Here is a 72,089-nt window from a genome sequence, read left to right on the forward strand (position 1 = left end):
CTCTGTACACTAAGACCACTGACAAGTGTCTTCTGCTTGGTGACCAAGAGAGATACTTTCCTCTTTGTAAATCACAAATGACATATTCAAAACCACCAAAACAATCTTCGTCTTAACCTGCCATTTGACTAGACCACTTAATTAAATTATCCACTGGTCGTTTGTCGTGCTACTCTCTACACAATCTCTTCGTTGTGGAGGTTTCAGTGTTCGTCGCCCCAAGCTCGTCGCCCGATTGATTTGCTCTTCTCTGGTCACCGTGGGGCACGTGATTAGTAATCACTCACCCAATATAGCATTGTCCATTATTGGTCGATGACCAAAAATTATCCAATCAAAAATTAGTTTGAATATCACTTTGGTAACTAGGATGACTTGCTGCATTTCGTTCTCGTGGGAATTGAAGTGGAAAAAGTCTCTCAGCAACTTCTCGAACAAAGAGTTATTGTTCTATGTACTCACACATATAAAGACAAAGTTAATTTTGGCGTCTTTAAGTCGAAATTGACGATAATACTGGTTTCACTGTTACCAAATCGTGTCCTTTCACTAGAATTGGTTGGGAAAACTAATAAAATAAACGTTTCAATTTTATTGCTTCGATGAGCATCCCGCTATCGACAGCAAGTTAAGGTAAACTGAACTTCGTACTATGTTCCTACTGTGTACAATTAAATCTCTAATTTAATAAGACAGACTATTTCGAACAATATACACGGTGTTACAAAATTCGCCAACAAAGCTTGGTACATGAATACACACGTAGAAAGAAACAAACAAATCCTAATTAACACACGTCCGGAAACACCGGTACTAATGAAACATCCTGAGAAGCAACCCTAATTTTGATATGTAAACATTACATTTTAAAGATATACAGTATGTATTTACAGCCACAAAGATTTTTTAAATCCAATATCTGTTTCTTTCTCAGAGAGCGAAATTAGAGTCAGAGACAGTGATGCCAACTTGAAACGTTATAAAATCAAATCTTGAGAGGCAGAAACTCCTATTTTGTTCTTATATTTTCCCACGCTATAGTAATATTTAAAAAAAAAACCTTAGGAAACATAAACAGTGAAATTACTATATAATATTCGTTTTCTTCAATCTATGAGAGAGTGATCCAAAAACTCTGATTGTCTACGTTTATGAAATAGCTTATGAATACGTATTATTTCCTAATTGGAAGAGATAATTGGAAATGCTGATAACAATAAGTACACTTTGTTGTGAGTTTAGTATTTCCATCTAGCTTTTGTGCCATCATCTTCCACTGAAAAGAATCAAACTACATGAACTTCATCTTTCAGTCATTTTTGTATGGGGCGTTTCTCGTTTTACTTACTTACTTACTTTTTTTTCCTTTTTTAAAACACCAGAGTACAATTAAGGTTCCTTGGCGCTTGCTTTTTGAGATTCACAAGTCATTGCATAAATCACTAACACTAACAAGCATTCTATACTAACAAAATTTAACAATTAGCATTAATTTCACGTTTATTGAACACTCGTTTGTCTACTCACTCAAGACAATTTTGTAGCCATCACTCGAATATTTATGAGAAAAATCCCGTAAATTCTTTTTTTTTTTTTTTTTTTTTTTTTTTTTTACGAAAATTCCTTTTATCCCATTTCGAGAAATCATCATCAAAAACTCCCCGAATATGGAATTTTCATACGGGTTAGCATCACTGTTCAGAGACAACACACAGACCGACATCCACTACTAACAGTGATGTGTGGTGTATTGATAGTACTTCACCTCTATCCAAGGGCACCGATCCTGGGGGTCAGCCCCTCCAGAAAAAAGTCATGTCAGCCCCTCTATTGTATTTATGAATATACAATATTTGGCATAATTTGAATGCAGTTTCTCTTAAAATCCTCATATATATATATATATATATATATATATATATATATATATATATATATATATATATATATATATATATATATAATTATTAATTAGTTATATAAAGTACAGTCAAGGAATTTCAATTTCTTTAACCTCCAAATAATTGAAAACCTAGAAGTAAATGATAATAAATGAAAATAAAGTAATTAGTCACAAGGTTCTTATAGTTTGGAAAATAAAGTAAAGAAATAGAAATAGAAATAAATTCCTTCCCGTGAATTTATATGCTAGGGAGGGAAAACCGGAATATTACCATTTTATAGTTTCCTTCCCACTGGGAATATTCCCACTGCCCATTATTGGTCATGACGAGGTTTTGCCCTGGCGAGATTTGGTCCGTATACCATCTTCACCTGCAACTTCAAAGTTAACGGAACAAACATGACTCGTTTTAACGTAAAATTTCAACGACGAATATTTTCCCCTTTCATAATGTTTTGAAAATGCGCTTAGTACTTCAAACACTAGGTACAGTATTTCTATATTATCTCATATTTATATTTAGATATATAGCTCATATATTGCATGCAATTACGGCATAAGCTATGAGTAATCTACATTTGCATAACCTCTTTGTAACGACCATCTTTAATTTACAGATAAATAATCATGTCCATTTGATGTCCGTTAATTAAGTTTTACTGTATGTACATACTGTATACATATATATATATATATATATAGATAGATAGATAGATAGATGGGAGGATATGCTAAAATTAATTATAGTCATCCGAAGGTAGACAACATTTGGATTACATTTTTCATCTATTAATAAAGTTCTAAAACAAGAACACACTCTCCATATTCAGAATTTCTAATGGAAATTGTTGTCGGTAAAGTCGACTTATAGTCCATATTGAAAAGCACTGAGTGTTATTGTTGAATAAACTAATATGTGTCATAGTGTTCTCACACGTACAGAATGGGATAAAAATACATTTATTAATGTCGTTGTATCAAGATCAAAAATAATAATTCACGCATTGATCTTACCTTGTTCCTAACATTCCTCTGCTTTTTTTTAGTAAGATCTTTTCTTTTCAAAAAAGAAGTTACAATGCTACTAGCCTTGCAGCTTTTGAAAATAAAAGAGGCATCAAAACGAAAGTGATTGACATTCTTGTGACGTGAAATTCCAGAAGATAAATGTTAATGAGTTATAACGTCCTCCGTGGCGGCCTCTAATGACAGGTAGAAACATGTTTATTCATGCTTTTATGTACACCAAATGAGAGCCAATGTTTATATCTTTGGTACATCAATTAAAATGTCAAAAGTGACTAGAGGTGATATATCTGCATGTAATATGAACCTTATTTCGTAAACATCGTAGTAGTTTTCCACTCTTTAGAATTAGTGATCAAGGGTTCATTTTACCATCTAGTGTATGTAAGTACTTATTAAAATTTCGACTGTTTAATCGTTAGGTTTAACACATATTTTAACTAGAAACTTCCTAAAGCAGGTATTTAAAAAATCAAGTATTTGCCAGTGAGTAACCTCTAATAATATTGAAGCGAAGGTAGCGAGCCTCTATCTCTCAATTCTATCGTTATGTCTGTATGTTTATACGTCTGTATGTTCCACAACTCGTAGAACATTCTATTTTAATACAATTTGGTATTATTACTTTCTCCAAACTTTCTGAAATAAGTTTACTTACTGTTTGAGGTCGCAATCCACGAGAAAAAGTGAGTAAAATGCAATAAAACCTGCGCCATGTTGCAAGTTTGAACATATCCACACAAAATAATTTCTCAATATAAACTATGGCCTATATAAACATTACTAGCTTCTGACAAAACATAGGGTATAATTTAGTTTTATTTCGGAAAGGGGCAAGTTGGCTCAGTAGTAGAGCGCTTACCTCTGGTTCGACTCCCGGCCAAGTAAGTTTGTGGTTACAACGAGATACTTTGTATAAATTGATAATTACTTGTATTTTTGGGCAGAAAGTGCTTCTACATAAGCACTATACCAGATATAATGTTAATTTAAAAATAAAAAAAGAAGAATGTTTTTAATATATGTAAGAAATAGACGTTATTATATAGTTGGTTGCTAGGTTGTTGTTGATAGATACCTAACTAACATGTACGATTGTAATAGAGTCTATGTGCATATTAGTTCAACGAGAATCAACTAATAAAATTGTTTAAAACGTATCATCATTTTGTAATTTCAATATAAAAGGTGAGAATACTAGTAAATGTAATCACGATACTACCACTTAAGATTTACTGATATTATTAGCCGAACCAGGTTGACGACTACCTTTGGTGAGTCGTTATAAAAATTTTGGTGCCTATAACCCGGGAATCTTGTAAATTCATATCCCGAAGTAAAGTAAGGGTGAATTTACTTCTGTAATAAGGTTAATGATTACGAACTTGACAAGACTTAGAAGTGGTAGAATAATCACACGAAAAATGAACGGTGAGGCCATGGAGAAGGAAACCAGTGATTGTGATAGCGGTGAACAAAGTGCAGCACCAGGAATGACATTAGAAGACCGAATTTTGCTAGCCTTACAGCGACAAGAACAATGTCGAAAAGATGATTCGGAAGCCATGAAGCGATTAGAACAAAATTTGGTTCAGATGTCCACAGAATTCAACAGACAATATGAGGAATTAAAACAGACGATGGAGCAGAAGTCCGAGGAATCCAACAGACGGTTGGAGCAGAAGTCAGAAGAGACGAAACAATTTATTATACAGGCGATGAATGACATCACCGCGCAGTTTGATGAAAAGTTAAAAAGAATATCTGAGGATTGCCAGGATAATCAAAACCATCTCATCCAAGAAGTCAGTGGTGTAAAAAGGGATTTGGAAGTAATAGAATCTTCTGTACAGCAACAAAAGATTCAGGTCACGGATAACTCCAACCAGATACGCGCGAATACTCAGTTGATAGCTACCTTACAAGAGAAAATCAGGACACTACAGATCAAGGGCAACACATACCACAACATCATGGTTAATGATCGTGTAGAATTCCCTTGTTCACAAGAGATGACTTCGCCTTCACCCGTATCTGATGAGGACATTATTTTGGAAGAAATTCATCCGAGGAGTACCGATGTGCAGAAAAGAGATGGTGCAACTACACATCACGCCATAGGTAGAAATTGTCACTCAACAAGAACACGGAATGATAAAAGGAAGGTAAAGTTAAGTGTAAAGATGAGTGAAATACGTGCTATGAGTAAGTTCAGTGGTAAATGTAATGAGAATGCTACTTCTTTCCTAGAAAAATTCCAGGACGAATGCAATATAATGTGTATAGATAAATCACAATATATGAAACTAATCCCTCATTTACTACTCCCACCATGTTCTTTATGGTTCAAAGCAGTGCGAGATCACGTCAATACGTATGACGAGTTCAAAGCAGCGCTAATCGCAAATTACGAAAATGACTTTTTGCTTGCAAATAGAGATGCCACAATTAGAAATCAACATTTCAATCCTCGTTTGCACAAATCTGTTGTCGAGTTTGTTGTAAATACATACAACGAATTAAAAGTCGTAAATCCATTGCAATCAGAATCTAGAATCATAGCATCAATTCGAAATTTACTACCGTTTAAGTTACAACAGATCCTGTTTTCTACCCAGTGTATGAGTTTTAACCATTTATTAATGCTTGTTCAATGCTATGAAACTCAATACCATGCTTTGAATCAACAAGCTGGAGTAGGTAAAAGTAAAAATAATTCAGATCATTTTGTACCTGTTCGGAATTTAAATATCCGTAGTGTGAACGATACGGAACACAACCTAAACCGAGTAAATTCAAGCCATCAGAATGAGCAAAATAGGCAAAGCTATGTAGGGAATCTGCCTAACCTAATTAGTCGTGGCAATCCTTATGTAAGACCATATACCCAAAATAGGTTCAAAAATAGACGAAATACATGGCGAAATTCCAGGAATACAGTAAATTATGAGGATAGACGTAATCGGGGGTCGTCAAGAGATGGCACTTCGCATCAAAATCCAGATATCGATGCAATTCCTGTACAGAACAGTAATACGGGACATAACCACGATTGTGCTGTACAATGTACTTTATTGGAACCATACACGAGTATGAATTTAAACTAATTGCAGCTGATGTGGTAGGGGTTAAACCCATATCAGCTATAGATTCTCATGAACATTTATCTTCAAATTTATGTGATAACGTCAAACTCACGTCAGCTATTGATTCTTATGAACATTTATCTTCCAACTTACATGTTCATGTTAATGATGAAAACGACCTTTTACATGACGTATCTGTAAATAATTATTCGAAAATAGCAGTTAATAGATGTCAGTACCAATTTATGCCTGTAGTAAATCGTTGTTGGTCCAAAGATGATACTGTCAATGATGGTTTTGATGTTGAAGAAAATTTTGTATTTTTAAAATCATACAGTACAGCTAAAATACCTGTCAAAATCAATGGGTTAAGCACTGAAGCTTTACTTGACACAGGAGCAAACGCCTCTTTATTATCGTATTCGCTATGGAAAACAATTACTAGTAATTATTCGAATCCTAAGTTACAAAAGGCTGAGAATCTTATTATAGTTGATTTTACCGGTAAACATAAAAAGAGAGTAGCTGGAATTACTCGTGTGACAATAGCTATTCAAGGTTTTGAAATATCAATCCTTATTCTAGTAATAAAGGAACTGAATGAAAAATTAATTATGGGTTTAGATTTATTATCTCAATTGCGTGTCATGCTCGATTTTAGAAACCAAACGTTGACTATACCTGGCCTACCTCAGGAAATCGTTCAGAAACTGCTTCCAAAATTAGATGATATTGCTTGTCAATATAATAATGTTCCTAATGTATTGAATAATGTTTCTGTTAGTTCAGAAAGTGGTAAATTAAATGATCAACGAACGAAAGACATCCAAAATTTGATGGATTCAAAAGACGATGTATTGTTTTCTGAGCGTGTTATGTCCCTCGAAAGTAGTCTTGATTTTACAGATAATACAGTAAAAGCTGACTTTAAGGATATCCTATATAAACATAAAAATGTCTTTTCAGAACGTCCTGGGCGTTGCAAGAATTTTGTTTATTCTTTTAAGGTTAAAACAGACAAACCCATTGTAACCAAGCCTTATATAATTCCATATAGATACAGGGAAAATGTACATCAGCAAATTACAGATATGTTAAGAGATGGGATCATTAGGCCTTCACGTAGCATTCACCTTAATCCATTACATGTTGTTCCAAAGAAAAATGGTTCTCTACGTGTGGTTTTAGATTTGAGACGCACGAATTGTCACATTGATCTGGAACAAGTGAGGTATCCTCCAGTGGAAGAAATACTAGCCTCTAACTATATAAAAGGGTGTCTTCTGTTTGTGTAGAAATAGATTTATTTTCTTCCTTTTGTTCGCTCGAACGTAGGTTGCGTTTAATTCTTGATTTTTATCCAATTTAATTTTCTTTGATTTTCATTAACCAACGATAATTTTCCAATGATTTTAATTCTTTCTTATTAATGTGAAGGATTATAATTTAATTCATGATTGATTAAACACAAAAATTGTTTACATTATATTAATTTGTGTTGAAACTTTATTGTCAAAAATAAGTATTGATGGAATAAAAGATTTAGTATAAATGTATTCATGTAAAGAAAACTAAATAATGTTATATATACATACGAGGATCGATCAAAATGTATAGAATATAATTAATGGAATATCGTTCTTATAAACGGACCAGTGGTTCTTAAATATAAAAAAGCCAAGCTTTCTTGTAACTTTTATATTCAGTCCCATCGTCGGGCGACATTTTTATACAACGAGATACTTTGTATAAATTGATAATTACTTGTATTTTTGGGCAGAAAGTGCTTCTACATAAGCACTATACCAGATATAATGTTAATTTAAAAATAAAAAAAGAAGAATGTTTTTAATATATGTAAGAAATAGACGTTATTATATAGTTGGTTGCTAGGTTGTTGTTGATAGATACCTAACTAACATGTACGATTGTAATAGAGTCTATGTGCATATTAGTTCAACGAGAATCAACTAATAAAATTGTTTAAAACGTATCATCATTTTGTAATTTCAATATAAAAGGTGAGAATACTAGTAAATGTAATCATGATACTACCACTTAAGATTTACTGATATTATTAGCCGAACCAGGTTGACGACTACCTTTGGTGAGTCGTTATATGGTGGACAACACCGTATCCATAAGTTTCTTCAAGGTACTCCTGTATCCTTCGACACTGTCATTCCACCGATTATTCCATGATCATTCACTTGCCTTCATCATCTTCCTCCCTTTGCCTGAAAAGAGGCATAATCGCTAAACTGCACGATTTAGTTTATCTTGGTCATTCTAATTATCCCTACAGCTTTATATTACAATTTGCAAAAATAAAAGGGTGGATTTACCCCCTCGTAATATAGAAAATGTATTGCACGATAATTTTCGTTTTAAAATGTTCAATTTTGATGTAATATTGCATATATTTTTTGTGAGGTTTCCCAATCATCTTCTTTACGAAGGCCACTATTTATATTTTGAGCCTTGGCAACACTCACTTATTGTAGTTAGGCGCTATTTTTTGTTTGCATTTACAAACGTTTGACATTATTGACCATAATGTACTTCAAATGTTTTGTCAATAGCTTTATTTGTGTTGTTTACGTTGACTTGAGGATTCCGTGACAACAGAAAAATGGAATTAACCCATGAAAATTTTCATACGATGATTTATTGCGATTTTCGATATGGATTATCAAGACAAGACTGCATCGATCAACTTACTTCCACATTTAGCGATGAAGCCCCATCCTTTGCCACTGTGAAAGGTTGGTATAACGATTTTACTCGTCGCCGCCATTCGCTCACTGACGAAATTCGTGAAGGTCGACCAAAATTAGTTGTTTTTCAAGAAAGCATTGATGTTGTGCATACTCTAATATTGCAAGATCGTCATGTGACATACTGTGAGATTGAGGCAGCCCTAGGCATTACTTCCACCAGCATATATAAAATATTACATGATCATTTAGCTGGGAGGAAGGTTTGATCCGTTAGATCCCACATAATTTAACAAAATCTGAAAAAAAAAACTCGCGTCGATTGGTGCACACAAATGCTTAGTAAATACAATGGCGGTGCTTCAAAAGACGTATATAAGATGCAACAGGTGACACATCGTGGATATATGCATATGAGCCGGAACGTAAACAGCAGTCCATTGTATGGCTGTTTCAAGATGAACCAAAACCAACAAAAGTTGTTTGCGCTCGAAGCACACCGAAACAAATAGTCCTCTTTTTTTGGGGGGGGGACGGATCATGTGGCAACTGTGCCTTTTGATAAACGTGGAATGGTCAACTCTAAATGGTACACAACAATTTGTTTGCCGGAGGTCTTTGATCAAATACAGGAAACAAACAAGCGCCGTCGGATCATTCTTCATCAAGACAGTGCGAGCTCTCACACATCTCGTCTAACAACCGACTATTTGAACACTCAAAAAAATCGAATTGATGGGTCATCCGCCATACAGTCCTCATTTGACACCCAATGACTTCTTGTTCCCGAATATCAAGAATAAATTGCGTGGACAACGATTCTCGGCGACGGAAGAAGCCGTTGATGCGTTCAAAAACCATATTATGGAGGTGTCTCAAGAAGATTGAGAAAAATCCATTGACAAATGATTTGAACCAATACAAGGGTGTATTGATCATAAAGGAGAATATGTTGAGAAACAATAAATCAATTTTCAATGATAAATTACTTTTTTTTTTTTTACTGTTAGGCTCAAAATATAAATAGTGATCCTCGTACAAGGAGATTTATCAGAAAAAAAGAGGTGGATTAACTCTCACATGATTTTTTAAATTATGACGCAAACTACGTTTTTTTTTAAATCAACTTTGATCAATGTGTACGTTTTGGCTTTCCCAACAACCTCAGTACCTGGGTTTCAAGAATGATCGGGGGGACGCGGTGGCTCAATGGTAGAGCGTTCACCTCCGGTGCTTGGGATCCCTGGTTCAATCCCAGCCCGCCCCGTGTAGACTTTATGGTGGACAAACACCGTGCTAGTGGGTTTTATCGGGTTTCTCCCGTTTCCTCCCACTTTCTTGATTCCACCATTTCATTCATCTCCAATCATCACCGTCTCCTTTAGCCTAACCGGCATAGCCGTGGGACATAAAACTTAAAAATTTCATTTCATTTTTTTCAAGAATGATCGATGAATTTAGCCGCCTCTAATATAGGGTGAACTATCTTCAATCGAATTATAAAACTTGCTCCACAATTAATTTCGCTAAATGTTGGAATTCAATGCAACTTGCGATTATTTTTTTTCGAGAATCAAAGTGTCACTATATTATTTGAATTAGAGTGTTATTGTATTATTCTAAAAATTTCATTTTGTTCTTGATTTGTCTCCTTTTCTGATATGTCGGTGGCTCTCCCAAGTGTTTGGCAAATTTAATCCTAGCATGGCAACAACTTCTATTCTTGGTATGCGTGCGACAGAAAAGATACATTTATTAGTTTTTATTTTATTATTTGATAGAAGCTGAATTGCTTCATTTCCTTAAGAGCAAGAGAAACTAGATCTGCTCGCTTACGTTACAAGTCTATGGTATAGTTATTTTAAGAGAGATAATTACCGAATGTACAACATAATTTCAAATTCAATTGCTATGGGATTTTTTTTTTTTTTTGCAACGAATATTTCAATAGACGTGAGGTCTATTGAGGCCCTACCTGAGGAAGGAATTTTGTGTGTGGTTCTGGATACGTCGAGTACGAAGAAAACACTCATTCTTACGAATTTAGAAAACTTCTCTGAAGACCAAGAAGAAAAAGTAAATTATTGCATATTTCTTCTGATTCGTTAAGGAAAAGCAATACTTCTAACACACCTCAAATTTACAATTCTATAGTGATCTTAGGTGGAAAATTTTCTACTATATTTAACTGCACATTGAGATATACAATTCCTGTAGAGGAAAATTAGACACCAACAAATTATAATTTTCCAATTAGATTTCGGGAACCAGAAAATTTTCTAATATTTCAAGTTGAAAAGTAAAATTTTACACATTGTTTCTCTCTCTCTCTCTTCATATGCGAGCTCCTTCTTTGCTAAGCGGTTAGCATACGCGCCTTCGAAATGGAAGACTTGGCTTCGATTCCCAGCGGGAGCTCATGTAGTTCGGATTTCACGTTAATCAGTTGATCCCGTCTTATATAGTCTCGCTGCTGAAAGGGACGTTAAACTCAAAATCAACTCAATTCAACTCCTCTCTCTCTCTCTCTCTCTGTATATTATATATATATATATATATATATATATATATATATATATATATATATATATATATATATATATATATATATATATATATATATGCAAAATGCAGAGAACGTGAGTTCGTAGAGTACAAATATCCAACTCTATTATTTAAAATTTCAATTTATTAAAAGTCATGAATATTTTTCGATTCATAAAAACATACTCCACTTATTCCTACATCGTTGTTTAGCTGTAAAATTTATTGGCAATAAATATTGTCTTAAAAAGTTTTATGAAGTGAAAATCTAACGATTCTTCATTTCAAGAATGTTTCAAAAACTTCAATGCGTTCTTCCCTGAGAATCCATCTTTGATCTTATAATATTAGATTTCGTCAGTTTAATACGCATAAGACGGTTTTCTCACAGCTTTATTACTTTTATAGATTTACATTCTGCAACATTTATAAATAAGTAGATATAAGAGAGAGGGAGAAAGAAACACTATGTAAATTTTTACTTCCCAACTTGAAATATTAGAAAATTTTCTGGTTTCCGAAATCTAATTTGAAAATTATAATTCGTTGCTGTCTAATTTTCCTCTACGGGAATTGTATATCTCAATGTGCAGTTAAATATAGTGGAAAATTTTTCACCTTACATCACTATACATAATATCCAAAACTGTCCGGATTATGAAAAGTGTTTTCACTTGTTTCTACATCCTGATGAAAATTTTCCGATTCATGAAAATTCCTTATATTTGTTTCTACAGTGTGCCCACGTCTGGTTATAATGTAGACGCCGGTGGTGCAGGGTATAAAACCCACACAAATTATTAATAAAAACTTTTCATTACAACGGAATTTGGAAGAGTGTATTTGAAATACAAAAAGCGTGTTGAAGATAGCGATTTCAAACTTTTAATGTTTTTTCCACAAAATATCACTAAATCCTTTAGCACATAAATACGTAGAATAATTATATTCAAATTCACACTTGACTATTAAACAAATGCAATAACATATACAGTAAATTTTCCTTATATAATCCATCGATGTATTTACGTCAAATACTGTTAAATGTTCCTTCGAGTCTCTAGTAGTGATATTTTTTACTACAGAATAAAAGATATTTCTGATGACACTTATGGAATTGTTAAATAAAGCTGCACAATCACTGATATAAATACTTAGTCCATCAAACATAGCCATATAAATTGCAAAATACATTCGTAGATGATTGTAACACGAAAATTGCTCATACAAGTAATCAACTTTAGACACCTATTCAACTCCATTTGAATATGTTAATCACTTTCTAGAAAAATATAATAAATACTTATCCAGGCTATTTCGGAAACATCAGAAATTCACTAAAATTCGAAACGTAATATAACAAAGTCTCGGAACTTTCCATGATTTGCACCATTTACGACTAATATTCAGAGCATGTGCTCTCGTCGTTGCATTCAATTTCCAATGACCACAAGGTGGTCAGTTAACTACCTCCAGAACTATTATTTCCAATTTTAGCCACTCATCAGAAGTGGCGCTAGTTTTAAATGGTTTTTTTTTTCTTCTTATAATAATCTTACAACATGCTACAACATCCCACCCTCTGGGAAAAAAATGATATAATCATTTTTTTTTTGTAAATATTAAGAGATATATTAATGTAAACAATACCAAACTACCACTCGATTCAAACTTACTAACTTAAAATTAATAATTAAACGAAAAGAAAAAAATCCCTCATAATGACATTCATACAACTTTCACGCTAATCACCCTAACCATACAAGTATTGCATACACCATTTAGTATTAAATGCACATATCTCAAAAATCTCTAACCATGTAATTAAATAATTACAATTAGTTCTTAGTTTTTATGTATATCAGAGGGTATAGATCTTATTTACTTATCTGGTAGCATATTATAGATATAATTTCTCTCACTTTTTGCAATTACAGTTATTATATTTGTTTCCCTCTTATCTTTTGCAATTACAAGTATTTTGTTAGTTTCCCTCTCTTCTTTTTCAATTACATGTATTTTGTTAGTTTCCCTCTCTTCTTTTTCAATTACAGGTATTTTGTTAGTTTCCCTCTCTTCTTTTTCAATTACAGGTATTTTGTTAGTTTCCCTCTCTTCTTTTTCAATTACAGGTATTTTGTTAGTTTCCCTCTCTTCTTTTTCAATTACAGGTATTTTGTTAGTTTCCCTCTCTTCTTTTTCAATTACAGTTTTGATATTGTCGTCTCCCTTACTTTTAACAATAACAGGCCTGTAATTTTTTCGAAATGACAAATTAAGGATTTCTTTTTTCTCTATAAGGTTTCGTTAAACTCACATGAGTTTTTCTAATGTCTTTAGGATCTTCAATATTTTCTACCAACATTGTATTGACTGTTAAGATACGTATTACCCGAAAAGGACCATGCCATACATTTAATAAGCTCTTATTTATCTGACCAGATAAAGATGATTGAATCTGCGACTTAATCAAAACTTTATCACCTACTTGATAATTTGTTTCGGTCCTGTTTTTATCATATTTCTTTTTCCTTTTCAACCATGCACCTTCCATATTCTTTAATGCTGTTACCCATATATCTGTTCTTTTATTTTTAATATCAGTTTCATCTATTCTCCAACAAATATCAAGGGGATCATTAACATTATAGTTAAAAACTAACTCCATAGGTGTAAACCCATGTTCGGAGTGTACAGAAAAGTTTAATGAAAACTCAATTTCATGTATAAATTTATCCCACAAATGTTATTTATCATTTATATATATTCTCAAAGCCTGCTTAAAGCTTAAAATGTAACGTTCAGCCGCGTTACTTGCACAATGGTAGGGTGAAATACATATACCCTTTATGCCTAAGCTATACAAGAAGTCTTTAAATACAGATGATCTAAATACACTGGCATTATCGTGAGCTATACTTGCCACGAACCCTCTTCGACACATTAATTTGAAAAGTTTATTAACAATAATTTGACTATTCAATTTAATTAACGGTTCCAAAAACACGTATTTAGAAAAAGCATCTACTATTATCAAACAGTATCTACCAGATCTTGAACGTGTAACAGGTCCTATTACATCTATATATATCCTAGAATTAACTCCTCGAATTAATTCTGACACCAATTGACCTATTTTCTTCTATTATTACTTTTTGCTAGTTGGCATTCTCTACAAGATCTCACATATTCCTTAATCTCAGGTATAACACCCTCCCAGGTGAATCTAGAACACACCTTTCCTATACATTTATTAATCCCACAATGAGCTCCTGGCAAGGCTGGTTTATGGTAGTATTCTATAATAGATTTTGTCAAAGCCTTAGGTAAATAAATTTTATAAGGATTGTGAACAGACCGAGTTTTCTTACACAATATTCCATTAACCATTTTATATTCTGGTACATCTTCCTTTTTCTTAATCCTATCAATAATACTTTTCATTTCCTGATCAGCATATTGAAATTCTTCTATAGATTGTCTAGCAAAAGGCATACTCCAAATATTCACAAATAGCTTATTAATTATTTCTTCATTTAAAGTAGGATCTTCTATGAACTCTTCAAAATCATGTTTATTGTGCAATCTAGATATAAAATCACTCGGAATATTCAAAACACTAGGTGTATGTTTCACTGTAAAACTAAATTGAAACAAACGATACAATAAACTACCATATGGCTTTAATCTTTTCAAATTACGTAACGCATAACTTAAGCCCATGTTATCTACTTTTAATTCAAAAGGTGGATGAGAGAGAAAAGTTTTAAATCGTTCCATAGTTCCCACAACAGCCATTAATTCAAGCAGGAATATGGGTTTATTTATGTCATGTTTCCTCAAACGTCGACTATAAAACCCTACAGGAACTTCTTCCCCTTTTTCGTTTAATTGTGAGATCATTCCTCCCACTGAGGTTAGTGAGGCATCACTTGACAGGAAAAATTTCTTATTGAGGTCTGGTAATTTAAGCATTACGTGACTTTCAAACATCATTTTAATATTACTCAAGGCAGCTTCCTGTTCATCTCCCCATCTAAATTCAACCTTCGGGCTCCTCAACTTATTCAAAGGGTCCATAAGATCTTGAAAATTAGGAATAAACTTGGCAAAATATTGAAGAAATGAACATAAGCTAATTAGAGCTTTCCTATTCCTAGGAGAAGGTAATTTTTTAATTACTTCTATTCTAGATGGATCCATGTAAATATGGCCATTTTCTATTATATGCCCCAAATAAGAAATCTTCCTTTGAAAAAGGGTGCATTTATTGAATGACAATGTAATGTTATTTTCTTTAAAAATAGTAAAAACTTCACTAAGGAGCTTTTTATGACTTTCGATATCTGCAGTGTGAATTACCAAATCATCTGCATATCAGGTAACACCTTTATCCTTAAGATGATACAACTATTATTTCCAATTTTAGCCACTCATCAGAAGTGGCGCTAGTTTTAAATGTTTTTTTTTTCTTATAATAATCTTACAACATGCTACAACAGAGCAATAAAACTTACCGATCCACAAAAAGTTGTTTTACTTTTTGCTTCAAAATGAAAATTTTCCGACTCATAAAAAATTCTTCAATTTTTCCACACAAGACACAAAATATTTCGATTTGTGAAACATTGTTTCACTTGTTCTTACATAGTACTGAAAATTGAGCCATGAAAATTTTTAGATTCTTTAAACGATCTTTCAATTTTTAACATTTCTATACATAAATTTAATCTATTTTATGAATACAGAGGAACTGTTATTTGATCACTGATACTTGTTAAGAACGGAAAATTTACCGGAAAAATTTAGAAGAAAATTTACCACCTCACATCATGGCTAAACAACATGTAGGAATAAGTGGAGTATGTTTTTATGAATCCGAAAATTTGCCGGAAAATTTTCATCACTGCACACCACCGACCCTTAAGAGTAATAAAAGAAAGTCTGTCAATTCGTTTGTAAACGAAAAACCCTGTTCCTAATTGGTGGTTTTTATTTCCATCCCCGTATAAGAACGTAAAATTTCCGGAATTCACAGATCCATTTCATTCCCATCTAACTTCCTGAACTCCTACTGCATCCATCTTGTATTTCTTTAACTCACTCGTTACGGATTTTAACGTGCCTGCCCTATAAAGACTTCTAATATTCCAAGCTCCGAATCTCATGTCCATTTTCTTTTGCTGAGGTCGTGCCAAGTCATCAGTCCTTGTCCGAGGCTTTTGTGAATGTTTCTGAACAATTGCTTTTTTTTTTTTTTTTAACAGGATGAGGTTGTTAGCCTTACCCAAAACCCCAAGCTGGAGGACCACTTCTAGTCGTCTGTCCGCGACTGCTTATTCAATATATTTGCAGCTAACCTCTATATCTAGAGGCCTTCTCCTCGATCCGCAACCTGAGGACGCGCCATGCCGTGGTGACAGGAACCCACGTTATCCAGTAATTCAAAACAAACAAAAATATAATTGTGTTTGACGAATTTGTATTATCATGATGATGTAGTTACAAAATAATTTTCATTTGTTTGAAACAAGATTATCCAGCCTGCCCCTTTCCAAAGTGATTTTTTTTCTATTTGAAAATAATTGGTATGATGCAAACTATTCGTATTTAATCAATTACCATGATCCAACTAATCACCTGAATCCTTAATTTGTTTCTCCGTGATATTTGGAAATGCAAAATAATGAAAATGAGGGCTCCTTTTTCCTGTGTTCGCCATGTTGATTTTGTGGCACTAAATGGGATATTCAAAATCTATATAGCAAAAGTTCCCCTGCATAATCTCATGACTATTGAAAGTAAGACGTGATGAATATAAAATGTTTTCCCCGTCTTTGGAACAGAATTTCCGAAAATTCATGACTGTTAAATAAGGTTAGCAATCGTCCCTGTTTTCCTGGGAGACACTTCGGATTTACAAATAGTTAATGTTCTTTCAAGACTACATTAATGAAGACTTATGAAGACTCGAAAGAATACGTTGAAGACTGATATGGGGATAGACCGTATAGCCTAAATGTTGAAATAGAAAATGAAGTAAGCGAGGATGATAAAGGGTTTAGTATTCTTCGGTATGAGTTGTACAAGGCTATATCCGACATTAGGAATGTAAGGCAACCGGAATAGATAACATACCAATCGAATTTATTAAAAATGTAGGAGACAAGGGAAAGAAATAATTGTGCCAACTATGCAATGAAATATATGAAACAGGATAGTGGCCAAAAGACTTTCAGAAGAAGGTCATGATACCGATGGCTAAGAAATCGAACCCAAAGAGATGTGAGGATTGTGCAACTATTAGTCTCACATCTCATGCAGCTAAAATTCTGCTCCGAATACTCAACAGAAGGTTATATGGAAGAACAAATCAAGAAATTGAGGAGGAGAAGTTCGGGTTCAGAAGAAGCAAGGGTACAAGAGGTGCAATTCGATTATTAAGGGAATCGGTGAAAGATTTATAGAAAAAGGGAAAGAGGTGTATGTTGTATTTATTGATCTAGAAAAGGCTTTTGACCGCGTGAATTAGGAATTGTTGTTGGGGGTTCTAACGAAGATAGGGTTGGAATGGAAAGATAGAAGACTCATAGGAAACTTATACATGAGCCAACAAATAAGTATTAGGATAGGTGAAGAACTGACGGAGGATAGTGCAATTGGAAGGAGAGTTCGACAAGGATGCTTCCTCTCGCCAACACTATTTACACTATTTAATGTCTATCTAGAATAGATAGTGAAAAAGAGCCTATATAATGATGACGGCATTTAGGTAGGAGGTAAAATGATTAGATGCATAAGATTTGCAGACGATATGGCGCTTGTTGCAGAGTCCGAAAATAAAATCAATAAAATGTTAGAAAAAATGAGAAAGGGCTTTGAGGAATATGGGATGAAAATAAATGTTAAAAAGACAAAAGCTATGGTGATTGGAACGAAGGGGTCTGTGTCAAATATAAAAGTGGGAGGGGAGAAAATAGAACTAGTCAATAGTTTTCGATATCTGGGTAGTATTCTTAGTAATGACATGAATTGCGAACGTGAAATAAAAGCAAGGATAGGAATGGCGAAAGAAGCCTTTAGGAGGAAGAAAAGTCTGTTTTGTGGGACCTTGAATAAAGGGTTGAGAAAAAGATTCATAAAATGCTTCGTGTGGAGTGTTCTACTGTGTGAGTCGGAAACGTGGACATTATGTAAATGCGATGAAAATCGACTGGAAGCCTTCGAAATGTGGGTGTAGAGAAGAATGGAAAGAATTAGTTGGTCGAGCGGAAAACGAATGATAGAGTGTTAGAAATTGTGGTGGAGTAAACAACCCCTTTAGATATTATTAAGAAGAGGAAGAGAACATTGCCTAAGAAGAAATTGTATCATAAGGGACGTCCTAGAGGGTATGGTGGCGGGAAAGAGAGGTAGGAGGCGAAGGAGACTACAATTAATGGACGATATAAAAACAGAAAGATCATACGTGAAGACGAAGAGGTTAGCGGAGGATCGTGGAGCATGGAAGCTTCTCAGCTGCGGCAAGTGACCTGCCAATACGGGCAGAATACCGATGATGATGTTGATGAATGTACTTTCATGTACTGTATTAATGTACTTGTGTGTAGCGTCCCCAGTATCTTTGAAAAAAAATGTTGCTTATTATTAGAGCCTATCACCAAATGTACAAAAGTAATAAACTATCATAACCCTAAAGATGGATTCAATTCAGGAAGTAGATTTTTGACGCAATCGGTTTACATAATTTAACGTCGAAAAATTGGATTTAAAACGTTTTTCCATTTTTGTTCATGTTTAAGGTCTTATTTTCCTGCACTGAAGCTACATAATAAACCGTGAAACCAGTGACCGCAGTAGAGGGTCAAATCAGTAAATTTATTAGCAAGTTATGAGAAGGAAACTTAAAATTACTAATTCTTGTATACAATTTGTAGCAATAAAATGTGAACTAATTTCCTTACCTTGTAGCGTTAAAACGTGAACTGATTTCTTAGCTTGCAGTGATAAAATATGAACTAATTTCCTTAGCTAGTAGCGATAAAATGTAAACTAATTTCCTTAACTTGTAGCGATAAAATGTGAACTAATTTCCTTAACTTGTAGCGATAAAATGTAAACTAATTTCCTTAACTTGTAGCGATAAAATGTAAACTAATTTCCTTAACTTGAGCGATAAAATGTGAACTAATTTCCTTAGCTAGTAGCGATAAAATGTAAACTAATTTCCTTAACTTGTAGCGATAAAATGTAAACTAATTTCCTTAACTTGTAGCGGTAAAATGTGAACTAATTTCCTTAGCTTGTAGACACAAAATGTGAACTAATTTCTTAACTTGTAGCGATAAAGTGTTACTTTTTATGCATGTGACTTTCCTCAGGAGCTATTATTGCGTGAATCTACAGATTAATATACATCTGAAACACATCGTGAATCAAATCGAGTAATAAATGTACAAGATCTTTTTGAATCTATTGACTAAATTGATCACTATTGCCTCTCATTACCACCATTATTATATATAGAAATAGAAAACATGATATTAGTGTTTTATACCCTGTTCTAACATGTCAATATGAGCAAATGGTAGAATAATATAGAATAAATTTCTACCTTCATTTTCTTTCAAAATCACATACATAACTCTATTTTAAATTATTAGCGTTTTTGCTTTTGGTGTGGAGAATTCTGGTTCAATTCCACTTGGTATTATATGTAGTTTCTGTGTTCAAATGTAGATTCCTATGTGATATTGTTTCGAAAACATTAAAGCAAAAAGTAAAATCGCACTATCTACATTTGTACTCCTGTTTCCATCCACATGCTTATTCCACCAATTCTTCCATCATTTATTTATTTATCTAAATAAATAAATAAATAAATGATGGAAGAATTGGTGGAATAAACATGTGGATGGAAACAGGAGTACTTTTAGAAACAGGTGTACAGAGATACGATGTTGATCACCACAAACTTATTTGGCCTGAAATCGAACTAAGAACCCTACGCACCAGAGGTAAGTGTCTACCACTAAGCCACTGTGCCCCTCCCCCTTCTGACGTATTAACACTTGTGATATAATATCCATGTTTTGAAAATAGAATTTGAAATAAGTTATCGAAATATTATTCTTATATTATATTAGGAAATAACTGAAACGCCATTGCTTCGCATGGGAAGTATAGGTTATGGAAAGTATTTGTACACCTCTTTCCCCATAGGATATGCATTTCAATACTGTAATGACAAAAATATCTGTAATATCACCCTCTTCTCACCCCAACTTTTACCTCTTCTCACTCCCATTGTCAATGGGGACTGAACTTGCACTTTCGAAAGTTCCTTTTATTCCTCTCAGGGACCTCAAAACCTGTAGGATGGACACTAATATCTGTTGTTTTCGATTTTTTTTTTTAATTTTTTTTTTTTTTTTTTTTTTTTTTTGGCATGTCACCCCCAGCGGAATCCCTCATCTTTATGCCGAAAATTATCAATGTATTATTGTAAGATCTTTGAGAGGTCTAAGCTACGCAAACTCACGTTCGCTTTTACATGCATATTATATCATCTGATATGCATCTCTGCCGATGTATGTGTTTGATCCTTTCTGGCACATGCATATCGGGAAACGTTGTCTGTTAAGAGCAGGCTACGCAGTAATATCGATCGTTCGTACAAGTTTAGTTTGCTTCAAGATGGCACAAACACGAACTGAGTGGCTTCAAAAGGAGCGTCATTATTGGATGTTACGTTCATGATTTGTCAAAATAAGTTATTACAGTCAAATAGTGTAAACCAAAGTAATTTTTTGGTGATATAATAACCAAATGGATACGTATCCAATAATCCATAACAAGAACGGACCTGGACAGAAACAGGCTGAGAAAGGATAATACCTATAATCAAATCACTGTCAACTGGCACATTTATCATCCAGTAGGAGTTCGCAACTGACATGAGATAAACGCATCCCTCTCGTTCCATACTGTCAGAGCAGAGCTAATGCACAAAACTCCATTTTAGAGCAGATGCACATAAACCTAATATAATTTGAATTATCCTTTGGACTTGACTGACATGGTCTAACGTCTATAAAATATAGGTGATAGATCAACTGAAGACGGCTATGGAGCGGTGAACCAAGTTACACATGTTTCCATTTAATTAAAAGGTTTGAGATTGATGCCAACTTGGTGTATGCTTCTCAGCAAACGGTTGTGTGAACTAATTTCACATAAAGTAAATTCTGATGGTGGATATTATGGCATGGGGTGCTTAGCTAAAATGAACACTACCTGAACATTTCAAACAATTCAGTATTTCTCATACTGTGGAAGTTGTAAGGAATGGACAAATGTTCCTATTAAGGCGATAATGCTCCATGCCACCGATCCCCCATTATTATAAGTCTGTGCAATGAATGAACTTGCCTGATCAAAATAACGATCTCGACCCGCTAGGGCATATGTGGGGTGCATTGAAATGCCTTTCGTAGCCCCGTCCAATACCACAAAATTCGCCGGCGGTGTTAAGGATTGGGTGTGTAATATAGTCTGATATGTAGCAAAAAATCGAAAGTCATTAGAATACCCCGTGAAAATGCGCCCTTATGGGTCAGAGTAGTACAAAGTACTTGAAAAGGACGACCATTTCAAATATCTGGGAAGTATTTTGACGAAAGATGCATACTACACCAGAGAGATCAGATCGAGAATTGCCATAGTCAAAGAAGCACTCAACAAGAAAAGGTCACTCTTAACTACAGCCTTAATATTGGACTAAGGAAGAAATTGGTCATGTGCTATATATGGAGCATTGGACTTTATAGTTCAGAGATTTAGACATTATGGAAGATAGAAAAGAAATATTTAGAGAGCTTCAAAATGCGGTGTTGGAGGAAGATGAAGACGATAAATGGACAGAGTTACAATCGAAGACGTTTTAAAACGGATGGAAGAGAAGAGGACGCTTCGAGCCATCATCTAGTAGAAAGGCCAATTGGACACATCTTGTGAAGAAATAGTCTTCTTCATACTGCCATAAAAGGAGAGAGAGAAGGAAAACGAGGAGTAGGGAGGAAAAAACACAAGTGATCGATGACTTGAAAAATACAAGCAAATATTGGGACTTAAAAGAGGAAGCTGAAAATCATGAAACATGGAAGAAACAATTCCAGGCCCAAACTGAAAATAAGAAGAAGAAAAAAGTCCCTCATTAGTCCGAAGATCTGCCAATACGCAGAATACTTAATAATATATATATATATATATATATATATATAACTGGTGGAAAGCCTTCCCAAGAGGGTGCGCGCTGTGATCCAGGTAAATGGAGGTCCGACATGTTAGTAAGTAAATTGTTACCTTTGTCTTTCTGCAAGGTATAAAGTATGATTTTTTGGCATATAGTATACTTTCGTAGCCTTCTGCTAAATTGATATCACATACTGAAGTAAATTCCTGCAAAAATAATACATTTTAAGAAAAGATACGTATATCTGATTAGAAAAATACACTCATACCTCAAACGGAGTTTAAAAGTTATCGTATAGGAACGAAAATTCTCGTGAAACGAGGAATGCTGACAACACAAAATGACAACTTCGTCTTCAGTGTTTGTAAACACTGTCAATACAATCTTCTAATTGGGTACAATATTTTATATGCCTTCACTCAGTCTATATCTTATAAACATTCAAGGTATTAACAAGCATTAAAGTGGAAAGAAAATTAAAACTTGAACAGAGAGTAATTATTCTGTTTACCACTTTGTAAATCAATGTTTAGTTTTTCCTGGACTAGTCCTCAACAATAATTAGGACGTTCATGTAGAAAGTGTGAACACAGAATCGTTAGCCACTTTTCACAAGTGTACATGTGACAATGATTTACCTCTTGACGACGTGTCGAAGATACAAATAATTGGTCTGTTAACACACGGCCACATGAGTAAGTTTCTTACTTCATTTCATTCGGTCTGATTTTATTTGGAATAAATTACACTGGTCCGCAAGGGTATTCTTGTTTTAAAAATTTCGGATAGATTGCATGTTTTGGAGTTCGCTCAGTCTGATTCTGACATTAGTATTTTTCTATCATCCTAGAATTACTTGCCATTTACTAGTTCCGTTCCAACTTACTATAATCTGTTACATGCAACCTGATAGGAAAAAGAAGAAGTCCCCCCCCCCCGACAACGCTCAAGTACAGGTGAATGTTGCTGTTCTGTCTTCCACCATCAGCCCCCCCACACAGAAGTATAGAGTGTACCTAAATATGTCTAAATAATAAATTACAACTTTCATAAGGATGCTACATATTTTAAAACAATTATATTTGCCTTATTATAATGAGATAAGTAATACGTTTTATTATAATGGAAATTTTATTGAACAGTTGTATTGTTTATTTTCCTTCTTTTTCGCAGTCGGGCTTGTGGCATAATGCTGGAATGGCAAAGGATGGCAGCGTTGGTAATTCAATGGGTATTTATTTATTGACACAATAATTTCATAATAATATAAAATTGAAACCAAGTACAATATGTAGCCCCTTTGAGCAAATTATCAGAGCGTTAAGATGATAACAACAGAACCTGAAATGATAAAAAAGAAAAGCACACTTCTCGTTTCCTCTCTTATTAACAGATATTCTTACATTAAAAAGAATATATGCACTGATAATAATGTTCAAATAATAATTGTGTTTGCAGAGTCCCTATTGCAGAAGACGGGGAAATGAAGTTTTATTGTTTTAGAAATATTATCGGTCTCCATTAATAGGAATAATCATTTGCAGTAATTAATTTGCAAGAGAGAGACGCTTATGGCGTGAAGAATATAAAATGAAATCTTTGAGTTTTTCGTCCCACAGTTATGCCGGCTAGTCTAAAGGAGATAGTGATTATGAGAATGAATGAAATGGTGGAATGAAGAAAGTGGGAAGGAACGTTAGATCCCCGAGGAAACCCACGCACACGATGTTTGTCAACCACAAAGTTTACTTGGCGCGAGCTGGGATCGAACCAGGGACCCCTATGCACCATAGGTGAAAGCTCTACCACTGAGTCACAGCGGCCCTAGGCGTGCAGGATAGTGTACTGTTGTGACAAGAGTCGATTATTGTGCAAGAAAGAAAGAGTAACGATAAATACGAGTTCGTTCAATTATACAAAAATAACGAACGCTTTGGTTTAAAGATCTCAAAGGCCCATCGCAGCAGAAACACAGTTTTCCATTAGATTTTAACCAGCAAAAAGTCAATGTATCATCTTTGTTATCAACCATCCTTCAAAGATCCTGCTTTACATTATCCAGAAGCCTTCTCTTTCTCCCAGCTAATAGTTTCCTTCGCCCTTTTGAATACGACTTGATGCGTATTAATTTTACTATCTTTTTAATACACGATGACCCGTAGTTGTTGTGAAATAAAAGCATGTATAGCGTTTTAATTTACCTGAATGTATACCTCTTTTGCTCCAAATATTTTTATCAATATTTTATTTTCGAAATCCCGCAGTTCCAGTTCTTGTATTCATGTTAGGGATCAACTTCCACATTCATACAAAATTAGGCAGATTGAGCTCTTATTGAATTTAATGTTTTCGATATTTGTTAAGACAACAAAATCTTTTACAGTGGGATAAACTTTAGTACGTAAATAATATGCAATACTTTTCTACAAACAAAAGTTAAAAACAGTTATTGTTTGTTACTCGGGGTTGATGGGTGAAAGGAACAGCAGTGCTTTCTCAACATTAGGTGCGAGCGAATTGACGTACGAATTTAGAGTTTACACGATTCTGTTTATTAGAAATGTTTCCCTCCCTGTGAAGGTTAACGATAAGCTTTCTCCTTCTGCAGTGGTAAGTGGTGGAAGGTAGGGAAGTTTCCTATCAGGTTGCCTGGAACAGACTTTAGTACATTTTTGCTTTGTAGTCCATCAAGAGCTCGCTAGATGACAGTAGTCCATTTACAAGCAATCGCACAGCAGATATAGTTATGATGAAAGAAAGTAAGTTATAAATTTAGCCCATATAATATACATTTAATTTATCTACAAAGTGTAAAGGAATATAATATACATTTTATAGACCTAACTAAGAATGAAAATAGGTTTGTTAATGAATGTATTCACATTCATTCACGTTTACACATAAATTTATAAATATTCCAGTGCAAACATCTTACACTTCCTTCGTATTTCTGTTCCCATATATAGTATATGAATTTTGTAGGCCTACATCGGATTGGATTTTTAAAGTCAATTTGTGAAAAAAAAAACTTAGGGTGATGTGAGATATTTCATTTTCGGAATCAGCGAGATAAAAACTATTAAGTTCACCTATCAACACAAGTTTTAGGTTGTTTTCATTTACAGATCTGTGTTATTTATGTGTCATCAATGGATAATCAACGTGTTATACACACACGCACACACATATACTGTATATATATATATATATATATATATATATATATGGCCGGATAGAGGATTTTCTAACGGGAAGTATACCAATAACTACTATTATATTTGAATTAAACTTGAATCTTTTCAATTCCTCTAGGCATCTGTGGAGTAAATGAGGAATATTGGTTTGCTTCGTAAACCCTTTTCCTTCAACCTTCAGAAAATCGACTTAAACTATTGCTTTTACGTAACTTCACTTTATTTTAACCCCAAACGGAAACATGATGACAAAAAGTTTCGGAAAGTGTTGCTATTTACACTGCTAGCTTCTCAGTTTAGATAGTGTATATTTACGACGAAGGGGGGTGCAGTCACTAAATCCGGCCCTATGATTGGTTGCTTTGATTGGCCGTGTTTCAGCTTTAAAATTCATAAGGGTTGTGCGGGTAAAGCCCTTGCTGAAAATTTTTCGTCGTGTTATATGTCTATTTATTTGGCTTTGAGAGAAGAAATAACCAAGCCATTACCTATGTTTTATTGTTATATATACAGGGTGTAACAGCTCGTTGTTTACTACATTTGGGAGGTGATTATAGACACGAAAACAAGGAAAAATGTTTACGTAATATAAAGACAAATACCGCACTTATGCGGAGTTATAGGCATCCGAAAGTGTGAAGAAATGAACGTCCATTTGGAATGGTAGAAAAACGACGAGTCATATAACTGCGACGACATGAGGCACACAAGGAAACAATACGCAGAGAATACAAAGGTGCAGTAATCAGTTGTGTACACTAAAGGCGCAAGGGATTCCTCAAAGGAAGAGAACGATTCCCAGCAATTTTCTGACGGATACAGTGACCAAAATAGGCAAAACGTAAGACCTTGCTGCAGTGCATGCTTTGATGGATGTTGATAGCGTAACACAATTCAAGATGGCGGACGAAACATGTTGTGCGGGGTTGCCTCACATATTTTGGCAAATTTTACAAGAGATATCGGAAACACGCAGTTAGGCAATCACACACAAATGCTGATTGAAAGGCACTGAAGGTAAGCAAGATGATGATGATGATGATGATGATGATGATGATGATGATGATGATAAAGAATGAAATGCTGAGATTACCATCATCAGTGGGAGCTAACGGAAGAATGCTGAGAACACTTACGCACACGGTGTTGGTCCTCCACAAAATCTACTTTGCGCGCGCTGAGATCAAACCAGGGACCTGAATCAGAACCAGTTCAGGCAAGTCAGCACTCTGCCTCTGAACCATCACAGCCCCAAAATGCTGATCGAATCGAATGGTAAAAGCTTACTAAGGTTGTTTCAATTAATACATGCAGAGACTTTCCAGTAAAGTAACTTTGTGGTTAGCGTTTTCGCCTTCGACACACAGTTTAGACTAGAGTTTAGTTTCCAGGAGATATAAATATATTAAATTGTAGTTCTACGTCCGTCAGAGTTGATAAATTTCATTAATCTACAATAATTTAATTTACCACTTCCAGTTTTAATAAAAGATAAAGGGCAGAGATATGATCTATTCTTGGGGGTGTTGAATCCGTAATGTAAAGCATTCTTCGCTATATCTTACCTTACCGTTTGGCTTTGTTGAGGTCCAATATTGAAACCGGAAGTGGTTAGATTTACCAGTTTCGGTTTCCATAAATGATTAGGCTCAACTTGTGACCTACTTTCGGAATGATGATATCAAAACCACTGTTCGCTACTACTTACCAGTTTTGCTCTATGAAGAGGGTAGCCTTGAAATAGCAAGTACTCACTTACTACTAGTATGAAGATAGGCATACAGGTGCAGATTAGATGTATTCTTCTGACGCTGTATCCATTTAGAAAATTGAACTATCTCCTACCTTTTTTACCATACATAGATTAATATTGAAACCAGAAGGGGTAGCCAATAGTAATAAACACTTTCCATACTTGTGAGTATCCTAGGTTTAAGATTTAATAATAACCTTCAATTTAAAATGAACCGTATCATTGACATTATCTTTCATTTATTTTAACAACCGTGTGATGACAGTACATTTGCAACGTAATCGTAATTTTCCAACAGTCCTTCCCTAAGGGAGAGTGTTTTCCGATAAATAAAATAACTAACTAACTCTATGGCCTATAGAAACCGGAGGTTCAATGCCCCGTTCATAAAAGCTCTCCACTGACTTCTATCCTTAGCCAATTGGATTCAGTTTCTACTTTGTATTCCTATCTCTGGGAGATCCATCTTAATATTGTCCTCACATCTGCGCCTAGGTCTTCCTAATGGTCGCTTTCTGATTGGTCTTCCAGTCAAGACTTTGAAAGCGTTTCTACTTTCTTCCATTCTAGCTACATGACCCGCCCACCTTAGCCTCCTAGACTTGACGACCCTAACAATGTTGGATAAACCGTATAAATTATGTAGTCCTAAATAAAGTAATATATCTGGCCAAAAGACTCACTTGCAATGAGTCATGGCATTGATTCTGAATACCATGATTATTTCGGGGCTTTTTTAAAGTATCAATTCGTTACTTTTTAATTCAATTAGTTCTCTAATTTTCCAGCTTCCGTATCTTTAGTGTTCCGACCGGAAATCAAAACACGGGACAGATTTCTTTATGTTGTGAATATTCGTATAGATTCAATTAAATACGGGAAAATAATAGTGTCATTACCAATTAATATAAATAATACAGTATATTTGAATTTAATATATCATTACATCTGTCTCAATGTTGAACATTTACGATGCTTGTACGAGTGAAGCAGAAACCATTTAGCCAAATTTAAATTGACATTATCTGAACATAAAAATAAACGACAATGTAAATATTTAAGAAGAGTGTGACAAAGGCGTCTACAAAAGACTAGCCTTCACTGATGCTGCCAAAATAGAAGCGTCACTTCCTGTCGACATCATAACGAAACCGTCGTAGCATTCATATAATAAGTCTCGTTGACAACGCAGAATCTCTAAAGATGAGAAAAGATTGTATTTTGTCACTGGTTGCTGAGTGTGGTATTTACGTCACTTTTCCAAGGATAACACGAGTGAGAAATCATCTTATGTCATACATTACACATACACACAAAATAAAAATGACTTGTTTCAGCTAAATCTTACAGTTCTACCATCAACATATTTTCAACAATGAGAAGTTTCATGTTGAATCTACATATTTCAAGAACCAACTTAATCTTCAAAAATGTATTGATTGAAAATATCGATGTGACCCTCAGTAATCAGTGGCGGATCTAGAAAGTAAAAACTGGGGGGACAGACAGAACCAGACTATGGTAGGTATATCATGAGTTAATTATAAACTTTCAAGAATATATAAATAATAGCTTAAATTATTTTTATCACTCAAAAAAGTGGAGAGCCTGGTCTCGCAGCCCTGGGCTAGATCTATCACTGTCAGTAATACCGTCTAGGATCAATACAATTTTATTTTGACAGTAATAACTGGAGTAGATTATTTCAAACTCTGCACACGTCATGAGAGTAATTTAGTTCTATTCTTAGTTTACACTAAGACAGTATTACTGTGCACAGTATTGCCGAAAAGCAGCCACGAACATATCTTTTCGAAAAGCCGACAAGTTAACTAGTTGCTGCTGATGTCTAAATTTTGTAAACGTCTCGTCTCGTCTAGATTCTCGAAGAATTCTCTCTCGTCTTGTCTCATTTTGTAAATTTATGTATGGTACAGGGGCCGCGGTGGCTCAGTGGTAGAGCGTTCACCTCTGGTGCTTGGGGTTCCGGGTTCAAACCCTGCTCCCGACAAGTGAATTTTGTGGTGGACAAACACCGTGTGCGTGGGTTTTCTCGGGGTTCTCCCGTTTCCTCCCACTTTCTTCATTCCACAATTTCATTCATTACTTATCATCACTGTCTCCTTTAGCCTAACCGGCATAACCGTGGGACGTAAAACTCAAAAATTTCATTTTCATATGTATGGTACAAAATTTATGCTGACTTTTTTTCTTCTTGATTTCATCTAGAAGTTACGAGAAACCTTCCGCTTCATGAATGGTCCACAGAACGTATGATATAACTTCTAAACCATAGTTACGAATGCAGAATAAGAGTATCGTGTTGTATAATGACCTGCGTATGTTTAAACCTTGATAAATGCTCTTCAATGTGATCATGCAATATCTTTGTCAATTTACAGTTTCATACTATGAATTATGTAACAGTAAACGATATTTGAGACCTGAGGCCTGAATGAACTAGTGTTATCCAGGAAACTCGAGAAATTTCTCGTTCAACCTCGATTCTCGTCTTGGAAACGAGACGAGATTTCTTCATTCCTGGTCTCCCCCCGAGTTTGAAAATGTATTTCTTGTTTCGTAAGCAAGATTACTCATTGCACAAAAGTAGCGTTTAACTGGTGACTAGTATTAAGTTGGGAAATGGTAAACTCTTGGCACCTTTGGTTATAATATAGAGATTAGTGTCGAAGTTGGACCTATTGTAGGAAACCTAAATTAATATTTTAAAACTAAAACTCTTGCTCCTTGTTACCAGTTTTGCTCTTTAAGAATTGATATTGAAACGAGAAGGTGGAGTGGATTTCAACTATTTCCGTTTATATTACAGTAATAAGGGCATAGAAGTATTTTTTAAGATGCTGAATTCATATCTTTTTACACCTTTTTGCTCCATTGCAATTAAGATTGAAACGGGAAATGTTCGAGTTTTACCACTTTGGGGTGGAACAGTGGGATAAAGACGGAGATGAAACTTATTCTTGGGACGCTAAATACATTTTAGAAAACTATATCGCCCTGTCTCTCACCATTTTTCTTCTCTTATACTTGTTGACTAATAGACTGAAGGACGGACGGACGGTCGGTCGAGTATTATGCGTACCGTAGTTTAAAATCTTTGTTTCTGTTCCATAATACACATCATCACTAGTTATAGAGGAAAAGAAGCTGGTTAGGACATTGCTTCAAAAAATATTATATTCTGAGGGATATGATTTTTAAATATGATGGAAGGGTAAAGTGGGAGGGGAAAGAAGATTATCGTTAAGCACCCGGAAGGAATTTCACCTATGTCCATACCGTCGGTGGGTACGTAAATGATTCGATTTGCAATGATCTGTGATGGGTAGAACGGCCAACAGAGTGCATTAGTGATGTTACCTGATGTAGAATGTTATGCCCCTCGGCACGGATGCATGCACTGATTGAGATGAAAGGATATCATACACCTGTTGTATGCTCTCCTGAGGGAAGCTGTCCCACAACTGCTGTAATCGGTTCTCGATCTCCTGGATATTGGTTACTCAACAGAGCTGACGAACGAGTTGGTCTTATACATGTTCTGTCGGGGAAAGATCGAGATTCTTGCTGGCCAAGGAAGAATTACAACATTATACAGGCATTTCATAAAGGCATGTGCCATGTTTGGACAAGAGTTACCCTGTTGAAAGACGGAACCAGAATACTGTCTAATGAGAAGTTACACAGGATGTCCGTGACGTACCGTAATGGCCTCAGATTTCTCTGAATCACTACCAGAAACCTGAAGTTATCCCCGATGGCTTCCCACAATATAACGTCAGAAGAAATAGAAGTGTGCCTCTCCAAAACATTCGCAAAATGTTTCGTCTTCTCTCGGCGCGCCATATTTGCATATGGACAACCGAGGTATTACCAAACCGAGATTCATCGCTGGAAGTGAAGCTACGCCACTAGTCGGGAGTCTTTGCTTCCCATGTACGACACCATTCCAAATGCAGCCGTATATCGTGATGTTAATGACAACTTATGTATGGAATGGCAATTCAATGGTTCGAAACCTGCCATTCTTTTTAACCATTTACACATTAACCATTCAACATCTCACTGCGCATGCCCCTTATATACGCTATCAAACCTAACAACATGATTACGGGATGACTGCATTAATGCATTCTGTGGTCGTCCTAGCCGTCATCGATGATTGCAACTCTAATCGTTGACTTTCCTGTCGATGGTATATGAGTTGACGAATTTGCGTCTAATTTTACCATTCCTTCGAAGTGCTTTATTTCTATTTTCAGTTAGTGTAGTATCATAGATTCGTAGACAGATATTAGTGTATATGTCGTTCAGAAAAAATAAATATTTTCAGTGTTTATAAGTGAATTTGTGATTCCAGTTACGCATTAACACTCCCACGATACGTAATGTATAATATGTGTGTCGGGGTTTAAATCTTCTAACATTTTCCTCGATTTATTATGTTTTGTATGCATAACATTTTCAGGTGACAATGCAGACATCGATCAGAGCTAAATGGCGAAGAGCAGCATGGCCAATGAGAAGTCCAAATTACCGATTGACCCATCACCGTAGTAGAAAATCCAAAAACTTTGTCTGCAAACAACTATTCACTACCTATTTGAAAAATACTTCAATGCATGGGTTTCGCTACATAATAGAAGATGACCTAAAACTAATACACAGGTAAAATGTATAGATCATTTTCTTAGGATGTCTTTTTTTTAACAAATGATCAGTTTATCAAACAAAAGCTGTAAAAATGAAAAGTTAGAAAGGAAGAAAGAATTACAGAATTTTTTTAAAAAAAATGTATTTTAGGTTGCCTCCTAATAAAAATTCATTAACTAGTCATTAGATTGATTGAAGTTGAGTTTTCCTTTTTCAGCACCAAGGTCTGTATAGAATATGAATCCAATTCACTTTCACAATCAGCAGGGTTTGGATAAAGATTTCCTATATCTAAATAGGGGGCGTTAATCATTTAGCATCGAAGCTTGCAAATGGTTCAATATATTAATTAGTTAATATTGTCTACTTTCTTGTGTACATTACTTTAGTTTCAATTTCCATGTGTGTCGAGTTGTCCAAAATGTCATACCGAAATGTGTCACTTTTAAAGGCCAGAAAAATAGAAACTATAATAGCTGGTTAAAACCAATCTCCAGCTATAGCCACACACACTTTACCCATTACTCAGTTAACAATTAGATTCCTTAACAAAAGAAGTCTGCAGTCTACGATGAAGCAAGTGATCAACAGCACGTTATATCAACCGTTCATAATTAGGGAAAGTTTTTTCTCCCAAGAAGTAATCGAGATGCCAGTAGAGATGATAGCCGGTAGAAGAAGACTCAGAATAATACGATAAGTGAGGAAGAATTTTACATTGCAGCTCATAGAGAATCCGCACAGCTCTTTATGTGACATGGATGCATGCATTGTCGTAGAACATGTTTGTGAAGCATTGCTGGACGCTTGCGACATGTTGTATCACTCCATTCGCAGGAATGCGTTTGCAGGACTTCAACATCGTGACTAGCAGCACGGTTTTGCCTTACAGAGGCAGATATGATGGATCATCCCCACTATAGATCATCATACCAGTAACAACTCCTGCAGCTGGTGGAATGATTTTGAAAACCGTTCTGGACGTTGATCACTATTAAACCACTGTTCTGTCATCCATAAGTCCAATTTTAATTTACCATATCGATTGCTCGGAGCCACAAAACGACAGTATTTTACCGTATGCTTAACTGGTTCGCGATTACACGAGCACACTTTTGTGAGAGTTTACTTCCACAGTGTTTCAGAGGAGTTCATGAGAACATGCTGTTGGTCAGTGGCCACAGAGCTCATTTCACATTGTCGTATCACTGGCACGAAACTTGACAAACCAACGGCGCATGGTGTGTTCATTCACCACTCCTGGCATAAATGCGCTGATGATGTTTTCCGTGGCTAGATGTACAGAACGTCCCAGTTGTAACTAGTAAAATAAAATTACTCGAAGGTCCAGGTTCTTTATGGTATACCTTTACATAACCTCTCAACAACACATTACTTCTTGTCTGACTGGGCAGCTCAGCCTCTTTTTTGATAATGATCGAAGTTTCAAGACATTGTAAGAATGTTCTCAGTCAATCCATTGATAGCGTTACAGATAACAGTTTCCATCACCCACAAAAAATTGTATATTTCAATCACACCAACCCTATACAGGTGGCTTAGTGGTAGAGCGTTTACCTCTGGTGCATGGAGTCTCGGGTTCAAACCCTGCTCCCGCCAAGTGAACTTTGTGGTGGACAAACACCATGTGCGTGGGTTTTCTCGAGGTTCTCCCGTTTCCTCCCACTTTCTTCATTCCACCATTTCATTCATTTCTCATAATCACCGTTTCCTTTAGCCTAACCGGCATAATCGTGGGACGTAAAACTCAACGATTTCATTTCATTTTTTCAACCCTATACATATAGCGTTATATTGTAATTAATAAGAATGAATTGTAAAACTAGGAATTAAAATTAAATTTTCCCAAGAAGATAGAGATTGAAGGATTTCTTAGTTTGTTATACAGTATTTCTTTATTTAGATATTAGTAGTTATTTAATCCTGGATATCATATCTATCTATGCAAAATTTACATAGAGCGAGCTTAAGAAGTAAGTAACTTAATCGTCGAAAACTAAGGTGATGACCTTTTTTATTTATTTATCCTCAGTGCTTATCACAGGGACATAAAAAAATTAATTAATGTGAAACAATTGCAATACTGTATTTTGAGTTATGAAAAGCATTTTGGCAACATCTACTCTCTCTTTCCTCTCTTCTTTTATAGTTATTTTGGTTTCAGCATTCAACATTCTTCAGAATTACCTAATCGTAAAATTTATTACTTCAACTATGTTTGGAGGAAATTTGAATTATCCCCTTTTATCCTTCCCGTTTATTACTTCTCATCTGGTAGTAAACGTTGACCTATATAAGTGTATAAACTAATATGGTGTGCAGGCTTTCGGTCTCCTAGCAGTGGACCATAAAACTTGGGCAATTTTCCAAAAACAGCGTCCAACCTGGATCAAACTTAGCATGATAGTAGACTTTGATCTGTTATACAAGCTTGTGTAATAGCCCGAGTAATACTCGGTTCGCACCAGTTCGCTAAAACCGGTTGGTAAAGTATGTTTTGAGTTCGCAGAACCGTTTGTTATACCCAGACATAACAGTCAATTGTACCCACTTACACCTACAAACAGTAAATTTTAGTTTAACTAGCTTTGTTGTTAGAAATTCTTACAGCTACAGGGTTAAACATATGAGGCGTTATACAGAGTCTTTTGACGTATGATTAGCGTCATACTAAAGGCCTGACTACTGTAGGAAACATGTTAGTTGAACTCTTTAGTATGGTAATAATCACGCGTCAGAGCGACTCTCTCTCTTTCAGAAGAAGGTATAAGTGTTTATTTCTTAATCTCTATGCTCAGATATCGGGAATGAGAAGTGAATCAGGGAGTGGAGTGGTGAAGGTTATTTATATCTGAAAGGCATACATACCATGCGTTCCGCAAATGAGAAACTTATACTAATAATTTCAATTTTAGGCATAGGTTTTAATAATTAGGCCCCAACAAAACTGAACAAATTGAATCAAGATAAGGACGTTTTCAATTCCAGGCTCATGTGGACCATCGTATGTGTTCTAGGAGTTGCTGGTGCCAGTTATATGATTCAGAATATTTGGGATAAATACCAATCAAGCCCTACAATTAAAGTAGTGGATGATACAAATTATCCCTTGCATCAAATTCCATTTCCTGCTGTAACAATCTGCAGTATCAGTCGTGTTCTGCACTCAAAGGCGATACAATTTTATAACAGGTAAACATTTTGCACTCATTTCTAGTATAAAATGATGTTTACTCAGGAACTAAATTCATTTATAATAATAATAATAATAATAATATAAGGTAACAAGGAAGTACATGTCCGCTTCCAGTAATCGTTTTCCAGGAAGAAAGAACTATTGTATTGAGTGACAAATACTGATGCAATATATCGACACCTTGACACCTAATTAGGCATCTCAAGTTTGATAGTGATGAAGAAAGGGGTTTAAACTTTTTCGAACACTCGGGGTTCTCCATAATTTTTCAAAGTTAGATACTAGAGAAGAGAGTTATCTATTTTCATACAACATTTTTTTTGTTCTGTGAGTTTGAAGTAATTTCTAACGGTTATATTTATATTTTAATCCTATTGTTTACACATAACGTATCAAGTCAGATATATGGTCACTTTTGGGGCTTTTGCCAAGCATTAAATACAAATTAATGAAAATTCTATTTCAGCCTCTTTCGAGGAACCTTCTTCATGAGATGTACATCATTAATCAATATTACCAATACCCTGAAACTGTAGTTTAAACTGGTAGTTGTTTCTCCTTATCAATTTCCTTGGATAATGCAGTAAAGATACTTGAAGGTCAAATAACGTATCGAGTCTCACAACTGTTAACCAGCACAACTGCTTTACACTTTATGTGTTTAATTTGTAGGAAAGGCATTTCGTTAATACGACGACGACAAAAAAAAAAATCGTGAAGTTGGCAGACCCTATGTTAGAAACTGCAAGGGAGTATATATATATATTACTTTATAACGAAATACTTTGGATAGTTTAATAATTACCTGTACCTTGGGCAGAAAGTGCTCATACATGTGCACTATACTTAATAGAATGCCAATTTAATAATAAAAAAAAGAAGAAGGTTTTTAATATCTGTAAGAGATATAGATAGTTCGTTGCTATGTAATTGTTTTTTTATGGATACCTAATCATCATGTCTGTGTGCATGACAGTTTGAATGAAAATACATAAAAGTGTATCAACTAATAAACCATTTTGACACCGTTCATCGACTTTATAATTTTGATAGAAAAGGTGAGAATAATAATATATAATTATTAAAGATATTTTTGCATGCAAACAATTACTACCACTCGAAATTCATATATCAACGATCGAACCAGGTTGACGACTACCTTTGGTGAGTCGTTATAAAAATTTTGGTTTACCTCACCCGGGACTTTTCATAAATTCATATCCTGAAGCAAAGTAAGGGTGAATTTACTTTTGTAATAAAGTTAATGAATACAAATTTCACAAAACTGAGAAGTGGTAGAATAATTATAAGAAAAATGAACGGTGAGGCAATGGAAAATGAATCCAATAATGGTGATAACGGTGAACATAGTGTAGCACCAGGAATGACGTTCGAAGAACGAATCTTGCTAGCCTTACAGCGGCAAGAACAATGTCGAAAGGACGATTTTGAAGCCATGAAACAAAATTTGGTCGAATTAAAGCAGACGATAGAGCATAAGTCCGAAGAATCTAACAAGCAATATGAGGAATTAAGCAGACGAATGGAACAGAAGTCAGATGAAACGCAACAATTAATTATCCAGACGATGAACGATATCACCTCGCAGTTCGAGGAAAAGTTAAAAGGAATATCTGAGGAATGCCAGGATAATCACAATCACCTGAGCCAAGAAATCAGTGATGTAAAAAAGGATTTAGAAGTAATAGAATATTCTGTTCAACAGCAAAAGATTCAGGTCATCAATAATTCTAACAACATACGTGCAAATACGCAATTGATAGCTATTCTACAGGAAGAAATTAGGACGCTACAGGTTAAGGACAACACATACCACAATAATATGGGTAGTGAGCGCTTGGAGTTTCCCCACTCACCAGAGATGACTTCGCCTTCACCTGTGTCTGATGAGGATATTATTTTGGAAGAAATTCATCCGAAGAGTACAGATGGGCGGAAAAGGGATGGTGCAACGACATATCATGTTATGGATAGGAATTGTCACCCAAGAAGTACACGGAATGATAAAAGGAAGGTAAAGTTAAGCGTTAAGATGAGTGAAATACGGGTTATGAGTAAATTCAGTGGTAAATGTAATGAAAACGCTACTTCTTTCCTGGAAAAATTTCAAGACGAATGTAATATAATGAGTATAGATAGATCACAATATATGAAATTAATCCCTCATGTATTACTCCCACCATGTTCTTTATGGTTTAAAGCAGTACGCGATCACATCAATACATATGAGGAATTCAAAGCGGCATTGATCGCGAATTATGAAAATGACTTTTTGCTTGCAAATCGAGATGCCACCATTAGAAATCAACATTTCAATCCTCGTTTGCACAAATCTGTTGTAGAGTTTGTTGTAAATATATACAACGAATTAAAAGTTGTAAATCCCTTGCAATCGGAATCTAGAATAATAGCATCGATTCGAAATTTGCTCCATTTAAGTTACAACAGATCTTGTTTTCTACACAGTGTATGAGTTTCAATCATTTATTGATGCTTGTCCAATGCTATGAAACTCAATACCATGCTATGAATCAACAAGCAGGAGTAGGTAAAAGTAAAAATAATTCAGATCATTTTGTACCTGTTCGGAATCTAAATATCCGTAGTGTGAACGATTCGGAACATAACCTAAGCCGAGTAAATTCTAGCAATCAAAACGAACGAAATAGGCAAAGTTATGTAGGGAATCAGCCTAACCTAATTAATCGTGATAATCCTGATGTCAAATCACCCAATCGAAGTAGACATAAAAACAATCGAAAGATATGGCGAAATTCCAGGAATATGACAAATTATGTGGATAGATATAATCGCTGTTCAAGAGATGGCACTTCGTATCAAAATCAGAATCATGACGCAATACATGTACAAAATAGTACGGAACCTAATCATGATTGTGCAGTACAATGTACCTTATTAGAATCATATGCAAATACGAATTTAAGCTGACTACAATTGATGAAGTAAGGGTTAAACCCATATCAGCTATAGATTTTCATGAACATTTATTTTATTTTTATTCAATTTAATTTTCTTTAATTCTCATTAACCAATGATAATTTTCAAATGATTTTAATTCTCTCTTGTTAATGTGAAGAATTATAATTCGATTTGTAATTGATTAAAAGCAAAGGTTATTTATATTATATGGATTTGTGTTGAGAATTTGTTGTCAAAGATTATGTTAAGAATAAGGTTCATTCTATTAAGCTATTTATCCGACGACTGTCTTTATGCGCTACCTTACATATTACTCGAATAAGATTCATCTATATTCTGACGCTTTATTGATACAATGTATATTTTAAAACATCATCTAATGTAGTTATTATATAATGCGCCCTGGAAAGATCGAACATTTTTTTCTTAACATCACCGTTTGTAATAATGATTGAAACTGTTAATCATTGAGATTTATGTTTTAAAAAGTAAGTTGCCTTTTTACCGATTTTGACTTCGCACCCTTCATTGATTAGATTATTAAGTGACGACGTTTTTATAATAAAATATAAATGATAATGGAAGGAAAGATTTGTTATAAATGTATCTATATCTATAATATGTAATGAAGATACATACGAGGGGCGATCAAAATGTGATGGACATATGTAATGTAAAACCATTATTGTGAACGGACCAGTGGTTCTTGAAGATAAAAGCCAAGCTCGCTTATGACTTTTATATTCAGTCCAATTGTCGGGCGACATTTTATATAACGAAATACTTTGGATAGTTTAATAATTACCTGTACCTTGGGCAGAAAGTGCTCATACATGTGCACTATACTTAATAGAATGCCAATTTAATAATAAAAAAAAGAAGAAGGTTTTTAATATCTGTAAGAGATATAGATAGTTCGTTGCTATGTAATTGTTTTTTATGGATACCTAATATCATGTCTGTGTGCATGACAGTTTGAATGAAAATACATAAAAGTGTATCAACTAATAAACCATTTTGACACCGTTCATCGACTTTATAATTTTGATAGAAAAGGTGAGAATAATAATATATAATTATTAAAGATATTTTTGCATGCAAACAATTACTACCACTCGAAATTCATATATCAACGATCGAACCAGGTTGACGACTACCTTTGGTGAGTCGTTATAACTTTAAGACGGTAATTTAACATCTATTACTGCTGGAGTTTTTTGTTTAGTTGTACATGCATTGCAAAACAGGTCACATGTGTTGTAAGTTGGTGGGAGTCAAGACGTCATGTTCTTTTTTCTTTCTTTTTTCTTTTTCTTTTTTTTTGGAGATTTCTGGGTTAATTTTTGGGATATTCATTGCACATTGATAAATATTTCCCCTCCTTAGTTTTAAAGCTACTAGATTGATATTTTGCATACGTATTGCACATACCAGTTAGTATTTTTTTAAAGTAATTTTGAGATCTGTACGTTAATACAGGATCAGTCCAGATGGCCTAAAGTTTTAAAAAAGGGATTTTTCAGAAATATGTTCCATTTTCCTCAAATTTTCCTTTTCAGGTATATGATACGGACATGCAAAAGCACCGTTTGGTAGATTGCCTTATTCTGAAGAAAATGGGGTACAAACCATGATCCTAGGGCAAATAGTAATAAAGCAATAGCTGCTTGACTGAAAGTCTAAAATTTACCTTAAAAATCCCAAAAGATCTAAGAGACTTGTAATAATGATTGTAGAGAAACAAAGAGGATAATGAGCATTCGTTGTAATAAACGCCAAACGTCTCAGTGCGTAACACACCTAATAATAAAAATTCACGCTAGTGGTCACGTTAAGTGCGGTATCACTTGCCCCCCTGACACTAATAGATATGGATACCTGTGGGATTGTAGTGTATAATGAAGTTCTTTAATAACTGCATAAAAAATATGGCCTGTTTCGGGTAATAGGCGGGTAAATTTTATAAAAGGTAAACAATCAAAACTTTTAGGTAAGTACGAAATTAATCCATAATGTACAGTGGGATAAAGGCCTGGGCACAATATCCAATATGTGTCCATACAGGTTATCGAAAAACCATTTGTATAATGAAAGATTTCTTTGTCGATAACAAAGTTTTGAAGACTTAATTATAATTAAGTTTTCCTTGTGAAAAGAAAAGGCTCGTCACATTATTCAATTATTAGCAGGAAGTCGTTCTTCTCAGTGAAAACAAATAAGGTTTATTAAAAGTACCTGAAGGATTTTCTTCTCTTTCAGAATACTGTAATAATCATATTTCCAGTATACAGTATTTATTGACTTAATATTCCTAGCATTAGTTTTAACGTAAGTTGAAAACGTAATTATAGCAAATTTTCTCTGCTGTACAGAAGTCTTAGTTTAAAATATTAGAAATAAGTTATTCGTGTTTCGGAAAATTTATGTAAATCACTTGAATTGAGCTTGTTTTTATTACCAAACCTCCGCCCATTTAACATCATATTTTAACCTTTGAGATCTACTAATTTTACATAGGATTAAAAGTTCCTATAGCAAATGAATAACTGAATCTCTCTTCTACTTTTGATGAGCGATAGAAGAGAAGAAAGTACTTCAATACGTGAAAAAAATCGAATTCAAGATTTCAACAGATTTACACATTTTACGTCACCTACACGACGGAAAAGGGAATTTTGCATGCCTTCGTCCCGTTGTGTGTTCTAAACCACGTATATTTGCCTACAGGTATACCGTTCAATTTTCCCGAACCAAATTTTAAGCTTAACAATTTTATAAGTTTCTCGAAGGGAGTTTTCTGAATTTTTATACTACCCCGTAAAGTAAGGGAAATTTACTAAAGGATGGAAATAAAAGGACGCGAATTTATCGAAAACGTCTCTAACGATTTTGTTTTAATTTTATAAATCAATATTTCATTAACAACCCTAAAATTATACAATTTCTCTTGAAAAAATCCGAAGGGGTAGTTGAGTTCATACTTAGAGGTAAGTTCTTTCAGAGAAATTTTCTGAAAAATAACTCAGGCTATTTTGTTCATATTTCAAAACTAAATGTTTCATTAACAGCTCTAGAATATGGCACGAGTCATTTCTCATTAAAACATGTACACGGGATAATTTGCTCTTGGGTGTGAGCTTAGTCTCGAAAATCACTGAAGCGATTTTGTTAATATTTCATAAATAAATACTTAAGTAATGTGGAATGATATGACCTAATATAAGAAATGGGTCGATGATCCGCACCTTTTATTTATTAATTATTTTCATAAATGCACCCTTGTATTGTCTTTCACAATAAAAATCTGCATGCTTTACGAGAGAGAGTTTTTTTTTTCGTCTTACTTTGAGAATGAAATCAAATACGCATACCTTTCTATCACCTCGCCACGGCAAGGACGATACCCACTCCGCCATTAAACATTCACGTGTCTTTATATATATAATTTATCTTGTATGAAACTTAACCGAGTTCTTCTGTTTCCTTATTTGTTACCGCTTGGTATTAATTGTTGTGTAAACTATATTTGCTAACGTAATATATTTTGTTATTTTACCAAGATTAACACCTGCCATTACTACAAGGAGCTAATGATGCCATCTCGCGAAAAACACGCATTTTTTATTGTGACAGGTAATACACCGTGTGGTGGGGTTCCTTCGGGATTCTCCCATTTCGTCCCACTATCTTCATTCTACTATTTCGTTCATTATCGTCACTACAGTCTCCGCTAACCCGGGAGCATAATCAAGAGACGTTAAATTTAAAAAGAAAAATGAGAACCTATTCCAGAATATTAGACCATTACCTCTAAGAAGCATTTGCAACATATTCATTTGAGAAAAAGTTACGCATTTAGGAGAAGTAAATATAAAAGAATATTAAAGTGTTTTTTTTTTTAAATTTTCTATTCTCTGAGATAGATAATGTTTTTAAGAATTCTCAAAACATAATATGATTTATGGATTAAAATATGGATTATTTTATATTTAATTCACACAATAGAATATTTATATAATTTGTTCTTCTTGTATTTTCAAATGTAAAAGGTATCTGAAGGACAAGGTAAATATTACTACATTCCTTGAAACAATGAATGCCTTCAATCACATGGTATACCCTTATTACTATTTGCCGTACGACAAGTTAGGAACCAAAGAAAGATGTTGGTATGTAAACGGAGTACCAGATGTTAACATTACAGAGCTTATGTTATGGGTAAGTCTATTTCCATTTTTCTTTTGCTAATAGTATACAGTTACTACAAAATATCTTTGACAAGCAGAATATAACTTCGACTGCTGTACATACTTCCAAGGAAATTAAGTGAAATCCGAGCACAATATTTAATAAAAATCTATTATCTTATATCTATCAAGGTGAAAAAGCAACACAATTCACTCATTTTTCTCCTTTATGGCAGTCTTTATTACATATCTCAGCGTAAAATGGTATTGATTATAATGACAAAAAATATTTTTCACGAAGCCATGCGTATTTAAATGGGTAATTCCTGTTCATTTCCACCAAAATAGACAAGTAATCCCCATATACGAGGCGCATTCAGAAAGTAACCTCCCCAAAGGCCTTGAACAGAATCAAAACAATTGAATGGAAACATTTATTGTACAATCCGCGGCAAAAAACCTGCAACATGAGAATGTAAGTTTATTGTGATACTACGCCTAACAGCACAGGGAATTAACATAACGTCTAAGTGGCACGAATCACGCCAGGATAAACCTCGGCGTCCTCCCGTGAACACTTATTTTGGAGCAAAAGACTTCGTCATTTCACAATAAACTTATATGATTATGTTGCAGGTTTTTTGCCGCTGATTGTACCAGATACAGGATCTGTTTAGCTATTGTTCAACATATTCACCACCGGAATTCAGATGTTTGTCATACCGTGGTACCAATTTGTCTATACCTGTGTCATAGAACTCGGTCGCCTGAGATTGGAACCACAGTTTGGCAACCTCATCCACCTCTCCGTCATTCTGAAAATGCTGATGCTGACACGAATCTTCTGAGGATTCTGCATGATGCGTTTCCGAACAAGATCCACAAGGTCGTCTATGATGACGATTTGGCATCCTGCTGCAAATTGTCTACATCAGCAACACACCACCTGCTTGCTCATAACGTTAGGCCCATAGACTGGTACAGCTGACGATGGATTTCAATCGGCGCTATGCTTTATGTATTCATAAACTTTATCACTGCTCACATTTCAGACGCGGCATGCAGCTTTTTATTGTATAGGAACGTCCATCTTCAACCACTGTCACGACGCTATTGAGAGCACAAGAGAAGTTCCGCTGGCGCATGCGCCATGCTAGAACCTTACTCTCTCACGTGCATGCAGTCGCTTCGCACAACATACCTAGCTATGGGACGCGTGGGGAAGTTACTTTCTGGATGCGCCTTGTAGATTAACGGACTAAAAAAATACAAAGATGACGAAGGGTATTCAACACCCTTAGGGAAGTGTTGTGCTTCTGACAAATCTTTATTACAATTAATGCTCGTAAGTTTTGAGTTACTCTTTTTTGCCAGTTGTATTATAATACCAACAAACTGATAAACAACAAAAGTTTCAGAAATACATATACTATACTTAGCAGCACCTTTTATTATATATATTCTCTATGCTCTATAATTTAAATGGTTAAAATCTATAGAAGTACAAAATATTTTACGAAGGTATTGTAATTCAGTAACATAGTGGTATATTTTATTGTATCCTTTTTTAGTTCTTAAAGTAAGTAAACAATAAAATTATCATTGTTCAGGTTATGCCAAACTGTAGTGAGATCTTTATGATGTGCTTTTGGCGAGGTGTTCTACAGGACTGCTGTGAGATGTTCCAAGTACAGAGATCTGAAGGAGGATTTTGCTTGTCCTTCAATTCTATGACAGCCGAAAACTCAAAGTTCAGGTAATTATTTTAATCTCATGCAAATACTAATATCACATTCAAAGACTTTCAATGTGATTCTTTCAGCTAGAATTCTATCAACATAATATGCTACCAAAATATCTTTGCAAACTAACTGAAGTAATTCAATTAGTATTTCAAATAGTTACACAGTGTGGCGCAAAATTCAGTTTACACATACATACAATTAAGTTTAACTACAAAAGACATGTACAGTCCGCGGCAAAAAACCTGCAACATGAGCATGTAAGTTTATTGTGAAACTACGCCTTACACCCAGGGAATCAACATAACGTCTAAGTGGCGCGAATCACACCAGGAGAACCTCGGCGTCCTCCCCTGCACACTTATTTTGGAGCAAAAGATTTCGTCGTTTCACAATAAACTTACATGCTCATGTTGCAGATTTTTGCTGCGGACTGTACCATTCTGTATTCACTCCGATGGTTTATTTGCAATTCACTCTCTGCCTGTCTTGTTAACTTAGGAGATTCTTTTTGCAAATACTTTGGTGACCAACTATCTTGATTTTTCTGTACAAATACTCTTGGCCCGTTCAGGCCTTTGAGCATCTGCAACATTTCCCGTTGTTAAACTTTTATATTTCTATTTCGACAACTGTTGTTGTATTGGTGAACGCGCATCAAGAAACTACTTGTCATGAAAACCTTTCTCTATTTTGGTTGCATTTTGTGAATTGAAGCATTTTTATGCGATAATATGTTGTGTATAAATTTACCATTGCAGTTTTCAAAATGTCACAGAACGAGACATTAGCTTGTGCTAACGAACTCATCACAGCACAACAAACTTATGCCATAACTGTTGACAAAAGAATAACGAGTGCACAAACAATGTGACCAATCTTATTGCTCAAATATATCACTTAACACGAACATTAATTATACGTGTACAACATAGGCGTGCGCAGCGTGGGTGCCATGGGTGCCTTGGCACCCCTATTAGACAAACTTTTTTTTATGTAGAATTATTACAAACTGAGAAGAGATTGCGTGTAAATTATTTCCCGTCTGCATGTGTGTCATGCGTCTCCAACGCAGCGTCGGGTGCAATGATGCTATCTTTTCTTAGGGGAAAGGGGGGAGGACGGCATTCCATATGGTGATACTTTAGATCTGGCACCCACTTTCCCAATGTCCTGCGCACGCTAGTGGTGTACAATACAAGGGCTGTTTCTGTGTTTTCAATATTACGGTTGTTGGCTGAAGAAAATAACGTGAAATGACGAAACAGGGACAATACAAAATTATTGGGTGAACGTCGCCCACCTACACACCGATGTACAAACTGCCATTCATTCGTTGTTTAGTAGCAAACTTTAAAACATATCGAGTGCAACAGAAGCGCTTGCGAAGTGCAATTCGATTTCTTCAAGCGCTGATCTTGAAATTTCAGAGAATTCAACAGATAGTTTTAGAAATCGCAATGTATGCTTTACACGAACCTCGATATGAATCATGTGCTTAGTAAGGTCGTATGCGCTATAGTTTTCACTATCGTTGTTCTTTAAACTCTGTGCACAGTCGTGCACACAGCTGTGCACACATTTATAAAGTTCCCTTCTTTAAACTCTCTGCAGCAGTCACGCGTACAGTTCTCAATGATACAGTTCCCTTCTTTAAACTTGCCGCATATCCAATACTTTAAAGTTTACACTGTGATCCTTTCTCACTCAACGATGAATTCTTGCTGTATTATGCCTTATTCCTGGAACAATCGAATTACATCATATCTGGCGTTCGCTTCGCTCGCAATCAAAATGTTTCCAAGCACACAACTCCACAATGATTGAACGAAGGAGTCTGTAAATCGTATGGGGAGGAGGCGACGTTCAACTTTGTCTTATTCCCGTTTTGACATCTCACAAGGTTCCCTTCTGGTGGCTCAATGGCGGTTGAAAAACAGCTATTGTAGTATAAAGGTCATTTCGTCATTAACTGACTTCTGCACCACCCTGTATATATTTTCTGTAATAATACAGATATGTTGTAAAAGTATCGTGGGCGTACAAGATAAGTTAAAATTGAAAAGGACAACAAGAACACTAAATATCTACAGACTTAAATTTATGTATAAACAAGGAAGCCAATTTGGAAGCTACTTGAAATAAGATGAAGTTGGTTCCGATTTCCTACATTTAGCAATGTTATTCATTACAAGCTTCTGCCATCAGGCCGTTTGTACAAACATTCACCATAGTTTTCAACTGACCTCCGCGTCCTGAAATAGGAAGTTAATAATAATAATAATAATAATAATAATAATAATAATAATAACAATAATATGTATTCTGCCTGTTGGCAGGTTCTGGGACTAATGAATTCTTTCTTTATTATTAGGTTTAGGTTTGGAAATGTTTCTTCCCACTTTCTCGATCTTCTGCTTTATCTTTTAATTCCCAATTATTTTCTTCTATTTTTCAAATCATCAATCAATTGTGTTCTTATTAATATTCCTCACTTCCCTTCTATAGCGGTATGAAAAAGATAATTTCCTAGCAAGATGTGTCCAATCCAATTGGCCTTCCTATGGACAATGCTGGTTAAAAGCGTCTTCCTCTCTCCTATCCGTCTTAAAACATCTTCGTACGTTACTCTCTCTGTTCATTTTATCTTCTCCGTCTCTCTCCACATTTCGAAGTTTTCTAAATATTTCTTCTCTAGCTTCCGTAGTGTCCAAACCTAGGAACCATGCAGTCCAATAGTTTAAATATAGCACTTGACCAACTTATTCCTTAGTCCAATATTAAGAGATTAATACCATCCATTAATAGTAGTATTTTTACCCTAGTCTTTCTTCCTCCAGTTGCATTACTCAGGGCAATTTTTTGAAAAGAAATGGAATTCTAACATATTTTTATTATTTATAGTTATATTTGTTTCCCCGATTATTTCCAATACTCCTTCCTGGTTTATCATTCTAGTCAACTATCCTTCTTCATTCTTCTCAACATACGAATTTACGAGAACTCGAGCCTTTTTTGTTGGCTGTTTTGTAATCTTCACGTTTCTGATCAACCCTTCATTCAGCAAAACGCACATTATATATATATATATATATATATATATATATATATATATATATATATATATATATCTTAAAATATTTCACAAATTATACGATTGCTTTCAGATCTTAATTTATAACTTAGGTACGGAAACCTATAGGAAAAATTACTATACGCTTCTTTTGAACTGCTGAACAAATATCCACGAAATGTGGTAAATATAATTTTCGTGCTACACGGAATATGTACATCTTGTTCACATGCAGAGTTCAGTACATTCCAATTTAGAAGAGTGAAAGTTTATTTTGTTTACCTTTGAATGTAAAGGTCTGGAATTATACAGTGCATTCTATGAATAATACTAAAGCCTGTCTCCTGAAGAAAGCAAGGCGGATAGAAACATGAAACATTTTTTAACCTTCAAGGGACTTAAAAGACAACATAATGCTGATAAGGAAAATCACCATGAGGGGCCCAAGGGGTTACGGGAGGACCTCCCCCTCATTGTGGATTCTTCTTATCAGCATATAGTTGTCTTTTATGTCCCTTGAAGATTACAAAGGTTGCATGTTTCTATCTGCTTTGGTTTCTTTAGGAGACGGGCCTTAGTGTTATTTGTGGAATGCACTGTGTGTGTATATATGTAATCATGCATATAAGGATAGGAATAGGTCATGCATTTGGAGCAATTCCATATGGAAGAAGAGTATGTAAGGAATTGAAGAATAGGATTAACTGTAAAATATTGTCGACGTCAATACTCTGGAGCCATTTCTAATTTATACAAAAAGTAATGCATTATCAACCATAGCTCGGTAACGTTAAACAGTGGCATTTTCTAAGCAGAAGCCTTGGTCCTTTACCACCTAACTTCTCTAATTTTTATTTCTTATTGTTTCATTTAAGCCCTTATGTCACCATGGATGGCAACGTGACATCCTACTAAGCCAATATGCAATGATCAAATTTGTCTACAACGTGAAATGATCAAATTCCTGCACAAATCCGGAGATAACTCAGTAACATCGATTTACAGTAAGACATTACCAGCCTGTGAGGACAATTTAATACATTGAACAAATATGTGTCCATAGGTTCAGATGATTTGGTGTGGTGTTTGCAGCATCCACGAACTACGAAAGTCGGGTAGATCGTAAACCGTCACAACCGATGGAAACGCATCAGTCACTGAGGAACTCATCGAAAAAGATAGACGCATCATTATCACGAGATAAATCCTAGAACACAAAGGTATTCCAAAAGGGTCTTTCTTATCGCTAACCCAACCATTGTAATACAGGAAAAGTTGTGCTCGCTCGGTTTCACGATCCTTCACAAGGAAGATGACGCAAATCAGGAAGAACACATGTGAGGATCTTCTGCAAATTGCCACAACCTTCGTACAGTCCGGATTTCTATCTATTTGAACGATTGAATGCTTATCTGCGTAAGAAACAGTTTCAAGATTATGACGAGCTCATTCTGTGTGAAAAACTTGTATACAAGGATCATACCTGAAAGCTTTACGAAGTACAATCATGTCATGAAAACAAAGAAGGACGCAGTGCACTAAAGCAAATAGATCATATATTCCCAAAAGACCAATGACTCTACCTACAAAATTTCATTTCTCTAATATTTACCCTTACCGAACTACTCTTTTAAACACATTTGGGTATGTCCACGGAAATAGGGACAAAAATTCATGAAAGAAATATTGTTATAACTTTTAGTCAAGTTGTTCTTTTGATTAAAAAATATAGTTGTATGTAGTCTTTTTTGTATGTGTCATCATTAAACTTTTTTCAGAGAATTACTATTTTCTTATTTTTCCCGTAGGTTACCTTTCATCTACTAAGTTTTAATGTTGATTATATTATAGAAGCCTTATTTATTATTACATAGGTCTTACTTTTTTCTGTCGGAATCCCAAGTAAACTTTCATATAACTGATGAAACCTTTTCTTAAAGTAAAGTCCAATGTTCAACTTAATTAAACTGTGCTTATTTCAAATTATTATAAATGTATGTTGCTTATACTTAATAATAAAAGACCGTTGACAAATGTAACGTGAGTTACCCGACTCTGTGCATATTCCACTAAAATAAGTAGTCATAAAATGTAAATAAAAAATTAATATTTTTATCATAATTAAATTATGTGTGTCCCTATCTTACATAGTAATTTCATGCACATAGCTATGACAGAACAAAAGAAAATGTACTAAAAAAATCACAGGTTCTGAATGTAGGGAAAAAATTGTAACGTGAGTTACTATAGTATTTTCTTTTCTCCTAGGTTTGCTGTATCATATAAAATGACGATATTTGGTAATTATCTGTATAAATATGACAGCTTTCCTTTTCAAAAAACGGAGCTTTTAAGTTTATTGTGGTTAGTATCCTTCAAAATATACGTCATTACGTAACGTGAGTTACCATGGACATACCCATTATCGATTTTAATTTAATGTTTTAAATATTGAACAATTATTATGTATTTATTGTTGTTGATTGTTATTTTAGAACCATGGAAGATCTTAACAGAGATAACGCTGCTGGAACAACAACAGGGGTGGAATTATTTTTCAATAATATAACATCAGATATGCTAGATGGAGACGAAAGACCAAAAGGCTTTCAAGTAAGTGAAACTTCATTTTCACCTTAAGCTTTACATGCTCTGACAACTTAAGAAAACATGAAATTAATTCCATATCTAGGATCTATAAAATGGTAGGTTGCGAAGAAAATGGAAAGAATCTGATAGTAACTGATGATATGTCATTCGTGAGAAGCTCTTGCAGAGGCGTCCAGAGCTAAATTTTTTGCTAGAAATATACAATTAATCACGGAAATATTTATCAGCAGTGCATTTCTGTGCAAGAAGCGTCTTAATATGTTGTGTTCTACAACGTGCTTCGCCTTAAATAAATACAAAAGAGTCTATTCTGGACTTTTTAGAGGCTTTTAATATTGACTTTCTGGTCAGCGAAATTTTTAAAAATGGTAAGAGAATATTATTGTGAGTATGTAATTTTAAATATAAGGGTGTGTTTACATTCAATATTATTTTTTAAGTTTGCTTACTTTTGTAAGACACTTATCATTCTTATCTGGAGAACCTGTAAATAAATATTGAAACTAGTTACATTTTTTTATGAGAGTACCGTTAGACATTTGTTAGGTGTAACTTGAGAAGTCGGACTCATGGTGGGTAACACCAGAAATGAGAAAATAACAATGCTCTAAAAAAATCTTTTTTTTAGCATAATTTGCTCTTACGATACAATATCAATATTTGTGTTCGTCCTATCAAAGCAAATTTCTTGTGTTTCAACATCTGGTTTTCATTTTTTTTAAAATATGTTACTATTTACTTAATCCGTAGATATATGTTCATCAACCGGAAAGTTTTCCTGATGTCACATATGGATGCTTCGTTCCCATCGCCTTCAAGAAAACCACAAGCATAAAAATCACAGCCTTCGAAGTCTGGAGCACAAACGAAGTCCGGGGTGTCGATATCGAAAGAAGAAGATGCAAGTTCCGTGATGAATCTAACATTACAATTTCGAAATATACGATAGAAAATTGTTTCTTTGACTGTCGCCTACGATTTCTGCGTGATAACTGTCACTGTACCCCTTATTTTTATCCTAGAGTTGGTAAGTGTTTACGATTTTTTTACTGTAGATGCATGCTTGTTCATATTAAGTTTCTGTACTAGATTAGCAGTTTAGCTGTATTACTCGAGTATTGTTATATACAAATTAAATAAACGTTGTAAATTTTATTAACGACAAAACAGCTTATTTGCTTTTCAATATTGTTTTACAGTTGGGTCAAGCTGTGTTTTAAATCATTGATAACTGTAACAGGTGCAGATAATTTATCATCAAAATGTCATTTGAAATACGTAAATCCCTGAAGAAGTGCGGCCAAGTTTAGCCTCAATTTCATCTCCCCATGAATTTGTCCGAACGTGATTCCAATCGATAGCTTCCGATGCGTAGAACACGCCTGTGAAGGAACCAAAGTGGTCAGATGCACCGTTCCTGAGATATCGCGTTCCAAAGGTGTGGGATGTCACGAGATGGTGCCAGCATCGAGATTAAGATCGACGTGGCACTTTAGTTTATGAAAATCAGAAACATCTCATCATCGGAAGCATTATCAATGCGAAGAGAAACGTTGGACAATAGATGACCGAACACAATAAACTTATGGTTGTGGCCGTAAGAGCAGTACCAAGTACTGGTAGCTACGTATGAACAACCAATCATACACCAACACGTACAGAACTAGGCAATGATTGCCACTCTACTTGCCTTCACCTTGTCCGTCAGCACAAATATGTGGTGGCCGATTCGATTGCAATATCTCGACTTCGTTTTTGCCTTAACCAGAATGGGTTCAGCAACGTTGAAGTCTCTGAAATCAATCTGAACGCCAAGATAGAAACAACAAGCTTGATCAACTAGTTTAATATAATACAGAATTATGTCTGTGACCACTATAACGCGTTAGCTTCACACTTTATACAAATACTCCCGGGGCGTAAAGAGGCGATCTCGCAGCTGCGCCTCGGTACAGGCGCCATCTCGTGGCATCTCACCTTTGGAACGCGATTTCGCAGGAACGGTGCATCTGAACACTCTGGTTCCTTCACAGCCGTGTTCTACGCATCGGAAGCTATCGCTTGCACTCAAGTTCGGACAAATTCATCGGGAGATTAAATCGGGGCCAGGCTAATGCTCTTTTAGATAACCAACATGACATGGTTATAATAAACGGTGTTTCTTATTCTTTTGTTTCCGATCATTTTCATCCCACTACGATATAAATCCTAGGAAATTTCTTACGATTTTTTAGAGTAAAAATCTCAACTTGTATGGCATCAGATCGCAAGACCACACTCTATTTCGAAAAGAAAATTTGAAAGATTTCCGTTTAACTGACAGCAATTGGAAGAAAGTGAAAATATACTTGTTTTCCCCCCGCCACCAAAGATTCTATTTGCGCACTTATTAGTGCATACGAGGAGTATACATTTTTATATAATACGAAGTCAACATTATACAACAGACATGCAGGGCAGAAGGCACTAGAAAATATTGCTAGCCGAGTACGCGTTGTGAGACCTACAGTGGCAAATTAAAGCAGAGGCACGGTAAGCATGTGCCTAGGGCGAGAGCACTGGAGGGGTGCCTAAGAAAAAAATATTTAAAAATCAGTTATCGAGAAATCGGTCTTTGTTTACAAAAATCACTTGATAGGCTTATTTTATAATTTTAGAATAAAGCACTAATCTAATGTTACACTTACACTTTATTTTTTAAAAGCGCTGTGCAGTTTTGGTGGCAATAAGGGACCGAGGCACCGATTTCATTTGCTGAGGCGCCCACACGCACGTCGTATTCTCTTCCTTTCTATTCTCTAGCAGATTAAAGAACTAAATTCTAAATCTGCTAGAGAACAGAAATTCTAAATCTTGGACTTGATATAAAACCTGTGGGGACAAAGCAACGATAATGCTAACAACATGCCAGGAGCTTACGCTGGATTACAGGCAAGAACTAAAGATGTTAGTCCTTTGTCAGAAATACATTGTTCTGCGCATTCCCTAAATCTTGTAGGAACTTTTGCCGATGAGTTTTGTCTTGACGCTATTTCCTTCTTTGGTTCACTGCAGAACCTATGTAACTTCTCAGTCTCAGACAGAAGATGGGCAGTTCTACGAAAATATTTGAAGCCAGAATCAACTATCTTGAAAAGCGAATCAGCAACTCATTGGTCAGCAAGGGTAGATGCGTGTAAAGCAATTTCCACAATCTACAGTGAAATTTGTGTAGCTCTGAAGCAAATTGCGAGTGACAACAATGAAAAACCACAAACTCGTAGTAATGCTGATGATTACTGGCAAAAACTACAACAGAGTCGGCATTGATGTGTACTATCTTAGCAATGAGCATGGAGCGATTCGATGCAGCCAATAAAAAACTACAAGCAACAGTTATTCATGTGAGTGAAGCAACAGAAGTAACTGCAGGATTGGAAGAATATTTGCAGCTTGTTCTACGGAGTTCGATGCATACGAAGAGGAACAAAGAACATAAGTGGATATCAGGAATGTCTGCATAACAAGGGACGGAGGAAAAGTAGGAAAACTGCTCCTGATGAAACGGAAGAGGGAGAGCATGTTTACATAAAGAGAACGATTTCGTGTGAAGACATTTATCGCAATTGTGGATTCCTTCATCTCTGAATTGCGCAGAAGCAAAAAGGCATACAACATGATAAATGAAAAATTTAATTTCCTCTCAAAACTGGATAGTGTGAACTCTGAAACCATAAGAGCAAAAGCGAACGCATTGGTTCTCCATTACAAAGTTGACTTAAATGATGGAATGAATGTTTTTGAATGTTTTCGAATGAATGTATTCATTTCAGAGCTCACATGAAAGTGAGTGGTGTATCCATCAAAACTGCATTTGAAATGTTGAAGTACATTCGAACAAAGAAACTTGAAACCATCTTTCCCAATGTAGACATTTGCCTACGAATGTTTGTATCTACGCCAACTTCGAACTGTTCAGGAGAAAGATATTCTGTGTTAAAGGCATTAACAATCATTTACGGCCCGGAATGCTCAACAAAAAAATTTCAGCTCTTAGTAAAATTTGTATTGAAAGCGAACTGTTAAGAAAGATTTTGAACCAGTTGTTAGATTATATTTGCAGACGCTAAAGCCAGGAAGAAGTATTTTACTCTATCGTACTATTTCCAGTAACTGTTGATGTTTAAAGGTAAAAAGAAAGTGTTACCTTCCATATTATGACATGTAAAGATGTAAACTGTAACCTAAGATTCAAAGAGTCATAATGTTTGTTTTATGTAATGTGATGAACGGAGTTTTGATGTACTGGTAAGTATATATTTTAAACATGAGATGTGCTGATGTTTTATGAGAAGTGCTTTCTTTAGTGTATGTTCGGGAGAGGGCGCTTTATGTCAGAGTGCCTAGGGGCGCCAGAAATTTCAATCCGCCCCTGGAGACCTGGCACCTCTTCGGGGATGTAAAACAGGAAAAATCTTCAGTTGTATGGCACAAAAGGACAGGATTTCCTACGAGATATGTCGTAGCATTTGTCTTAAGATAAATCCTAAAATATTTCCTAGGATTTACTTCGTAACGTATAGCAGTCCTTACAGAGGTTTAGACCGCCTGTGTTCTTCCTATTGCTCCTCTACAAGCTCTGGATCCGTGTTCTTGATCTAAGAATTCTGTATATGAAAAAATAAAATGAAAGCTTTTAGTTTTACGCCCGACGGTTATGTCATGATAACAATGAATGAAAAGCTGGAATGAGGAAAGTGGGAGGAAACTGTAGAACCCCGAGAAAATCAACGCACACGATGTTTGTTCATATGGGAATAGTACTAAATACTTACATACTTTTTATTTTACAATGTTCTTAGATTTCTGAGATTCTTTCCATCTTGATCGGTCCCACATATCCAACTTTTGTTATCCTCTTCGCTTCCGAACTGTATTCATACAATTTGTATATTGCTTTTGATCTCTCAGTTCATCTTATAGTTTTCACTACTGGTTTCATGTATATATTAGCAGCTTCTACTTCCACCCCTCGGAATGTTATTATTATATTCTGTTTTATAAAAATTGCTGAATACGTAACAAATATAATTTGATATATAAAGTTCATAGTTAGATAGTCTATTACTAAAGTCATGTTTTCTCACATTTCAGACTTTTAATTTTTATATTTTCTTATTTTTCTTCTTCATATTTTGCTTCTGTCTAGTCATAAGCCTTCTTGAAGTCGATAATATTAAATGCAGTTGATTCTTTTCCTCTCAATATTCTATCATAAATTTGTGTAACTGCAAAAACTGTATATGTTATTCCTCGCTGTCGTAAATCCGAACTGCTTATCTTCTGTTGGCGAATTTGTCTCTCAATAATTCTTTCCCGGAACTTCATTGTATGTAATATTAATTTCAATCTGGCTTATACTTACATAATATCCATATATAGTTATTACTTCCTATTTAAACTCTTTCCAAAGATACAGCTTCTTTTACCTTTGGATAAATTATTTGATTTTTAGTTGCTTGGGCTTGACAAGCATGTGTTAACCATTTTCTAGCAATGTTTATTATTTTTATTATGAGTAGTAGTAGTAGTAGTAATTGTAATTTAGAAAAAAGGTCTTGGTCAGGTAAGTCCAAATTAAATACTGCAGATGTTGATGGAGCTCTACATTAAGTTTAAATATGTCAACTTTAATCCACGATTACTTGTAGAGTCACCAGCAAAAATAGATTCTATTCTTACAATAAATCCACCAATTTTATTTCACTTTTATTTGATGTTAAGATGAAGTAATTCTTTGTATAATATTGAATGTTTTCTAATTACTTAAATAGTTCGAAAGTTATTGAGAAAAAGACAGATACAGGTTTGAACACCTATTTATTCTGGTAACTGTTCGTCTTGTTTAGTTACTGCAATTAAATATAAATCCTAACCTGTGTCATTATCTTTTGCGAGAACCTTTAAAATCTGGTACTTAGTACTATCCCCTTTCTATCGAGAAATATTGACATATTTTCCACCTCTGAGTAAAATATCTAGAACTTTGATCCGTAAGAAAATCAAAATGATAATTCGGTGTATCTAATACTAATAATAATAATAGAATAAAGCGACGTAGAATGCTTTCATAAAATCTGTATTTACGATATTCGTCTTTCACAAATCATATCACAACTACATGTTCAAAGCTGTATTGAGTTACCGAAACATTCCCACTGCATCTTGTTCACTAAAGTTATATACAATTACTGCCTTCTTTCAGGTGTTCCTGAATGCATTGAAAAGGATTTTGTGTGTCTGAAGGATTTCAGTAGTAAGTAGAAATTCAGTTTCTTATTCAATATTTCTTTATTTCTTTTCACTGCATTCCTATCATTGGAACAGCATTACTGTTAAATTGTAAAACCATCAGCTGGATAGGTCGGTAAACTTTCGTTGGGCCTTCTTCCATGTGTAAGATCCTCCCTAATATAGCCCTCGAGAGTACCCACCTGTTCTTGCTTGTAAATTAAGGTACTTGTATTAATCCACATTCGCGCATAAGTGCAGTTTTAGCTGCTACTCTCACTAGTGCAATCTCTACGTAAGTCCACTTGAAGAGTCCTGGGATAAATGTTTGCTACAGGAAATACATTTCTCGTCGGTAGTTCTTACTCGGATCAAACTAAGCAATAATAATATTCACTATTCCTTTACGTGGTGCAAGGCCTTTGTTTGAGGTATCACACAAGGCCGGTAACCAGCCTAAAAATGTAGAGGGGGCCCGGTAGAAGTTAGGGGGGTCGATCCAACCATATTATAGTTCATTTGTAAGTCTGTTCTGAAAATTCTATGGGGGCAGTAAAAATTTAGCGGGCGGACCTCTTAGATCCCCGTGAATGCGGTCGTGTCACACCTAGCGATCTCATTCAAAATGTTTTAGTTCATGTGGGTTATTGGGGGAGCCTTACCTGCTTGCAAACTAAGGTGTTTGTAAATATATGTAAGAAAATTTGAGTTCACTCTAAAATTTACATTTTATTAAATGATGACACACACACAACGTGATTGTATTTTCGATTCTGCGTAAGAGAGATTCGGAATCGACTGCTCGTAGGAGTGTATTTAACGTAAAGTGTACATTCTCATCTTAATGAGATCGGTTCTTCTAGATGATAAATTTCAAGCAACTAGATTCATATTATTGTTCTTAACGAATAATGTCACATCTTGAATTGAATACTTGAATATTCCAGCAAGAATAATGGACACCATTAACTTATAATTACTTTTGCTCACGAGACGAGACAAGACATACTTAATAGTTCCTCGTTTCGTCTTGTAAATTTTGTAGAAGTATCGTTTTGCCTCGATTCTGGAAAAATTCTTGTCTCGATTCACGAGGACTCACTTCTCGTCTCGTTTTAGAGGGTGGTTTAATAATTATTGTCTCTGACCTATAAGGAGTATTATTTTTCCGAAAAGTCTCCTTTCATAGTAATGTACTTCTTCCACCTATGCTGTAAAGCCACTATGCCAGCTTCAAAGAAAGTCTCTGGCTGAGCCGTCAGCCATTGCTCCACAACTTCAATAACAGTTGCAATTGAGTGAAGCTTCTTCTGCTTGAGGTGCTCCTTCAACTTAGGGAACAAATGAAAGTCACTAGGGGCGAGGTTGGGCGAGTAGGGAGGATGTTCCAACACATCAAAAACAGCCGCATAGATTGCGGCACCAGTGAGATGGCTTTTGTGGGCCGGAGCATTATCTTGGTGAAACAGCACTGTTCGCTGCAACATCCGGCGCCGTTTTTCCTTGATTGCTTCGCGTAACTCAGGGATTAGGACTGTATAATAGGCCCCGTGATAGTGTGTCCAACTTCCATGTAGTCAACAAGGAGCACACCCTTCGCATCCCAAAATACTGTGGCCATAACCTTGTGTGCTGATGCTTGCACCTTAAACTAGCGTGGTGGAGGCGAACTACTGTGCCGCCACTCCATGCTCTATCGTTTGGACTCGGGATCATAGTGGTGGAGCTACGTCTCATCCACTGTCACAAATAAATCAAAGAAGTGTTTTAGGTCTTCCCCCATAACCTCCAAACCAACCCTTGAACATCGAACTCTGTCTTTCTGATTTTCAAGAGAACATTTTCGGTATCCATCGCGCTGACCCCTTTCTGAATCCCAAGTGTTCATACACAATGGTTTCCACTGAGCCTACAGAGATGTGCATGATGTCTGCTAACTGTAGCACCGTGATTCGTCTGTCTGCTATAATCGTATCATGCACAGCATAAATGTTTTCTGGGGTGCCGCTGTTGTTGGAGGACCCGTACCAGGGGCCTGTTGACAGCTTTCCCTCCCGCAACGGAAGTCACAGCACCAGTTCTTTACCACCTGATAGGAAGGAAAGCCATCACCCAACACACTTATCATGTCCTCATGAATCAGCTTTGGGCTTAACCCCTTTTACTGGAGGTACTTTTACTGAAGGTACAGCTCGTTCTTCGTTTTTCCCCATTTTTTAAGCTAGGTGTCACCTCTCACCCCTGAAACGACAAAAAAGAATATTAATATAGCAGCTATGGTTCTGAAATTTAGCATATATGCATCTAAGACATTAGGCTACAATATCTCCCATCAGCTATCCCAGCTCAAGTATTTTAAATATGCCGGGAACAATAACTATTGAACCTCCCGCGTATATATTAAATTTATATCCTGAGTTTTTTCTTAATCCTGAATTCTTCATTTCAATCCTTCTGTGTCACGGGAGATCGACGAATTGTGTGGTATAACATTTAAATCATATTTATAGTTGGAGTATATTGTGTAACTAGCTATAATGCTCAAACTTCGCACGAGATAAGTTTATGGAAAGTATTTGAACCCCTTCCCTTGTCCTTCGGATATACATAGGCGATAACTTAAACGGCATCAAGAGTGTTACTATTCATTTCAGAAACTTCGTAAAATATGGATTGGAGACTAATATCAATCGTCTTGTAATATTTTTACATGTCTCTTTCTCTTATCGAAAATGTGCTATAAACCCAACTCAGAGAAGGGTCCACTAATGTATCAAAAATCATCAAAATCGGTTCAGCAGTCTAGGGGGAGTTAGCCATCAAGCATATTTTTTCATATGTTCTCTCTCCCTCTATAGCGAAAATGTGCCAAAAAATCTAACTCAGACCAGGGTCCACTAATGTACTAAAAGTCATCAATAATGGTTGAGCAGTCTAGGAGGAGTTAGCCGTCAAACATATTTTTGCATATCTCCTCTCTTCCTCTATAGCGAAAATGTGCTAAAAAACCTAAGTTAGGCAAGGGTTCACTTGTGTACCAGAAATCATCAAAAGCGGTGCACCAGTCTAGGTTTGTGTATATTTCAGCATAAATGTGTAAAACCTGCAGCAATTTACTAAACTTGCTTGAACATATTACTTATAATCTGAAAACAAATACATTGGGAATAAGACCCTAGCAATCCTAGGAGAGTAGGAAGTAGATGATTATATACACTGCACCACAAAACTTAAGCAACTCGAAGTAAGTAGCAGAAAATAAAACGACACGATCACTGCACCAAGTATAATCACCAGAAAAATAGTACAGATGCACAATGCAACACAAATGAAGGACAATATACATTTAAGATGTACAGGGTGGCCAGGAAGTTGATAACCACGACACCTCGACATGTAAAACTGGATTGTGAAAGGACATAGGCAGTCAATATGGCGGGTGACCACCACGAACAGATACACAGGTACGACATCTGACCTTCATGCAGCAAATCAAAGTGTTGATCAATTCTTGAAGCAGATGACGCTAATCCTCAAGGAGAGCTATTCGCAGTTCAGGAAGAGCGCATGGTGGAATATTGAGCTGTGCTATTCGCCACCTAACAATTGTAAGAGCATCCCGCACATGCTCGATAGGAATCAGGTGCGGCGAGTATGCAGGCTTTGCAATGCGCGTGATGACTTCCCTCTGCAGATACTCTGACACCAGATGTGCACGATATGGGCGAGGTTTGTCATCCATGAACAGGAAGTCCGAATCAAATGCTCAGCGAAAATTCTGCACATGTGTATGGATAATTTAATCCCGATACCATTGTGTCGTCAAAGTGCCGTGTTCCACAATATCAGGGTCCATTTTCCCATCCATCATGATCCCACCGCACACCATGACGGAACCAGCGGCAAAGGATGGCCGTTCAGTAATGAAGTTTAGGTAATAGCGTGTTCCTGGCTCTTTCCACACTAATGTCCAACCAGAGTAAAACAGACTGTATCGAAACTCATCGGAGAACATAACGCGCACCCACTGGTGTTCCTCCTCTGTAAAATATTCCTGACAAATATGACGCGCACGTTTGTGCTCCTGTTTTGATTCCACACACAACATAGGCCTCCTGAGACACAGCTTTGATGTACTGAGCTGCCGATGCACAGTTTGACGACTAACGCGTCCCGTCGCCTGAAACAAACAATTTACCAGTTGAAACCATGACCCTTGACGGTCACGTCCGGTAACAAATGTCTGAAACTGGTCATCGGGGCCAACTTCTCTCTCGAACGATCTCCTCCATGACGTCTACTGACTTTATGTCCATTTTGGAAGCAACTCCACAGCCTTGACACCAAATTTGTTCTCATTGAATTCCTGCGCCACGTCCACCTGGGATCACCCTAGTTCCTATCGCCCAATTATTCTTCCGCGGCTAACGTCACTCAAATTTTGTTTGCCAGCTATTCCAAGGTGTCTACGCTTGATATTAATCATAAGAACCACCAATTCACTGCTTGCGGCCTCGGACACAACTGGGCTGTCGTGAATGTTTTGTGGCAAAATTTGTTCACCGCAGTTGCAACGGTGCTACGCACGTGCTATAGCGGGCCCTGGCCTTGCCTTTGCGTATTTTTGTATGTACATGCCTCCTATCAGTCTTAAATGAGCCCCACATATCACTTACTCCACGTTCTCTCGGGTTGCTTAAGTTTTGTGGAGCAGTGTGTAAGCAACAACGACCGACATAAGTGTCGAATCTATAGTTTTCAGGATTCCTAAGCTCTCAGTCCCAATAACCTTTAATCCCAATTTTAAACGAGAACGGGTATGTCAGCTGACCCAGGTTTATTTCTCGAAATGCCTCTACACTGTAATAACTCCATAGCTATCCCTCCAACAACTTGAACATGAAGCAAATATGATAAACTCTCTCTTCTGATATATAGTTGGCGATTACATTTATGATATGACTACTAATTCATCCTAAGGCAAGACGCTGCAGAAAGTTGTCATTGATTTCGGTGAGAAAGATGTGCCTCTCGGAATATCATATGTTGCTTTGTCTCTCGTCTGAAGGCTTAAAGAATTCTTATTCCAGTCAATGTTCTTTCACAAAAAGATTCATGCAGATACTCAAAAAAATCTTCAAACGTCGTGAGGAGTTTCTGCGACACATTCACAAATATTGTTGGTTATTTTAGCAGTTCCGCCTCCAGATCCGAGGTATGAGAAAGTAAATTTTCTGATTCTGATCATAATAACAGCAACCACGGCACCAGTATTGATTACGTCAACTGACGGAGAAAAGCATTTGTAATTCACACTCTTCAGTCAAATCTTCAACTTGAAAAAATATCCGCACAACTACAATTACATTATATTACTTTGAACGTGAGTTCAAGATAGTGAATGGAGACATGAAGACAGTGTTGCATGACTTGATTCTACAGCAATAGTCTATTCGATTCGAAAATTCTCCTGGGCACATTGACGTCGTGACTTCTTTCCATTTACACGAATTGATGATTGTTAGCAGATTCACCGAGGATTCAGTTGATGACTGTTAGTTAAGCGGCAGCTTCAGTCCAGTGTTGGGCAAAATCAATTGAAATCAATTGCAATTGATCAATCAATTGAAAGTAATTGCTCTGAAAATCAATTGCAATTGATTTCAATTTTTAATTGACAATTAATTTCAATTGCAATTGAATTCAATCATAAAATTTGCAATTAAATTTTCGTCAATTGTTAATTGTTAATTGGTCACCAGGCAATTGAAACTTTTAATTGTTAATTGCCAATTGCAAAGGGTGCAATTGAAACATTCAATTGTTAATTGCAATTGACAATTGAAACTTGTAATTGTTAATTGTAATTGTTAATTGCAATTGAAATCAGCAATTAAAACTGAAGATAAGAAGATGTGTGTATATTGTATTGTCCACTTGTTACTTTTTTACATATTTCAAATAAGGTACTTATAAGAAATGCTGGATACCTACCATCCCTTTCCCCCCCTGGGAAGAAAGCCGTGAAACTAAGTATTTTTTAAATATATTATGTTTATGATTCTATCCCCCTCAAAGAACTCTATATGCCCGTCATGCATACAATAGGAATGAGCACGAGCGAGTTCGAGCGAGTTTTCTTTAAAACTCGACTCGACTCGACTCGAAGCAGACATCTTTGAGTTCGACTCGAGATCTCGGCTCGAAAAATTTCCCCCAACTCGACTCGAATTCGGATCGAGTTTCCAGTCGAGTCGAGCCAATTCGAGCTAAATCCTTTGTGTAGTTCCAAGTACTACTATCTTCCAGTATCCTACATAGACAATATAATTATCAATGATACTACTACTACTACTATAACTAATTATTGTTATAACACCGTGCACCTGTATAAACATGGAATATAGGCGGTTTGTATCAGAATACTAAAAATTAGTTAGCTGTCGATCTCGGTAGTCAAGAAATCTTCAGGAGGCAAGGACATCGGTCACGGGATTCTTGGCTTGAGTTCAGGAGGAGCAAGTATTCGGGCTCGAGCCAAAAATTGTTAGAAGTTATGGGACTCCAGCCAAACATGTTTAAAACTGCTCGACCCGGGTTTAGGGTTGTCAACGACTTAAGCGGCTCGCTCACAGCTCATTCACTTATCGAGCCGAACCGAGAAGTGAGCCGAGCCAACAGCTCATCCAACCGAGCCAGCTCGAGCCGAAGGCTCACACGAGCCGAACCGAACCGAGCTGATTGCTTACCCCAACCGAGCCGGTTCGAGCCATTGGCTCAGTTAAGCTAACTCGAACCCAGCCTATGGACTCGTTTCAACGGAGCTGGTTCGAGCCATTGGCTCCAATCGAGCCGAGTCGATAACTCGCCTTTACCGAGCCGGTTCAAGCCATTGGCTCAATTGAGCCCAGTCGATGGGTAATCCCAACCAAGCCAGCTCAAGCTGTACGCTCAGTTGAACCGAGCCGGGCTGGTTGACATCACTATTCCGGTTGGGCTTCTACTTTGGCTAAAAAATTGGACCGTGCAGTTCTCAGCTTTGATGGTAAGAACTACAAAAAATATATGAAATCTTTAGTTTTACGTCCCACCGGTTAGGCTAAAGGAGACGGTGATGATGGGAAATGAATGAAATGAAGAAAGTGGGAGGAAACGGGAGAACCCCGAGAAAATCCACGAGCACGGTGTTTGTCCACCACAAAGTCCAAACTGCGCGAGCTGGGATAGAACCAGGGTCCTCAAGCACCGGAAGTAAACGTTCTACCACTGACCCACCGCGCCCCCTGGTAAGAACTACAGTATATACTTATATTGGTGCTCACGGCGTCATTAAGATGTTCCACCACCAACGAATTTCGAGGTACTTTGTTTTGCATCTTTTATGCGTGTTTTGTGTCGCTTTGTGCGCCTATTCCCACATTTTGTGCATCACCGGAAGTGGGTCAAAATGGGCCTACAAATATGACACAAATTATTGCTCTTCCGCCACCAATGAATTTCGAGGTCGTTTCCTTCACATCGTTTTGTGCCGTTTTGTGCGTCTACTTCCGTTTTGTGCGTCACCAGAAGTGGGTCAAAATGGGCTTCCAAGATGGGACGAAAATGACCAAGAGTTCCGCTACTATCGAATTTCGAGGTCGTTAATTTCACACCGCGTACCCTTTTGTGCGCCTATTTCGACGTTTTGTGCGTCACTGGAAGACGGTCAAAATGGGCCTCGAAGGTGGGACGAAAATGACCCACTTCTCCGCCACTACTGAATTTCGAGGTCCTTCCTTTTGCATCGACTACGGAATTTTCGTGCTGTTTCGTGCCCCCATTTCCACGTTTTGTGTGTCACCAGAAGTGGGTCAAAATGGGTTTCCAAGATGGGACGAAAATGAACCACTGTTCCGCCACTATCGAATTTCGAGGTCGTTAATTTCACAACGCGTACCCTTTTGTGCGCCTATTTTGACGTTTTGTGCGTCACTGGAAGACGGTCAAAATGGGCCTCGAAGGTGGGACGAAAATGACCCACTTCTCCGCCACTACCGAATTTCGAGGTCCTTCCTTTTGCATCGACTACTGAATTTTCGTGCTGTTTCGTGCCTCCATTTTCACGTTTTGCGCGTCACCAGAAGAGTGTCAAAATGGGCCTCCAAAGTGTGACCAAAATTACCCATTGTTCCGACACTATCGAATTTCTAGGTCGTTTCTTTTGCGTCGTTTAGTGCCTATTTTTTTAAAAAAGTTTTCTGTACCTACTTCCTCGTCTTGTGCGTCACCGGAAGTGAGTTAAACAGCCCTTTAAAGTGGGAGTTAAATGGCTCACTGTTCCGCCACTATCGAATTTCGGGGTCGGTTCTTTCGCATCGTTTAGTGCCTGTTTTGTACGTTTTGTGCGTCACCAGAAGTGTGTCAAAATGGGCTTCCAAAGTGTGACGAAAATGACCCACTTCTCCGTCACTACCGAATTTCGTGGTCCTTCCTTTCGCATTGACTAGTGCCTGTTTTGTTACGTTTTGTGCCCCTATTTCCACGTTTTGTTCATCACTAGAAGTGTGTCAAGATGAGCCTCCAAGGTGTGACGAAAATGACCCACTGTTCCGACACTATCGAATTTCTAGATCGTTACTTTCGCATCGTTTAGTGCCTTTTTTTTAAGTTTTCTGCGCCTATTTCTCGTCTTGTGTATCACCCGAGGTGAGTTAAACGGGGCTTTAAAGTGGGAGTTAAATGGCTCACTGTTCCGCCATTATCGAATTTCGGGGTTGGTTCTTTCGCATCGTTTAGTGTGTATTTTGTACAGTTCTGTTCGCCTACTTCCATGTTTTGAGCATCACTAGAAATGTGTCAAAATGGTCCATCAATGTGTGAGGAAATAGAGCCATTGTTCCGCCACTATCGAATTTGGAGGTCGTTTCTTTCGCATCGTATAGTGCCTGCTTTGTACTGTTTTGTGCTCCTATTTCCACTTTAGTGCGACAACGAAAATAGGTCAAAATGGCCTACAAGTATAGCGGAATAACTTAATGCTGTTCCGTCACCATCGAATGTTAAGGTCGTTTTCATTTTTTTTTTTTTTTTGCATGATTTGTGTCGCTTTGTGCATCAGTGGGAGAAGGTCAAAATGGACCTTGAAAGTGGAATGGATATGTCTTTTTCTGCCATATTTGTAGGTCGTCTTTGACCCACTTTCGTTGGCCTACAAAACGTGAAAATATGCGCAGAAACGGTAAAAACATGCACTAAACAATGCGAAAAAGCGACCTTGAAATTCGATACTGGTGGGGGAGTGGGTCATTTTTCTTCCCACATTTAATGCCCATTTTGATCCACTACCATTGATTCGCAAAATGTGGAAATAGATTTACAAAACGGTAGAAAACACGCACAAGATGATGTGAAGGAAACGACCTCGAAATCGTTCCTAACGGAACAGCATTAACTTGTTCCACCATATTTGTAGGATAACATTGACCCATTTCCGGTGACGCAGAAAACGAGGAAATAGGCGCACAAAACGACACAAAAAATTTCCATGTAATTAAGCTAAATTCCCATTTAAGTTTGTAAGCTTAATTATATGGAAAATTTTATACATTTTTCCTTTACGTTTCTCTATTTTACGTTGATTTGGGACTTTTAAATTTTATTCAGTTTTCCACTGAAAAGTATCTATAATTCAACAAGGAAATAATTATTAATTATAATTATTATCTATATAATTGAATTCATTGTAATTTGTTCCATAACAAACACTTTACCATTTCGTACTAGCTGTTATGCCCGTTCTTCGCATGGATCAGATAAAATATCAATGTAAACGAACTGAACAACGGGAGAACAATTAAGAAACATTTCTAAAATTGGATATATTTTGTGTGAACATATATCCAACAACGTACATGTGTTTTCATTGGGAAGGCCGATGGGGGCTGAATTTGAACGTATACACTATCGGGGGTGTCACTATACGTCTGAGCAACCCCAATAAATATAGATTCGACACAAATTCTACTACTTTTACATGTCCCGGTGAACCCCCCCTCAGACCCCCTTGGTTCGTATTGTGAAAAAAACTCCTCTGGCCCTCACCAACCTCCAACCAATACCGCGAAAACTATGAATGTGACACTAGCATCTGCCATTTTCTACTACTTTTTACATATGCCGGTAAAAGTCCCTATAACCCTCTGGTTCCAATTTAAAAAAAAAAAACAATGCCTCTGGCACACAGCCGATGGGGGCTGTATTTGGAAGTCAACGCCTGTGGAAGTATCACCATTCATCTCAGCGACAGCGAAAACTATGGATTTGACACTAATATCGGTCACTTTCCATTATTTTTACATGTCTCGCAATTCCCCACCCCTGGTGACTTCCGGCCCGCATGCAATGGTGGCTAAATTTGAAAATCATCGCTAATGAAAGTATCACCATTGATCTCAGCCACCGCGAAAACTACGGATTTGACATCGGTCATTGTGGATTATTTTTACATGTCTCGTGATCCCCTTTATAATGCCCCCCTTTCTTAGCTGGTGGGGGCTAAATATGAAAGTAAACGCGGTCTTGAGTTTCACCATTGAGCTAAGCTATCCCGAAAACTATGGATTTGACATTAATATCGGTCATTTTCGATTATTTTTACATGTCTTGGAATTCCCCCCTCTGGTGACCCAAGGCCCGCATACAACGGTGGATGAATTTGAAAGTCATCGCTAATGGTAGTGTCGCCATTGATATCAGCAACCGCGGAAACTATGGATTTGACACTAATATCGGTCATTTTGGATTACTTTTACGTTTCGGTATCCCCCCCCCCTGTTGACCCACGGCCCGCAGCCGAACACGGTGAATTTGGAAGTTAATGCGATCGGAGTTTCACCATGGATCTCAGCGACCGCGAAAACTATTAAATCGACACTGATATCGTTCTACTTTTTACATGTCCGGGTAAACGCCTCCCTGAGACCCTCTGGTTCAAATTTTGTTGAAAACGCTTTGTCTTGGTGTGGGACCTGGACCAAAGTATCTTTGACCAAAATTTGGGAACTCTCGGTCGACTTTTCTGGTCCCCAGGCCGGTCCCGGTAAGCGTCCCCTGGAGACCCCCTAGTAAGGAATTAAAAAAAACTCTTGGTCTGGGGCCTAGACCAAGCTATCCGTGACCAAATTTTGAAAAGTTTCGGTCCACTCGTATCATCCACAGGCCGCACAATGATAGACAGACACACGAACAAACTCTATTTTATTTATATTAGAAAGGTCAGATCCGCCGTTATTGTATTAGTGCGGTGCTTTAGCGATTGATCGTAGAAATTCAAACTCCGATGAGTGATAATTTTATAGGCTTGTTTTATTACAAGTTTAAACTCTTTAGTCAGTAGAGAGAAGGTCGTGAATCATGGGTCAGAGTTGATGACAATGGGTTTTGGTGGGTCTGTGGGTCACAGTGGGTAAGAGTGGTTTATGGTGGGTGGTGGGTCAGAGTGGGTCACGGTGGGTCGTGGGTCACGACGGGTGGTGAGTCAATTGGTCGTGGCTAAAGTTTTCATTGCCCCACGCCCTCTCTGAACTACAGTGTTGAAAATTAATCAGTGAAAATCAATTGCAATTGATCAATCAATTGAAAGTAATTGCTGTGGAAATCAATTGCAATTGAATCAATTGCCAATTAATTTCAATTGCAATTGAATGACAGAATTCAATTGCAATTACTTTCCACTGCAATTACTTTCAATCAATTGATCAATTGCAATTGATTCTCCTTTTTCAATGGCCAACTGCAATTAACAATTAACCATTACTTATTTCAATTGTTAATTGCAATTAACAATTAAATTTACAGATTAATTGTTAATTGTTAATTCAATTGAAATTTGCCCAACACTGCTTCAGTCAACTTTCATGCTTACATTCGTGTGAATTAACTTTCCAGGATTACTTGGTTAACAAAGATTGCGATTATCAAAACTTTAATGGAATGCTTAACTGCAATTCCGTATGTACACCCATGCGCAAAAAAAATTGCGCGTATACTGTAACTCATGATTTTTCCAAATTATTCCATTTTCCTTATGTTCATGGGTAAAATTCAGTTATTAGTAAGTGGAGATAATAGAAAGCAATCCATCTAAGGAGATATTTTCAAAAATATATAATAAAATAAAAGTATCAGCAAAAAACAAAATTATGTTCGGTTTTGTGTATATTGGCAATAATGTTTTCGAGGGATTTTTTGCAGAGCAGATAGCGATTGCAGAGGGAATAACAGAATTCGTATGGGAAGAGTTGAATCAAGGAACTGGAAAGTGGAGTAAAATATTGCATTTATTGGCTTAAATCTAGGGTGTAAATTGTCTGCCAAATATAAATTAGTTTCTGTAACCAAGATGTTGTACGGGATACAGAAACAAAGAGAAAAACTGTTCTCTTAAGTTTGGAAGTGACATGCTCTATAGCCATGAGCATTTATTTGTTAAGAAAAAGACAAGCACAATAAGGTAGTCTGTGTGGTCAAGTGGTTAGCGTGGCGGATTGGTAATTCTTATACTGTTTTGACACCAGATCGGATCCCATCCGATCCCATCCAATTTTTTCTTTACAAAACATTGTAGAAAGTGTATAATTTTTATGTTAATAAGAACTTAAACAATAAATAAGGAAATAACTTTTTGTTTCCTCTGATCACGTATTTATTTAGAATTAGTGTACTATTAGTAATAGCGAATGCTTTCAGTTTATGCTGTTGTATAGCTTCTTTTCTCATCCTCTTTTCTTGAAAAGAAAAAAAAAACTAATTTGTCTCGAATAAAGTATGAAAAATATATATAGAACGAAACAGACATCTTAGTATCAAACGTGATTTATCGTGATGAAATAAACAAGTTTCCCGTTATTAAAAAAGAAAACTATAGAAAATTATTGAATTTTGTCTTCTTTAGGTTTTCAGCATGCTATATATATTCTTTACAAGACTATGCTCTATAAGGCAAGATCTGCGATCATACCCACAAATTTAGCTAGTGAGTGAAAGATGTTTTCGGCACAAATATTTTACAGGTTTGGGTGCATGAAACACCAATAGGCCATGGTCTCGACCTTCGTTTATTCCACATTATTATCCGACATATCGTAGCAGGTAAAAACCAGCATCAATCTGCAAGAAGAATTGCAAGTTGTGGTCTTAGTCTTTTTTTTTGATGCTTCGATCGCCTAGCACGCCCGTCTATACCATGACTCATACGTCTATCATTCAGTGCAGGCACGTATCCAACTTTTCTTTTCGGAGGGGGCCTACACGAATCCTTGTAAGCACGTAATTCTAATGTTTCAAAAATATCAATAATAATAAATAATAATAATAATGCAACAGTACTGTATTTCTCTTAAACGTTCCTTACTTTTCATTTATGAACCTATCAAACTGCATTGTAACACAAACGAAATCAATAAATTTTTCTAGAGACATGTAAAGAAAACTGTCTGCTACGTATATCACATAATAAAAATAGCAAATGGCAATGAGTGTATCATTCTAATACAGTAATGTTATAAACAGAACGGAAACGAAATTGTAATGCCATTTAAAAGTGTTCTTTAATTCCACCTGGTATCAATGGCATTACGGCATATTCTTACAAGTAACACTTTCCAAGTGTAACACTCCGATTTTGATAAAATTTGACAGGTAAATACTACACATAAAATAAACTAACACATGTTTTTATTTTCTGTGAAAAAATGGCCAAAATTTTGAAAGTTGACGCGCGAAAGGCAAAAACAAGTGGACCAAACTGAACGAAATTGTGCACAGATATGGCAGACGTAAAATGAAGGAATACATGTTTTGTATTTTCCTGGAAAAAACGGTTAGGTGGGGCACAGACCCCTCCAAACCTTTGATCATGAAACGTCAAAAGTACTAGTAACAATATGTCAGATGTGTGTAAAGGACATAAGGAATTGCAACGACACTTTGTGTATGAACAATACGCAAAAAATAAACGAATGAGTTTTTTTATTTTCTGCACAAAAACGGTTCTAGGGGTCAAAAACCCCTACTCAAAATTTTACAAGTTGACGTCTGAAAAGCAAGAGGAAGTGAACTGAAATGAATGAAATTGTGCACAGATATTGTAGACATAAAATAAGGGAATACGGGTTTTATATTTTCCTGAAAAAAAAAAAAAGCCGTTGAGTGGGGCACGGACCTTCTAAGCTGGTGATTACGAAATATCAAAAGTACAAATAAGTATACGTCAGAAATTCCTAAAGAGTATGGAGAATTTCAACGAAACTTCGTATAGGAACAATTTGCAAAATAATAAATGAAATGTGTCTTAATTTGTACTGAAAAACAGTGTTAGGGCCTAGAGCCCCCCTGAAAAAAAATAAATATTACCGTAAAAGTGCAGGAAGGAGTGGACCGAAGCAAATAAAATTGTGTGTAGATATTGTATAGACTGTATGTAAAATAAGGACTTTCGTGTTTTTAAGATGTCCCTATCAATTTTGGCACATCAACATCAAATAGGAAATTAATCGGCACGTGTTTTTGTTTATGCGGAAAAACATTCTAAGGGTTAAAGTTGCCTCGTGAAATAGTATAAAATACGCTATACTGTTTGTGCTTGTTGATCTGCCAAATTTGAAGAAATCTGATGGAGACACTTGCGAAACACGAGAGGCTTAATTTTCATATCCAATATCTACAGACAATTTCATTCGCTTCGGTCCACTCCTTCCGACACTCAACGCCTTGGTCCACTCAGCAGTTTTTTTTTTTTTTCAGAAAAATACGAAACACGTATTCCCTAATCTTACCTCTACAACATTTGAGAACAATTTCATTCACTTCGGTCCATTTCTTCTTGCCTTCCGGGCGTCAAATTTCAAAATTCTGGGTGGGACCTTTTACTCCCTAAAACCGTTTTCTCGCAGGAAATAAAAAAAAAGCCGTATTTGTTTATTTTTCGCTTATTGTCCTAACACAAAGTTTTGTTCCAATTCTTCATGTAAATTTAGGTACTTCTGACATACTGTTATTAGCACTTTTGATATTTCATGATCAAAGGTTTGGAGGAGTCCGTACCCCGCCTAACCGTTGTTTTTTTTTTTTTTCAGGAAAATGCGAAGCCCGAAATCCCTCATTTTTTGTCTACAATATCTATGCACAATTTCATTCACTTCAGTTCCCTTTTTCTTGCGTTTCAGGTGTCAACTTTCAAACTTTTATGTTGGGACTTTTACCCCCTAGAACTGTTTTTCCGCAGAAAATAAACAAAAACCGTATTTGATTATTTTTGTATTTTATTTTATTTATTTATTTATTTATTTTTTGCGTATTGTTCATACACAAAGAGTCATTGCAATTCTTCATGTCCTTTACACACATCTGACATATTGTTACTAGCACATTTGATATTTCATGATCAAATGTTTGGAGGGGTCTGCGCCCTAACTAATCGTTTTTTTTTTAAAGAAAATACAAAACACGTATTCCCTAATTTTACGTCTGCAATATCTGTGCACAATTTCGTTCAATTTGGTTCACTTGTTTTTGCCTTTCGGGCGTCAACTTTCAAAATTTTGGATAGGGGCTTTTGCCCCCTAAAACCGTTTTTCGCAAAAAAATATAAAAAACTTATTTTTTTATTTTATGTGTAGTATCTACCTGCCAAATTTTATCAAATTCAGAGTGTTACACTTGGAAAGTGTCACTTGTTAGAATTATAACAACAACGCATTGCCCACAATTTGGACACTGACTCAAAGTAATCTGATATAAAAGAACCTCAAAAGGAAAAAATAGGTTTATTAACAAGTGCTTGAGGTTTAGAAAGGCACAGCTTGCATGACCTCACGCTGGATACGTCTCTGAGTCAATGC

The 72,089-nt window shown here is 35.9% G+C and overlaps 1 protein-coding gene across 1 annotated transcript; it reads left to right on the top strand.

Moving 5' to 3' along the window:
• Positions 1–20,184: 20,184 nt before the first annotated feature.
• On the top strand, positions 20,185–52,603 carry LOC145672563 (sodium channel protein Nach-like). The gene is made up of 7 exons (XM_081741721.1): positions 20,185–20,293; positions 35,190–35,364; positions 42,379–42,547; positions 44,127–44,272; positions 49,827–49,944; positions 50,692–50,968; positions 52,599–52,603. Exons 1-7 carry the CDS (start codon positions 20,185–20,187, stop codon positions 52,601–52,603), a joined length of 999 nt encoding a protein of 332 aa, XP_081597847.1.
• The last annotated feature ends 19,486 nt before the right edge of the window (positions 52,604–72,089 follow it).

This window comes from Thermobia domestica, chromosome 16, assembly GCF_964235325.1.
Source record: "Thermobia domestica chromosome 16, izTheDome1.hap1.1, whole genome shotgun sequence".
NCBI classification, from domain to species: domain Eukaryota; kingdom Metazoa; phylum Arthropoda; class Insecta; order Zygentoma; family Lepismatidae; genus Thermobia; species Thermobia domestica.

Excerpts from the sequence above, each read along its gene's own strand:
- LOC145672563 (XM_081741721.1), top strand. The coding sequence starts at position 20,185 with ATGTGGATGGAAACAGGAGTACTTTTAGAAACAGGTGTACAGAGATAC. Across the intron at positions 44,273-49,826 it reads GCCGAAAACTCAAAGTTCAG|AACCATGGAAGATCTTAACA; the intron begins GTAATTATTTTA and ends TTGTTATTTTAG. Across the intron at positions 49,945-50,691 it reads AAAGACCAAAAGGCTTTCAA|ATATATGTTCATCAACCGGA; the intron begins GTAAGTGAAACT and ends CTTAATCCGTAG.